Source organism: Pinus tabuliformis, chromosome X (assembly GCF_031772625.1).
Source record: "Pinus tabuliformis cultivar Carrire ecotype Pingquan chromosome X, CPIR1, whole genome shotgun sequence".
Lineage (NCBI taxonomy): Eukaryota > Viridiplantae > Streptophyta > Pinopsida > Pinales > Pinaceae > Pinus > Pinus tabuliformis.
Genome location: NC_142308.1, coordinates 476547374 through 476619462, shown reverse-complemented (window position 1 = coordinate 476619462; position 72089 = coordinate 476547374). Strand labels below are relative to the sequence as shown.

Below are 72089 nucleotides of genomic sequence, written 5' to 3'. Positions count from 1 at the left end.
TATATATATATATATATATATATATATATATATATATATAGCAATTTATTTAGCTTAATATTAATATTTATTTGATATCAAGATCATGCAAATACATTTAAATTATAAGGCTATACATCTGAAGATTCAGTTTTTACTCTATTTTTTATTAGTTTATTATTCATGTAAATGATCGGAAAATGAATAATCAAACAACAAGATGAACAACCTGGCACATCTATAAACCACAGTGCAATATTTCTCGGGATGTGCAATGCTTCGTGCAAGAATGGAAAATCATAAAATCATTAAGTCAACAATTAACTTCCTCCAAGGTGCTTAATATTCATCAATATTTTCCCAAACACAACATCATGTAAGTACATTAAGAAATGGCATTTTTTTTTTCTCAATTTAATGTGGTTACTCGAAAATAGCTGAAATTAGAATGCTTTAAATGGAATATGAACATGTAGACTTGTAAAACTTGGAATAGTTTTAGAAAAAGATGGAAGTTTGGAATTCTAAACAATCTCACTTCTCTATGTCATATGGTTATTGAAATGTGATTGAGATTGGAATATTTTTATTATCTATTCTTACATTTTTGTTATATGGTTTTTTAGTTTTTATTATATTTAAATGATAAATTTTAAAAAATATTATTACAATTTTATTATTAAAAATAAATATAATTTAATCATTCAAAATAAATTAGAAAACATATTTAGACATTTTTTAAACCATAGTTTATTTCAAATTACAAAAATAAATTCCTAATAACAAGTATAAATGTTAACACGTTTTCTTTTCATAATTTCTCCGGTTGGTTTTAGAATGTCAAGGACATCATCCAACTTCTAGCCTTTCCAAAGGCTTGCAACATCCCAATCCATAAAATGGGCAAGGGTCACTATACCTGCCTAGTTGAAGTGCTCCATCAAGGGTCGAATGTTCTCATACTGGCACAACAGAAGGCGCCTAAAAGTGAGTCTTCCTAAAGGTTGATTTTATTCACACTACATGGAATCAAAAAAAGATGGTCGTTTATTAATGAGGACATCAAATAAACTAGTTTCTAGATCAGAGATCCTTGGATTACTGTCCCATTCGTAGAATGATTATCATTTGCTTGTAGATACTTTGCATGTAGGACTTGTGGCCACCACAAGTCAGGCTCAGTTTTAAGCTTCCAATATAGATTTCCCACCATTGCAATATTAACCAAAGAGGTATCTAGATAACCTAATCCATCATGCATCTTCAGAGCTCGGATAGAGAGCCAATTTACTATAAAAAAATTTGGTGTCTGATTTGCCCCCTTCCTACATAATTTATTTGAGGTAGACTCCCATTTGGTGCAGAACATATTTGGGAACCATAAGGGAAAATAATTGATATATGGGGATGACTCAAAGGACCTCTTTAAATATGACCATTCTCCTTGCAACATTGAGCCAACAAGCTCCCTATCTCTCCAATTTATTTTTAATCTTGTCTAGAATGTGCTCCCATTATTTGGGGCACATTTTTTGAGGTATATTGGGATGTCTACATATTTGAACTCTTGCCAACCTCCAATGACTTTACATCCTAAAACATTTCCAATTTTCCTATGCTTATGTGTAGATGTATTCAATGTGAACATATGACTTTTGAAAACATTTGTTAAACCCCTAGAAGTAGAGAGGAATCTATCCAATACCATTTTAAATATTTTTGCAATCAACAGAGAGGTTTCCCCTAGTAGAATAGTATCATCCGTAAATTGAACATTATGGGATTCATATTCAGAGCCTAAAGACTGTGGACCCTATCCATCCTTCAGAGGAGTTTTTTTAGGAGCCAATGCATATTTGGGTTGTTGTTTATTTCATCATTTTTTCCTTTTGGATTGCTTCCACTGATCATTTTTTTCTTCTTGTTGTTCCCGATATACTTGCATTTTTGGGAATTCTTTGGAAAAGTACTCATATTCATGCCATACTTTGTATTTAAAAGGCAGTTCGTCATAGTACACTTCCTACACATGAGTCTAGTTATCCATACAAAAATTGATTGCCATTGAACTTCATTCATCTTGATCTACCTCCACACGTCTTCTTGCACAGGGAAAGTGTCCATCTCTGGGTTCTACACAGTCAACATAATTTCCTAATGAATTTCCAATTAGTTTGAACATAGCCTTATTCCAGCAGTGGGGAGGAAAGTAGGGGAGTTTAACCAGAATGATATTGTGATAGGGATATCACATTCCAGATTAAATTTAGGGTTCCAATGATCAAGGTAGAAAACTTAGGCTCCCATAAAATACGGTCCACTTCTGAATATCAGATCCCAATTGAATTTGTTCTCAAAATAAAAAGTAAACAAGCCCTTATTGTAGAAGGAGGAAACAACTTCCCCTGAGATGAGGGGCTTCTAGTTCTTCACAATCTAGGTCCAAATAGTGTGGGGTGAGGGCCATAGTTCGTGGAATTGACTAATCAAGCCACGATATGCAAGTTGGAGTGCTCAGATTTGGGCTTTAGGGGTATTGATCTCCACTTTTGGGATGTCATCTGGCTTTTTCATCAAGCGGGAGGGACTAAAATTTTGAAATTTTGGGCCATTGGAAAGTAGGGAATTAAATGTTGTGATCTCCTTCCCAAAAGGGGTTTTATGGGCCAGCTCACTCAAGGATCCTGCAAAACCCAGAACTTGACGAGTAACTAGAGCAACTAGAACTTAAAAAGAGAATGTTGAGAGTAGAGATTACCTATGCGAAAATCTCGACAATGGGATATGATAGAATGCTCAAGCACACAAGCTAAAGCCATTAGCTATGATCATACCCTCCATAACTTTTGTAAAAAAAAAAAATCCATAATTTTTTAGTAATTTAAAACTAAATATAAAATAAATAAAACCCCCCAAAAAAGGAAAAATAAAAGGAAACATTATATATATCTATATATCTATATATATATATATATATATATATATATATATATATATATAATTACTTTAATGAGAATGCTAACACATCATTTTCAATTAAACCCATTTATTATATAAGAATATAATTACCTTTGATAATCCTTGAAACAATGTGCATATTTCCAAGGAGCTCATTGTGTTTAAGTTTTCATGTGTGATAAAATATCCAGAATGCTATACATTGTCCAAGTAAGTTTGGATTGGGAATTCTTATCAAAATCTTGCATAGTGACTTTTTTATTCTTATTTTTATTTGAGATTTTCTAGAGCACGATTTTATTATTTTTCAAGAGTTATGCATTTTCTATGAATTATTGATATTTTATTATTATTATTTCAAAATGCAATTCACATTTAAGTATTCTCAAGTTTAATGTACATTATGATTCTTGTGCATAAATTGGTTCGAAGGATGTCTCTCCATTACTACTCTTAGTTGTATTTCAATATATTCATTATATCTATATATCTATATATATATATATATATATATATATATATATATATATATATATATAGATATATATATATTCTTTAGACATGAATAAGTGTATGTATCAATACTTGATTTCCCTATTTTCCTGGTACAGTTATTAAATTAACACAAGAGACTTCGCACTTTTTGGCATAGTTATTATGAGCCAACACCTTGTATACTTCTCTCACCCAATTATGTGTAGTTAATTACTTGCTAAAATCCTTATGGATAATTTATTTAATGGAGTAGTGTACCTCTCATCCCCTGCTCTTGTTTACCACAATCTTCAAGCAATTTATTTTATTCAAGATATACTTATGTTCCTTAGTCTTTTACTTCTTCCAACAATTGCATTGTAGTAGGTGAAAATTTATCTCCTTTCTACACTTAGATCTACTCTCCTTTATCAGGAGATCTAGTAGATATTTTATCATTAATGTATTCATTGGTCTGAATAGTAACTTTGTTAATTGTGGGTTGGACCATAGGCCTTTAAGTTCTATAGATCATTTGACAAAACTAATTTAACTGTTTCTACAAAATACCTTTAGATATTTTTTGCAAAATACCTGCAACTATGGTTTGACTCTTAAGCCTCACATTTGAACCTACAAATATGATACCACATGTAACATACCTCAATTTCACCTAATTTTATTTTTGTTTTCCTTAACATTATTATTATTGTACATACATATTTATCACAAATTTCTTCACTTCCCAATATACACTGTTATTTCTTTAACATTCCCATTGTTGTACATACATCATAATCAAATGATTTGTCACTTTCTGTAAGAATTATTATTGGGTTCAAGGTGGATTCCACCTGATCATTATTTGGAGTATTTAGACTCACCACTGACAGATTTGTTTCACAGGACATTAACATGATTACGCCTATGTGTTATTGATCATTTTAACTCCTTGTGTTCTAGTTGAAGGGTCTTATCCATGAGTATTGGTATCCATTGATTCTTCACATATACTAATCTTGACCCAATTTTCATATGTTATATAATTTAACAAGTACCATGGTGCTTAGGCTAGATATCCACTTATACAATATTATCTCCTTTGAAACTACTCTACACCTTGGTATCATTCGTAATGATTATGGGTGTGGGATGGTTTTATTATTTTCTTGGTTATTAATACACATGGCTCATAAACAAAGTTCATGTTAGGGCTTACCATGTGAATTTCACATGGAGCGCCAATCGCATGCATTTCTACGACCATGATCTAATTTTGAGATCCAATGATTGACAAAAATAGGGTTTGTTAATGACTAACCCTCCCTTTTGAATTTGTTGTCTTAATGTTTCATGTGGTTTCCTCTGGTGACCAGAGTGTTGCACCACTTGGTATGACTGTGATGGCTTAATGTCAATTTTTACATGAAATTTCTATAAATGCACCTCAAAGGTTACTTCAGGTCTTACGTTGTTCTACCTTTTGTATTTATTTAGGTAATGTAAGATTGGGTTGTAGTTTAGGTTGTTATTTCCATTTATCTATTTCTTATGTGTATAATTTATTACTCTCCTTCACATTTTTATAGTGGCGCTGACTGATTGTCTATGTTGCTCCTTCAATTTACTAAGATAACTATAGAGGAAATATTGAATAAATTATACAATTTTTAGGTATCGATTCTCTTATTTATCTGGGCTTTGATTTTCGTAAATTCGAGTATTGTAATTTGAAAATGTTTCTTCTAGTTTAGATTGCATTCCTTCGAGATACCAGAGTACCCTAGTTTGCTTAGCCATGTTGAATTGGTAGGCCAACTTGGTATAAAGTAAAGGCTAAAAGTATTCTTTGATCTAAATTCACTTAGCATTGTCGATACTTTCTATGGAAGGAGGTATGAAATATGGTGCCTTATTGAACCCTAAGTATGCATGAAAGGATTTGACCCTTCTAAGGAATGTTATGGGCTTCATTATTTCAAGTCTAATAGTTCATAGTGGGATTCTTGTGGTCTCATGGAAGAATATGGATACAAGGCCCTTCTCTCACATTATAATTTCTAAAGGGGCAGTTGCTAAGCAGAAAATCATTCTCTCCATTTTTCTAAGAAAATTTCCTTACTGATTGGGGTTTTTCTCAATTTGTTATTGCATTGGTTATTAAGAGTAATAATCATGTTCTTTGTTTTGCGACATTTATGGCTAAGGCTCAACATGTCGTTTTACTAATTTTTAAAGTTTCATTTCAATATAGGCTTATGTTCTCATTTAAAACACCCAATTATTCCCATGATGACAATTTTTTTTATATTCTTTTGTAGTTCTAGGAGTGGCATGGCTTCACTTCTACTGATGTAAAGAGTTTTTCCTTTACCATAGTTTATTTTTATGTTTCGGGTGTGCTACAAAGACATATCTTGACTTGATTTAGATTTCTTGGTAAAACTCCAATTAACATCTAGTTCCTTTGTGCTCACAATCGATGAGGAGGACATGTCACAACTCTACTTCTCAAGGATACAATTTTACTTCATTTGTGCACCTATTTGTATGTCTTCGTTTTTGGTTAACCTCTTGAATGATCATCCAAGATTCCATTGCTAATTTAGCAATTCATTTGGTTACAGTAATGGATTTCGTATGAACTAGTAGCTTCCCACCAAACAACTTGCAAATTTAGAGGATAACTTCTTGACTTCATGATTCTTATAGTTTGGTATACAATTTCTACATTCCTCCCAAATTCTACGTGGTGTACTGCTACAATTTTGCCTTAAGAGCCATAAGCCAAATTAGGGTTTACCTGGTTATTGAATTTTCAACCCTACATGTTTTTTAATTTATTTGTGCGGCCATGGAGGCCTTAACAAACCATCATTTCACCTTACAATATTGTGGGTCTTATTTACTTGTTCTATAATAATCTTCTCTTAACTTTGATTTAAAACCATACGTATAACATGCAAGGATGTATATATTCCTTTAGATTATTTAAAAAGAATCTTCTCTTTTACTTTGTTCAACATGTTGACTATTATATCCTTTCTTGCACAAACTGTATAGATTTTTTTGTGAATTCTCTGCCACAATATTCTTCTAAAGTTTCTTATGGAACTGTACCCAAATTTTTGATTTTTCTAAATGTTATTGTATATATATATATATATATATATATAAGTGCCTTCCATTTCAATTCTCCATATTAGACTTCTTATATAACTCCCTATGGTACTTTAGAACTTGATATATATATTGAACTTAATTGAAAGGATCATGCATACCATGCTATTTTTTTTTATGATTACTCGACTTGCTGTCGATTTCTTTATTGGTGAAGAATTGGTTCTTCCATGATTATACCCCTTCGTCTTTCAAAAATATGTGCTCTTTTACAATCTTATTTATGCCAAGTAATATTCATATATATGTGCTTCTGCTATTATTTCTATATATTCCTAGATGTCACTTTATGTTTAGTTATGAATAACTAAATCCTACCCAAGGTCGAGGTTTTGTACTCTCAATTACATGATTTAGGGAACTATAAGACTAGTTACATACGTGCATACATACAAGGATGCAATGTAATATACCCTCATTGCAATTAGAATTACAAGCATAAGAGTTGCCTATTTAGTCTACAAGGATCGCCTAGATATTATATGTTTCATATCAAAAATTCATTGCCTTAAGGAGATGATAAGGATATTTCGGTAGTCTTACTAGGATACAATTTCATCAATAACTATTCCCTTCAACTATATAATTTACAAGGAACTGCAATATAGCTAAAAGTAAAATATTTACATGTATCTCAAATCCAATTTCTTAATTTCTTTTTAGTTGCATGTTGTATTGTTATCTCCTGTTTATATTATTTATTAACAACCTTTACGTAACCACCATTAATTAATTATCTTAGTGCCAAAGAGAGAGTATACAGAACTGTGTAAATAGTTCTAGAAATTCTCCACATCTATATGGATACATAGATATATATGTACTAAGAGGATGTATATACAACAATAATTTATCTCGACAACCAAACACACTATATTTATTAACAATTTATCCTATTTCCTATCCCATCAACTCGTTAATGTAACATAATACAATTCCTCTAATCTAGATCATATAATCTGCAAAATAACCATATGTTTCAAAAATTTATTAATTTAGGAAAATATGCTATCTATGCATGAAAATTTTCTTGTATGTAGTCGATCCATAAATTCAATTTAATATTTTCACCATAACATCATTAAACCATTTCAAAAGTCAATAGGTAAAACATAAAATAATTTCAAAATAATAGGCAAAACATAACAAAATTTCATCTAACCGCAATAATATGCCTGGGGAATATTCAGGAACAGAGCACGTTCCACCTAGCCTTGAACTTTCTCCAACATTTCCCCTGAGCTAAGATCTTCTTGCTCCTAGGAATCAACAAATATTTTGTTCCCAAGTGGTTCTTCCTCAATGGATTTATTTGGTTTTGATTTCCTAACATAAGTTTTAGGAACCCTTGTTTCAACACCTCCTCAATACAAATCAATAATTTTCTGCAGTGTTCCCGGGAAACTAAACCTAAACTTCTTAATTTTACTTTCTTGTAGGGCATAATTTAATATTTTAGCCAACAGATGAGGGACATTTATGGCCATGCTGTGAAACCAATGAGTAACTATCGTCATGCAATCACCAGAAATATCAAGCTTGTGATGATTCATAATTGTCCTGAGGACAACTTGAATGAAATATTTGCATGGTCCTTGGGGAAAATCTTCCATTTTTAATCCATTCATTCAAACATATACTTTTTTCTGACATATTTTATTAGCCATTTCAACCGTTCCTAGAATATGGGCTTTCCTGGAGTTAAATATTGCTCCACTTTGCGTAGAATTTCCATTGCTCTTACAACTAGATCAGGGTCTAGGTTTATACTCTTCCCAAATATTTTTAATTCTATTGCTTTATCATCATAATTTTTTATGGCATCATCATTTTGGAAAACGAATTGTCCAAATATAAATTTATCAACCTCTCCTCTTCTTGGGATATCTAGCATATCTAGCGGACAATTTTTTGTATCACTCCATGTATCGACACACTAGTGAATAAAATTGTTTATAAGGTGCTTTGGCATTCCTCCTTTACTCCTATATTTTCTCATATACAAAATAAAAAATTCAAATTTAATATTTAGATGTAAGATACACTTTATTAAAAATATCACTTTTAAAAATAAGGTTGCAATATTTTGATGTCATCTAAGATGGTGTTGTAGCATCTGCAACACCCTCCAAAATTTTGGCTTGCACTCCAACTTCAGAGCCTTCCTTGGTCTTCCCCTTGATTGTTGCAAACACTTGAGCTCATTTCATGAGCTTTCCTAAAGTCCTCTAACCCCCTTTTGCTTGTTGGATCAACTGCCGTCTTTTGGCATGTGTGACCGATATGTCATGTTTGCGAACCATTTCTGGTGGTTTCGAAGGTTGGTCTTTGTGTATATGATTTTTCCTAGCTATGTAAACACCCATCACGCTCATACACAAAGTCTTGAGCATTGTTGCACAAGTGTCATCACGGTCATCCTAAAGTCTATCTCAATTGTTGCACTTGCCACTTCTTGTTATGAGACAGTCACACATAGGGAATTGCTTTCTTGTTGCTCCTATCGTATATTTTGTCACATTGTCGAAGTATGCTAAGTGTGTTATCTCAAGTTCAATTTCATCACAAATCTATCTTCCCCTTGCGCTTAGCCACTTTTCCAAAAATCTTCTCGACTGGGCAACCCAGCTGCACCAGACCCTGACTAAACTGCGCATTGCGCAATGTCAACACTAAATATTGTGACCTTGCTACCTTGAATTGTGAAGTGTGTAGCCACTGTCCTTCCGGGTAGTTGCACTACGCAATTCCAGAGCCCAGCAGCCTCCCTTGACCCCCAAAATTGTGCAACAGTTCCTCCCAGTCTGACTTGAACTGTGCACTTCGCACTTTCAATCCTATAGATCTTATGCTTTTTTGTTGGAGCTCTATAATGCGCAGATACTTTAGCCTCCCTTGGCCTCTAGAACTGCTGAGAGGTGTCCCTTAGTGTCCTCCCTCAGCCGAAGATCACTGATCTTAAGAACTGCGCAAATTTGTCCTCCAGGGCTCTCTTCTACCCAATACTCCTTGCCCCAAAAAACTGTGTATATCCACCTCTCAGGGTCCCATCCTGCATCAGCTACTATCTCTCTTAACTGCGTAATCCTGACTCCTAGTGGCCACTGCCCAAATTTTATCCCCAGCAAGGACTATGCTCAGAAGTTCCTCAGCTAAGCTCGAGCTACGCTCTGTGCAATCTCAGTGATCAACCTCGCTCCTTGTCACCTAGAACTGCGTAATGTGCAGTTATTGGGCCTTCTCTCTCATCTTGTCATCAATCTCGAGCCTAGTTCATGGATAACAATGCATCATCTAATATTAGGGAGTTTTTGGATTGATGTCATCCCGTCATGAGTGAATCACAAGAATAGGTACATTGTCTGAACGAGGCGAGATGATGAAAAAGGAAAAGAAATAGGAAGCATGCCCAAACACTCACTTGTAGCTGAATGAACTAATGAAACTACCAAGGGTAAGCAAAAGGAGCATAAGTTTGCAACCATCTTCGAAGACTGAAGATCATTGAAGACCCCACATCATCAAGCTATATGGAGGAAAAGAGAATGCACATCCAAGAACACATCTATCACTCAGCAGCAATAACGACATGACATTATCACGTCATTAAGCCAGTCCATCGCAGCAGTGCCATGAGTTGTCATATGCCACATCACCATTGTTGGCCATGTTTATTGTAAATCAAATGTATTGTAAAGTGGAAGTCTAATGGACACACATGACTATGAAGAGTCATGTAAGTTAAAAAGTCAAAAGAAGCTGAATAACCATGAGAGTAGTCAAAGAGTCACAAGGGGTAAGCATCACCCCTTGGTTATATATACCCCCTCATTGTATGAGAAAAATAATTTTCATCTTGGCTCCTCCCGCAAAGAATTAGAGAGATCAGTTAGTTATGTGAGGAGAAAGGAGTGGCTCCAATGTCCCATTACTACGGCTAGTTATGTATAATGTAAATATGTGTCTTGGAACTTTTGCTTAATTATAGAAGCCTTTTCAGGCCAACACGTTTTCATGGATGACTTATGGATGTTTGCAAGACTATTCTGTGAACGTTTGTATTTCATGTTTTCTTTCACATGTACTAAGATAGTTGAACTATTTTGGTTATTTTAGTGCTTATCTTGTTGGGAATGTGCTGTAATGGCTGTCACTATTGTCTGATCCTTGTGGACTATTCCAACAGGACATTAGACAAACATTTCCTTTCTTATTGATTATAACGACCATCACATCCATTGTGGACTAGTCCGCTGGATGATAGATGGATCTTCTCTTGTTCATTGATTTTAACGACTATCGCGTCCGCCGTGGACTATTCCACTGGATGTTGGATAGGAATTTTCAGTTCATGTGTGTCTCTTCTTGGGTGGTACTATTACCTCTCACTTAGAAGCTCACTTTTCTCCCTGCTTTTTGCAGTAAGAGAACCTAGACAAAGTTGCATTGCACACTCACCATGAACACTCACCTTACTTTTCTAAGATACCATTGCATCACTCTCTCATGCTAACAAGTAGAGCCGAGGAAAATGTGTAAGTATTTGGCAATCCGGTCTTCATATCGGATGGGACTTCATACAGAGGAGATCCCCTGAATGTTGGTGGGTCTAGCATCATCAACAGATGGCCACAACTTTTTTCTCATGGGTAGAATTGACAAATTTCCATCATGCAACTGATTATTCATAAATGATAGTAAATGTATTTTTTGCATTGAAATGGCACCCAAACCTTTTTATAGTAGATGTCCTAACTGGGTCACTTGACCTAATCTTAAAACCTTAAAAAATATGTACAATATAGCAAAACCCTAAAATAGACCCTACAAACCCTAGGTGTTATCATTTTATCTATCCCTTGGAAACATTTAAACGTAATTAATACTTAAATTATAAGGTCATCCAGCCTTAATTATAGGGTTTTAACCAAGAAACTACAAGTTTCAACTATTAAAATTGAAGTTTGATTTTTCTTAGCCCATTACCTTGTTCCCAAACATTTATGGCATGCATTTACTTGAGGAACAAAAACCTTTCATTTTACCCTTTGAAATCCATGCGATTTGGAGTATTTTTTAACAACACAAACATATATGTGAAAAGTTAAAAATATTTAATTCTATTAATTTTACCTATGAGCAAAAAAAAACTCTCCAAGCTTAATCATTCAATTTGGCCTTGAAATGAAGGTTGGGCGTGCATTTTTGTGAAACATGCCAAAATTTCCTTGCTTCACTAAAATGCTCATTCAGCCTTCATTTATTGGCTAATCTGATTGATTCAAATTGTAGATTTTTTATTTAATTATTTTACACACTTTTGCATTGTTATGTCTTTTCTTAGACTTCATTTCCAAACAAGAAATAAGAACTAGTCCCACTTGTCTCCATTCTCATTACCTAGCTATCTTCAAATCCTAACTAGGCCACTTCACCTAATCTTAAACTTCAACCGCTAAAAAATATGTATAATATTGAAAAACCTTAAAATAGACCCTCCCTAGGTGCTATCTCTTTACCTATCCGTTGGCAACATTTAAACCTAATTACTACTTAAATTATAAGGTCATCCAACCTTATAGGGTTTTAACCCAAAAATTACAAGTTTCAACTATTAAAATTCAAGTTTGATTTTTCTTAGTCCATCACCTTGTTCCCAAACATTCTTGGTGTGCATTTATTTGAGGCACAAAAACCTTGCCTTTTACCCTTTGAAATCCATGCAATCTGGAGCATTTTTGAACAACACAAACATATATATGAAAAATAAAAAATGTTTTATTGTATTAATGTTATGTATGAGGAAAAAAATACTGTCCAAGTTGAACCATTCAATTTGGCTTTGAAATGAAGGTTGGGCATGCATTTTTGTGAAACAAGCCAACATTGCCTTGCCTCACGTCTAAAATGCATGCCCATTCTTCATTTATTGGCCAATCTAATTGATTCAAATTGCAGATTATTTATTTAATGATTTTACACACTTTTGCATTGTTATATCTTTACTTAGACTTCATTACCAAACAAGAAATAAAAACTAGTCCTATTTGTATCCATTCTCCTTAACTATTTATCTTCAGACCCTAACTAGGCCACTTGACCTAACCTTAAACTTAAAAACCTAAAAAATATGTAAAATATAGAAAAACCCTAAAATAGACCCTACAAACCATAGGTTCTATCTCTTTATCTATCCCTTGGAAACATTTAAACCTAATTACTCCTAAAACAAGATCACACAACCTTACTTATAGCATTTCAACCAAGAAAATACAAGTTTAAACTACTAAAATACAAGTTCGATTTTTATTAGTCCATCACCTTGTTCCCAAACATTCTTTGTGTGCATTTATTTGAGGCATAGAAGCCCTGCCATTTACCCTTTGAAATGCATGCAATTTGGAGTATTCTTTAACAACATAAATATATATGTGAAAAATAAAAAATATTATTGTATTAATGTTAGCTATGAGTAAACAAATACTCTCCACGTTGAATCATTCAATTTGGCCTTGAAATGAAGGGTGGGCGTGCAATTTTGTGAAGCATGCCAAAATTGTCTTGCGCCACTAAATTGCATGTCCATGCTTCATTTATTCAAATTGTATATTATTTATTTAATTATTTTAAGCACTTTTTAATTGTTACAACATTCTAAGTTTTGCTTCGACTTACCTTATGTGAAAGTTGTATATAAGTGCGAACATAGTTATGTAGGATATTTGTCACACATGATGCAAGGTTATATCCTAAGGTTAGGAATTATCCATTTATGCCCCATTTCAAATTTCATTATCAAGACTGTAATTGGTTTAACATGGGAGTGCATAATTGTTTCGATTGCCATCATTGGCATATATGATCAATTGCTATTTTGACGGACTTGGATTTCAGTGTATAACATTTCCCTTATGAAAATGACTATGCTATGTTGCATAAAATGGTTTTATATTTAGGTTGGAATGTTCCTTATCTCACAATCAATTAACTACGTGTCCTTGTGTGCATCTACTTGAGGCACACAAATCTTGACTTTAATCGTACGAAATCGATCCAGTTTGACATATTCTTGCACAACAAAAAATTCTATGTGAAAAATTCATGTTAATTTTTAGTAAAAGAGTACTCTCAAAGTTGGACCATTCAATTTGGCCTTGAAATTAAGGTTTGATGTGCATTTTTATGGAACATGGAAAAATTGCTTTCCTTCACTAGAATGCATGCCCATACTAAATTTATTGTTCATTATGATTGATTCAAATTGTATATTGTTTATTTAATTAGTTTACACACTTTTGAAGTGTTATATGTTTATGCTGACCCTTAAATAATTTTGCTTTAGATTTCATACAAGATTCCATGTTTTGCTTCAACTTGCATTGTGTGAAAGTTATGTATAGGTTTTTCTTCAACTTGCTCTTGGGGGGGCAATTGTCTTTTTAATTCGGAGCAATAGTTCCAACTCTTCAAATTAATTGTCAATCCGGGTAGGTTTTGCTATTGCAAGGCTTTTACACAAAATATATGCAAGGGAAAATGATGCCTAGTGCTAATGAATTTCAAACTCAATCTTTGCAATCACACTCTCAACAACTCAACCCTCTGGCTCTTACACTCTCAAACCTTGTTCACACTCTCAAGAAATAAACAAACAATGTGGAATAATACCACTCTGTTAGACTGTCACTCTTATTCAGAAAAGAAGAGCTCTCCTAGAAACCATTCTCTTAGCAAATGTTGAAACACATTCAAATTAAGTGAACGCACCATCAAACTATGATGAGAATTAAATAAATTTCACACTAACAAACGGACCGGTCCAGGATCTATGTTATTACAAGATATATTGGTTAACATTCTGCAATAATTAAAGCATGAACAAGGCTAATAATAAAAATAACACTACACAACACACAAGCTAGTCAGCAGAAAGGTATGGCGACACCAATGATTGAGATTTCATTAATGAAAAATACAGGATTACAATGTTGGTGCTCTCCTGTTCTATCACAATTTATCTGTTTCTATATGTCTATCTCGAGCGGGCAGAGAGTACACCTCTTTATAATTTCACATTGCAATGATAACATCACGATAATCCCTCAATTCTCATGTGATCTAATTTGAGAATACACATTAACAATTTGATAAAAATTTCCAAGGTTAGCATAAAGTTGTAACATCTTTTCCAAATTACAATAATAACAATATAAAATTGGCTAATTGTTTTAGTTGCGTTGTCCAAAAACATCTCCTTTAACAGTCGAACTATATTTTGACTGGATGTTTTCCAAACTGTTGTTCATAACTAATTGAAGGAGTTCAACACGTCCAAAATAGGTCTTCATGTGTAACAACAATTCTCAATGAGTCCTTGTCCTATCCTTGGTGAGGAAAATCTAGAAGGTGCAGTCCTCCAACAACATCTCAAAATACCACAAACCCTGTAACAACACAATTGTCATTTTTACGAGAAAAATAGCCCAAAACATAGTTCTCATTCAAAATTACAAGTAGAATGGGATAAGAAGGATGACGTATAAGAAGAGACATACCGAGGTTGATAATGGTTGTTACAATGGAAGAGAATGGTCTCGAGAATAAAAAAAGCTAGGAAAATATATAATTGGAAATATTTAAACTTTTGTTGATGATTTTTTTCTTTAAATTTTAAATTATATAAAACATGTATTTTAATTTGAAAAAATTGATATATTTAAATTACAACTTAAGTTATATTTTTGGCAATATAATTTTTCATGGTTTTATTGTACTTATATTTAAAAAAATAGTTTAAAATTTCATTTGAGAAATTTATATATTGGAATTTGAAGTTATATATATATATATATATATATATATATATATTGAAATTATATTAATGTTATATTATTCTTTCTAATATAAAATTAGATTGATATTAATTATTTTTATATAAAATTATTTTGAACCAATATAAAAAATAAATGAAATTATTATAATTTTTTTTATTTTTATTTTTTATTATATGGTTACAAAGACACATATATAAAAATCAAAATGATAATTATTTATTTATATGCAAATATGCCTACCAAAGACATCAAGGTAGTATGCAGCTATATGTTCAAAAAAAAATTGTGAGCTCTCTTATTCAACAAAACTACAAATTTTTCTAGAGGGACTGCAACCTGGATAACAAAAATGAGGTTTTGTAGGTATGTCACTTACAAAAGTGACCAATCAAAAAACCAAAAGAGATAATTTACATGTCCTACTATAACTAGTTGATAATGTAATCCTTCATAATTGTTCAATGTCAATCCATTTAGCTCTAAGGAATAGGAGAGGGCCTCATTAGGCCATTGATTTTTAAATCTCCTAATCTTAATTTACACCCTTCATTAGCACATAACCCCACATTTTTAATGAGATCACAGAGAACATGGAAATATGCTATTGAAGAGAACCCTTTCACTGCTTTCCTAATTCTTTTCACAATAGTATATAATGTTTTCTCCCTGGGATATGAGCCCTTCAACATATGCTAAATAAGGAGAGGGAGAAGCTACCTAATTTTCTTTGGCTATCTAAATCCCCTAGGCGAGAGCATAAACTTCATTGTGGTTGTTTGTCATGCATCCTAAGCGCCCTTCAACATATGCTAAATAAGGAGAGGGAGAAGCTACCTAATTTCCTTTGGCTATCTAAATCCCCTAGGCGAGGGCATAAAGTTCATTGTGGTTGTTTGTCATGCATCCTAAGCTCCATGAATACTCTGTAACTTTAACTTACTAGGAACCATACAATATCTACCCCCTTCTTGTTCCATGACCTACTTTATTTTATATTTAAATATTAGTAATACAGTAATATAGTAACATATGTTTTTTAATTTTAAAACTATATTAAAAAGTGGGATTATAGGAGTATAAAACTATATTAATATAATTTTTATTTTGATTTAGAGTTTAATCATTATATATAATTTGAATAATTAATTTTATATCTATGTATTTGAGGTTAGGCTTTTCAATATATCATTTGCTATGGTAAACCATAGTTTATGTCTTTATATAAATATGAATTATAGTTTATTAAAAGAATGATATTTGATATCAAAATATGTAATCAAAAACATATTTAAATATTATGTGGAAAGTACACAGAAATTTCAAATATGAGACCAAATTGATACTAGAATTTTAGCTTTAATATGGGGGCATTTAGTGTGGCAACATAAAAAGTTTGAATTCAATGTTTACAAAGTACAAAGTATTTGGTGCAGCCAATTGAAATTGAATTTAGACGTAACAAATTTGACATTAATGGGACAAATTTGAATTGACTTTCTTTTTTTCGATGCAACAAAAGGTGGAGCGGTTAGACCAACTAAGTTCTTGATGCAGCAAAATCAAAATCAAGAGTGAGAAAAGTGGTAAAGAAATAGGCAATTTATGGGAAGAAGCAAGCACATAATAAAATTGTTTTTATTAAATTTTTAATTAAGGGAAAAAAAAGCGAGGCATAGCTCTCTATTAAATCTCCACCATCCACATAATAGTACTTAATAATTAAATTAGAATTCTGGAAACTCCATACACAACTATCAAGATAAAAATGCATGTGCATCCACTGGAGTTACAACCCGCTATTTTCCCTTTATTTCCATAGAATGGAATCCTTCCCACTATAAATCCACATCAAGTCCTTCTCATTTTCATGTGTATCTCTTTGCCTTGTTTTCTTGCTGCTTCTTTGGTTTCTCTATTTGCCATCCATTTTGTTTGCAACTTTCGTTTTCGTTTCCACTTTGAGATGGAAAATGGGGGAGTTCTGAAGGTGCCGAATGGTGGCTCTATGTCCTCTTTAGAAATAGTGGTTTGTTGGACTCTCAGGATATTTTTGCTGCGTTGGGTCAGTGGCCTCTGTATGTTGCACTGCTCATCGCTGCTGTTTTGGCGTCCTGGTTGATGCCGGGAGGCTGTGCATGGGCGGGAAGACCCAGGAGGTCTGGCCACGTTCCTATTCCCGGTCCCAAAGTCTAATGGACATGAGCATCGGTCTCGCTCACCGCAAGCTCGAATATCTGGCTCGTCTTCATGGTGCCACGAAGCTTATGGCCTTTAGCTTAGGCTCCACGCCCGCCGTTATTACATCGGATCCTGAAGTGGCCCGAGAGCTGCTCAACTCCCCTCATTTCGCCAACAGACCCCTGAAGCAATCTGCGCAGCAGTTATTGTTCGGCCGGGCTATTGGCTTCGCACCCAATGGGGATTACTGGAGGCTGCTGAGGAGAATTTCTTCTACGCATCTCTTTTCTCCGCGCAGAATCGCTGCCCACGAGCCTGGTCGCCAGGCTGATGCTCTGGGAATGCTTGTCGATATCCAAAAGGAATGAGGAGGATATGATCGCTGTTCTCTGGGTCCATACTATCCGTATTTTCACACTCTCATCTATGTATCTCTGTATTTTAGTTAATTTTTCACACTCTGATCTGATCTATCTCTCTGTATTTTAGTTTAGTTTTTCACACTCTGATCTATCTATCTCTGTATTTTAGTGTTTTGACACTCTGATCTGATCTGATATGTTCTATCTCTGTATTTTAGTTTAGTTTTTTCACACCGGAAGGAATTTATGAATGACGTGAGTTTGCTCGCCTTTGCTTCTAATTTCTTTATGTATGCATGCATGCAGGAGATGATTTTTCGCGGCACAGACACGACGGCTCTGCTGACAGAGTGGACCATGGCAGAACTGGTGCTGAATCCGGATGCCCAGAAGAAAGCTCAGGCAGAGTTGGACGCAGTAGTGGGGCGAGAGCGCAGCGTGAAGGATTCAGATATCCCTAACCTGCCCTACGTGCAGGCTGTGGTAAAGGAGGCGCTGCGAATGCATCCGCCTGGACCGCTCCTATCATGGGCACGTCTCTCCACTGAAGATGTGAACATGGGCGATGGAATGTGTGTCCCGGCGGGCACGACTGCCATGGTGAATATGTGGTCGATTACTCACGACCCCAGCATTTGGGAATCACCTCAAGAGTTCCGTCCGGAGAGGTTTGTGGTGTCGGAAGGCGGGGAAGACGTGGATGTAAGGGGTAATGATCTGAGGCTTGCGCCTTTTGGTGCTGGTCGTCCTGTGTGCCCGGGGAAGGCTCTGGGCGTTGCCACTGTTAACCTCTGGGTGGCTTCCTCATGCTGAACATCCAGTTGATTTGTCCGAGGTTCTTAAGCTGTCCTGCGAAATGGCTCATCCTCTTCGTTCTGTTCCCATCATACGGGTGCCAGCTTTCACTAGCTAATTAAATCCTCCCCCGTTACCTGCTAATTGCGGTACCTCCTGTTCTGTTTCTGTTTGTCAGTATTACTAGGCAATATATATGATGCCGTCTCCCATTATGTATTTCGATTGCAGCAGGGCAGTATTACTAGGCACTATATATGCGTCGATGCCGTCTCCCATTATGCATTTCGATTGCATGAGCACGCACTATCATGCAATGCCGTTCAATCTTTAGCTCTCCGGTTATATGTATCTCGATTATAAGTGGTACTTTTTCTGACCCATCGTCGTCATATGAGACTGTGTGTCTCTGTTTGGTTATTGCGATCGATAGAACGAACGATGGATGGTCGTTTTGGGTTTGAATAATGGTGAGCTGCACGTTAAATTTTTGACAATAAAGATGAGTGACCACGGATATTTTTGCATGGTTGGTTTCTAATGGATGGATTTTTTCAAGTCAGTCAACAATTTTATTTGTGAAAGCATAACTTACATTACATGGTGCAATTTTATTGCTGTATCACTTAAATTACATGCTGTATTGCTGTATCAGCAGAGGCAGATGTCGTCACACCATTGTCAATGGTTTTGAAAACGATTTCTACACAATTAGGTGAGACTTACCAGCAGTTCAAGTTTGATATTTAACCTCATCATTTGAATTATAAAGTTACTTACACGAACGAAGATCTTTGTTCCTTTATTTCTTTATGTACCTGCACGTTCAGAAATCTCTGCCCAACATTTCGTACGGCGATAAGCCACTTACGAGCTCGGTCGGAGGCGACCTCGATCTGTCCGAACAATGCGCACCCATTTTTCTTTTTAAGCTATCCACATTGCAATTTACAAATATTAGTCAAGTTAAAAATGTAGCTACCCCGTTTCAAAGAAAGTTTATGCTTTCTTAAACCATGGAAAATGCAAACACTTTGAATCAGATTGACCTGTATGTAGAACAGTCTATGGATGCGATCATTTTTGTGGCATTGTTTTTATCGGGTTTTGATTTTTATCATACAGCATATTTTGACGGGTGGATTGATTCTTATTTTTGGTTAGTGAAGTGTACAATTAAATTACATAGTATATTACAATTTTGTCCACGTGCTTGCTTTTTGATTTTTTGTTTTTGGTTATTAACATATTTTGTGCGGCTGATTTTTTATTTTTGGTTATTTATTTAACAACATATTTTGTGCGGTTGATTTTTTATTTTTGGTTATTCAAGTATACAATATTGTACATTACATTCTTGACCAAGGTGTTTTTCAAAAAAACATTGCAGTCACAATATTAATACTTATACTTATCTAACACTGGAGTGTGATACTTTACTTAACCTCTTTGACGTTGCGTTCAAGCAACCACATTTAAATTATAACGCTGTACAAGTGGACTTTCAATTTTTTATTGCCTACCTTTTATTAGTTTATTTTTTATTATTATGATGGGAAAATGAATTAACTAACATCTAGATGGAACAACCTGGCATCAATCTTTCTCGGAACCTAGAAAGCACCGTACAAGGATGGAAGATCATGAAGTCAATGATTTGACGTGCCAATATTTTTCCAAATACAACATCATGTACGTACATTAAGAAATGACATTTTGATTTTCTCATTTTAATGTGGTTATGCCAAAATTGTTAAAATTGGAATGGTTTTAATGGAATGCTAATATGAAAACTTGTTAAAGTTGGAATAGTTTTGAAATCTTTTGGTAGGTTACAAATTTTGTTTAAGCTTACAACATATTTTGATTTTCTCATTTTAATGATGATGATGATTGTTAACATCCACTGAGAGTGGTTATGTGAAAATTACTAAAATTGGGATGGTTTTAATGGAATGCCAATATGGAAACTTGTTAAAGTTGGAATAGTTTTAAAATCTTTTGGTAGGTTACAAATTTTGTTTAAGCATACAACATATTTTGAGTGGTTGATTGATTGCCTACTTTTCATTAGTTTATTTATTATTATTATGAATAATAATTCATAATAATTCATAATATTATTATTTATTATTATTATTGATTGATTCCTTTCCAGGCTCATTAGCTCAGCCTTGGGGCCTTGCAATGCCGCGAGAACGGCAAAGGATGTTAATTCGGCGAGGAGGCTCTAGGGGTCGCGCCATCTCGCAGCAGTCAACCTCTCCGACGCGCTCTTTCACGGAGGTGCAGGATTCTGGGCGTAGCAGTCCCCCGGCCACAAGATCTGGTCGTGGCAGAGGTCGAGGTCACGGGAGTCGGGATAATTGTGAGCATGAGGCTCACCCCACGGTCCGCTATCGAATCCCTTGCACTCTTGCTCATGCTACCTTTATTGTTTCAGTCACAATTGAGAAATGTGAAGATTCCAGAGGCCAGGTTGACGATCCTCCGGAAATGCCGGCCGTCCAAAGAATGGCAACTCCAATGGACAGTCAGCGTCCGATCTTATGCAGCTCTTCGATGGCGAACCAAACTGTTTCTGCAGGTCCAAGCGAGCTAGTGCAAAGAGAACCAACAGGCTCGGTGGCTCAGCATTCAGATTCGGAGGACTCATTACAATATGGTTGCCGAGTTGTTGAGGAACCTTATACCACTGATGATGATTGATCCCTACCGGCTCTCTGCTAAAGGCAGCTTTGGCAGCAGAAATACTACTCTGTTTTGTTTCTTGACTCAAGCTCGTAACAGGTTTCCGTATTGTATCTTGTTCTGCACTATGTCGGATGCAATGTTGTCTCTGTTTAGCCTCGTTTTGGGTACTTTACTGTCTCTGTTCAACTATGTATATGTGTCGGGTCTTATAAGAGGCCATATCAAAAATGGAGGTCCTCTGAGAACTAAAAATGGGAAAACTTGTGCAAATTGCCTACTTCTTGGCAAGACTTTCAAGGCCTTGCCGTAATTTTTTCTCTTTTTGTATAATAATAGAAGTAGTCAGATTTAGAAAAAAAAAACGTATATAATTTAATCTTAGACAAAAGTATTTAAAATAAATTCAAAAACAAATCAAATCACGCGTAAACTATAGCTTATGTCAAGTTGCAAAATTAAATTCCTAATAATAAGAATAAATGTTAAAACTGCCTGTGATGGTGTGCTACTGTGTGTAGGTCAAGAATAACTTATAGTCTTGATAAAATAAAGCTGTTTCCATAGTTGATTATAACAAAATTTTAATATTTACATTACAATTATTATAAATGGTAGGTTACAAATTCAAGTTTTCAAGTTAAAATTAGAAATATCATTCATCCAATTTACTTCCCCAACAACATAAATTAAATGGTTCATAAAAGTATATAAGCATCAATTAATGGTAGGTACCAAGACCCTTACCTCATAATATATGTCACACTTCATAAAGATTAACTAAATTATAGCCTTATTTTGATTTTGATTTTGATTTGTAGTTTTAGTTCCAGCATACAACGTATTTTTTCTAGTTGGTTTTTATTTGAAGCATACAACATTTTTTGTCTCCTTTATTTTTAATTTTGGTTGTTGAAGTATACTACTAAATTACATTGTATATTACAATAATGACTGAGGGGCATCATGCTATATTCTTTTCAGTGGTTTTCAAAAGAATTTCTCATAGCCACATATTAATATTTATATAGCAATTTATTTAGCTTAATATTAATATTTATTTGATATCAAGATCATGCAAATACATTTAAATTATAAGGCTATACATGTGAAGATTCAGTTTTTACTCTATTTTTTATTAGTTTATTATTCATGTAAATGATCGGAAAATGAATAATCAAACAACAAGATGAACAACCTGGCACATCTGTAAACCACAGTGCAATATTTCTCGGGATGTGCAAAGCTCCATGCAAGAATGGAAAATCATAAAATCATTAAGTCAACGATTAACTTCCTCCAAGGTGCTTAATATTCGTCAATATTTTCCCAAACACAACATCATGTAAGTACATTAAGAATTGGCATTTTTTTTCTTAATTTAATGTGGTTACTCGAAAATAGCTGAAATTGGAATGCTTTAAATGGAATATGAACATGGAGACTTGTAAAACTTGGAATAGTTTTAGAAAAAGATGGAAGTTTGGAATTCTAAACAATCTCACTTCTCTATGTAATATGGTTATTGAAAAGTGATTGAGATTGGAATATTTTTATTATCTATTCTTACATTTTTGTTATATGGTTTTTTAGTTTTTATTATATTTAAATGATAAATTTTAAAAAATATTATTACAATTTTATTATTAAAAAAATATAATTTAATCATTCAAAATAAATTAGAAAACATATTTAGACACTTTTTAAACCATAGTTATGTCAAATTACAAAAATAAATTCCTAATAACAAGTATGAATGTTAAAAATGGCTATCTATGATGTGCTATTGTGTAGGTGAAGAATAACTTATAATCATTGATAAATAAAGGCATTAGTATAAATGATTATCGCTAAATCTTAACATTTATATTATAATCATTATAAATAGTAAATTACGAAGTCGCTAAATCTTAACATTTATATTATAATCATTATAAATAGTAAATTACAAAGTCAAGTTTTCAAGTTAAATTAGAAATATCATTCACCCCATTTACTACCCGAACAATATAAATTAAGTAGCTATAAAAGTCTATAGGCATCAATTTATGATATGCATCAAGTAACTTACCTCATAACTATATCACATTTGTAATGGTTAAGAAAATAATAAAAATCAACTAAATTACAGCCTTATTTTAAATTATTATTATTAATTATGAAGGAATTAATATGTGAGTAGATTTATAGAAAAACATGCAACGAGATTCTTAATCATGGAGATTCACCCCAAATCTATCATGGATATTTTTAACCCTATAGATAATCATTGCTACAATACCATTGGCCAAAATCATGTATTTTCAATATCATATGCCCACGGCATCATAATTCATTTCACACTCTAAATCAGATATATATATATATATATATATATATATATATATATATATATATATATATATAACTGAAAAGTACAAAGAAAATTACTACTTTTGAAATAAATCTCAAGCCTCTCTCTATATCTAGTGCTAAGAATATTCCTTGAATACCACTAAGGTTAAATCCCTACTATTAACCTATTAATTACTGGGGATTAATCTAAACTTATAAAAGACTTATTCCAAAATAGACCCGCCTATTGGGATGACTAGATGAAGAATTGCTTAACAAAAGTGACAAGACCATCACCATCAACATCATATTAAAACAAATATTATACAAGGAAAAGTAGCAAGGTTGCAAAATTTGTGGTAGGAGGATTATATTCAAGATAAAAGGAGAGAAATTTTAGCATCAGTGCTCTGGCAGAGATAAATATGTTTTTGAAGATAGAACTATTTCTAAAAAGATAGACTCTCTAACAAAGATATTTAGGGAGAGCATTCCATATAACTTCGAGGGAGGATTTGGTTTGAAGGGAGCCCATAAAGGATTTATGCCATAATGAGATTTTTTTTTTTTGGATATTTGGAGGCCACTGGGTTCTAGGGAAAGAGGAATAAGGGCAGTGTCCCACACCGCCATTATGTATGGAAAAGAAAGAAAAAGACAAGGAATTGATTCCTCCAATTTCTCACAAAGTGGACATCTTGAATGACCAACTATGCCACACTTTCGAATATTTTCTGAAGCTAAATTTATTTTATGCCTTAGGAGCCAACAAAAGGTGTCTACCTATGGAATTGCATCTACCCTCTAGATATTGTTGCATATAATGGATTTCAGAGGAACCTCAGAATTGAAAAGAAGATTATTATAGCCTTCTCTAATAGAGTAGAAGGAAGATTTCCAACCCAGCTTATCAATTGCAGATTGGATGAGCGGAGCACATCTAACACGTTTTCTTTTCATAATTTCTTCGGTTGGTTTTAGAATGTCAAGGACATCATCCAACTTCTAGCCTTTCCAAAGGCTTGCAACATCCCAATCCATAAAATGGGCAAGGGTCACTATACCTGCCTAGCTCAAGTGCTCCATCAAGGGTCAAATGTTCTCATCCTGGCACAACGGAAGGCGCCTAAAAGTGAGTCTTCCTAAAGGTTGATTTTATTCACACTGCATGGAATCAAAAAAAGATGGTCGTTTCTTAATGAGGACATCAAAGCAACCAGTTTCTAGATAAGAGATCCTTGGATTACTGTCCCATTCGTAGAATGATTATCATTTGCTTGTAGATACTTTGCATGTAGGACTTGTGGCCACCACAAGTCAGGCTCAATAATATTAACCAAAGAGGTATCTAGATAACCTAATCCATCATGCATCTTCAGAGCTCGGATAGAGAGCCAATTTACTAAATCAAAATTTTTGGTGTCTGATTTGCCCCCTTCCTACATAATTTATTTGAGGTAGACTCCCATTTGGTGTAGAACATATTTGGGAACCAGAAGGGAAAATAATTGATATATGGGGATGACTCAAAGGACCTCTTTAAATATGACCATTCTCCTTGCAACATTGAGACAACAAGCTCCCTATCTCTCCAATTTATTTTTAATCTTGTCTAGAATGCGCTCCCATTATTTGGGGGACATTTTTTGAGGTATATTGGAATGTCTACATATTTTAACTCTTGCCAACCTCCAATGGCTTTATATCCTAAAACGTTTCCAATTTTCCTATGCTTATGTGTAGATGTATTCCATGTGAAGATATGACTTTCAAAAACATTTGTTAAACCCCTATAAGTAGAGAGGAATCTATCCAATACCATTTTAAATATTTTTGCAATCAACAGAGAGGTTGCCCCTAGTAGAATAGTATCATCCGTAAATTGAATATTATGGGATTCAAATTCGGAGCTTGAAGACTGTGGGCCCTATCCATCCTTGAGAGGAATTTTTTCAGGAGCCAATGCATATTTGGGTTGTTGTTTATTTCATCATCTTTTCCTTTTGGATTACTTCCATTGATCATTTTGTTCTTCTTGTTGTTCCCGATATACTTGCATTTTTGGGAATTCTTTGGAAAAGTACTCATATTCATGCCATACTTTGTATTTAAAAGGCAATTGGTCATAGTCCACTTCCTACACATGAGTTTAGTTATCCATACAAAAATTGATTGCCACTGAAATTCCTTCATCTTGATCTACCTCCACACATCTTCTTGCATAGGGAAAGAGTCCATCTCTGGGTTCTACACAGTCAACATAATTTCCTAATGAATTTCCAATCAGTTTGAACATAGCGTCATTCCAGCAGTGGGGAGGAAAGTAAGGGAGTTTAACCAGAATGATGTTGTGATAGGGATATCACATTCCAAATTAAAATTAGGGTTCCAATGATCAAGGTAGAAAACTTAGGCTCCCATAAAATACGGTCCACTTCTGAATATCAGATCCCGATCGAGTTTGTTCTGAAAATAAAAAGTAAACAAGCCCTTATTATAGAAGGACGAAACAACTTCACCTGAGATGAGGGGCTTCCAGTTCTTCTCAATCCAAGTCCAAATACTGTGGGGTGAGGGCCATAGTCCCCGGAACTGACTAATCAGGCCATGATATGCAAGTTGGAGTGCTCAGATTTGGGCTTGAGGGGCATTGATCTCCACTTTTGGGATGTCATCTGGCTTTTTCATCAAGTGGGAGGGACTAAAATTTTGAAATTTTGGGCCATTGGAAACTAGGGAATTAAATGTTGCGATCTCCTTCCCAAAGGGGGTTTTATGGGCCAGCTCACTCAAGGATCCTGCAAAACCTAGAACTTGACAAGTAACTAGAGCAACTAGAACTTAAAAAGAGAATGTTGAGAGCAGAGATTACCTATACGAAAATCCCGACAATGGGATATGACAGAATGCTCAGGCACACAAGCCGAAGCCATTAGCTATGATCATACCCTCTATCACTTTTGTAACCAAAAAAATCCATCATTTTTTAGTAATTTAAAACTAAATATAAAATAAATAAATCCCCCAAAAAAGGAAAAATAAAAGGAAACATTTTTTTAAATATATATATATATATAATTACTTTAATGAGAATGCTAACACATTGTTTTCAATTAAACCCATTTATTATATAAGAATATAATTACCTTTGATAATCCTTGAAACAATGTGCATATTTTCAAGGAGCTCATTGTGTTTAAGTTTGCATGTGTGATAAAATATCCATAATGCTATACATTGTCCAGGTAAGTTTGGATTGGGAATTCTTATCAAAATCTTGCATAGTGACATTTTTATTTTTATTTTTATTTGAGATTTTCTAGAGCATGATTTTATTATTTTTCAAGAGTTATGCATTTTCTATGAATTATTGATATTTTATTATTATTATTTTGAAATGCAATTCACATTTAAGTAATCTCAAGTTTAATGGACATTATGATTCTTGTGCATAAATTGGTTCGAAGGGTGTCTCTCCAATACTACGCTTAGTTGTATTTCAATATACTCATTATATATATATATATATATATATATATATATATATATATATATATATATATATATATATATTCTTTAGACACGAATAAGTGTATGTATCAATACTTGATTTCCTTATTTTCCTGGTACAATTATTAAATTAACACAAGAGACTTTGCTCTTTTTGGCGTAGTTATTATGACCCAACACCTTGTATACTTCTCTCACCCAATTATGCATAGTTAATTACTTGCTAAAATCTTTATGGATAATTTATTTAATGGAGTAGTGTACCTCTCATCCCCTACTCTTGTTTACCACAATCTTCAACCAATTTATTTTATTCAAGATATACTTATGTTCCTTAGTCTTTTACTTCTTCCAACAATTGCATTGTAGTAGGTGACAATTTATCTCCTATCCAAACTTAGATCTACTCTCCTTTATCAGGAGATCTAGTAGATATTTTATCATTAATGTATTCTATGCTTTACATAGTAACTTTGTTAATTGTGGGTTGGACCATAGGCCTTTAAGTTCTATAGATCATTTGACAAAACTAATTTAATTGTTTCTACAAAATAGCTTTAGATATTTTTTGCAAAATACCTGCAACCATGGTTTGACTCTTAGGCTTCGAACCTACAAATATGATACCACATGTAACATACCTCAATTTCACCTAATTTTATTTTTCTTTTCCTTAACATTATTATTATTGTACATACATATTTATCACAAATTTCTTCACTTCCCAATATACATTGTTATTTCTTTAACATTCCGACTATTGTACATACATCATAATCAAACGATTTGTCACTTTTTGTAAGAATTATTATTGGGTTCAAGGTGGATTCCACCTGATCATTATTTGGAGCATTTAGACTCACCACTGACAGGTTTGTTTCACAGGACATTAACATGATTATGCCTATGTGTTATTGATCATTTTAACTCCTTGTGTCTTTTACTTCAATTGACTAAGAATTTTTTTCCTTTTAGGAATATAGCCATTTTCTATTGAAGGGTCTTATCCATGAGTATTGGTATCCATTGATTCTTCACATATACTAATCTTGACCCAATTTTCATATGAATTTAACAAGTACCATGGTGCTTAGGCTAGATATCCACTTATACAATATTATCTCTTTCAGAACTACTCTACACCTTGGTATCATTCGTAATGATTATGGATGTGGGATGGTTTTATTATTTTCTTGGTTATTAATACACATGGCTCATAAACAAAGTTCATGTTAGGGCTTACCATGTGAATTTCACACGGAGTGCCAATCGCATGCATTTCTACGACCATGATCTAATTTTGAGATCCAATGATGGACAAAAATAGGGTTTGTTAATGACTAACCCTCCCTTTTGAATTTGTTGTCTTAATGTTTCATGTGGTTTCCTCTGGTGACCAGAGTGTTGCACCACCTAGTATGACTGTGATGGCTTAATGTTAATTTTTACTTCAAATTTCTATAAATGCACCTCAAAGGTTACTCCAGGTCTTACATTGTTCTACCTTTTGTATTTCTTTAGGTAATGTAAGACTTGGTTTTGGTTTAGGTTGTTATTTCCATTTATCTATTTCCTATGTGTATAATTTATTACTCTCCTTCACAATTTTATAGTGGCACCGACCAATTATTTATATTGCTCCTTCAATTTACTAAGATAACTATAGAGGAAATATTGAATAAATTATACAATTCTTAGGTACCGATTCTCTTATTTATTTGGGCTTTGATTTTCATAAATTCGAGTATTGTAATTTGAAAATGTTTCTTCTAGTTTAGATTGCATTCCTTCGAGATACCAGAGTACCCTAGTTTGTTTAGCCATGTTGAATTGGTAGGTCAACTTGGTCTAAAGTAAAGGGTAAAAGTATTCTTTGATCTAATTTCACTTAACATTATCGATACTTTCTAAGGAAGGAGGTATGAAATATGGTGCTTTATCAAACCCTAAGTATGCATGAAAGGGTTCGACCCTTCTAAGGAAGGTTATGGGCTTCATTCTTTCCAGTCTAATAGGTCATAGTGGGATTCTTGTAGTCTCGTGGAAGAATATGGATACAAGGCCCTTCTCTCGCATTATAATTTCTAAATGGGCAGTTGCTAAGCCGAAAATCATTCTCTCCATTTTTCTAAGAAAATTTCCTTACTAATTGGGGTTTTTCTCGATTTGTTATTGCACTGGTTATTAAGAGTAATAATCATGTTCTTTGTTTTGCGACATTTACGGCTAAGGCTCAAAATGTCGTTTTACTAATTTTTAAAGTTTCATTTCGATATAGGCTTATGTTCTCATTTAAAACTCCCAATTATTCCCATGATTGACAAATTTTGTTATATACTTTTGTAGTTCCAGGAGTAGCATGGTCTCACTTCTATTGAGGTAAAGAGTTTTTCCTTTACCATAGTTTATTTTTACGTTTCGGGTGTGCTACAAAGACATCTTGACTCGATTTAGATTTCTTGCTCAAACTCCAATTAACATCTAGTTCCTTTGTGCTCACAGTCGATGAGGAGGACATGTCACAACTCTACTTCTCAAGGATACAATTTTACTTCATTTGTGCACCTATTTGTATCTCTTCGTTTTTGGTTAGCCTCTTGAATGATCATCCAAGATTCCATTGCTAATTTAGCAATTCATTTGGTTACAGTAATGGATTTCGTATGAACTAGTAGCTTCCCACCAAACAACTTGCAAATTTAGAGGATAACTTCTTGACTTCATGATTCTTATAGTTTGGTATAAAATTTCTACATTACTCCCAAATTCTACCTGGTGTACTGCTACAATTTTGCCTTAAGAGCCATAAGCCAAATTAGGGTTTACCTGGTTATTGAATTTTCAACCCTACATGTTTTTTAATTTATTTGTGCGGCCATGGAGGCCTTAACGAACCATCATTTCACCTTACAATAATGTGGGTCCTATTTACTTATTCTATAATAATCTTCTCTTAACTTTGTTTTAAAACAATGGTATAACATGCATGGATGTATATATTCCTTTAGATTATTTAAAAAGGATCTTCCCTTTTACTTTGTTCAACATGTTGACTATTATATCTTTTCTTGCACAAATTGTATAGATTTTTTTGTGAATTCTCTGCCACAATATTCTTCTAAAGTTTCTTATGGAACTGTGCCCAAATTTTTGGTTTCTCTAAATATTATTGTTGAAGTGTATGTGTGTGTGTGTGTGTGTGTGTGTGTGTGTATCTATATATATATATATATATATATTATATATCTCTATGGTACTTTAGAACTTGATATATATATTGAACTTAATTGAAAGGATCATGCATACCATGCTATTTTTTTTTATGATTACTCGACTTGCTGTCGATTTCTTTATTGGTGAAGAATTGGTTCTTCCATGATTATACCCCTTCGTCTTTCAAAAATATGTGCTCTTTTACAATCTTATTTATGCCAAGTAATATTCATATATATGTGCTTCTGCTATTATTTCTATATATTCCATGATTTCACTTTATGTTTAGTTATGAATAACTAAATCCTACCCAAGGTCGAGGTTTTGTACTCTCAATTACATGATTTAGGGAACTATATGACTAGTTACATACCTGCATACATACAAGGATGAAATGTAATATACCCTCATTACAATTAGACTTTCGAGCATAAGAGCTGCCTATTTAGTTTACAAGGATCACCTAGATATTACATGTTTCATATCGACAATTCATTGCCTTAAGGAGATGATAAGGATATTTCGGTAGTCTTACTAGGATACAATTTCGTCAATAATTATTCCCTTCAACTATATAATTTACAAGGAACTGCAATATAGCGAAAAGTAAAATCTTTACATGTATCTCGAGTCCAATTTCTTAATTTCTTTTCAGTTGCATGTTGTATTGTTATCTCCTATTTATATTATCTATTAACAACCTTTACGTAACCACCATTAATTAATTATCTTAATGCCAAAGAGAGATTATACAGAACTATGTAAATAGTTCTAGAAATTCTCCACATCTATATGGATACATACATATATATGTACTAAGAGGATGTATATACAACAATAATTTATCTCGACAACCAAACACACTATATTTAATAACAATTTATCCTCTTTCCTATCCCATCAACTTGTTAATGTAACATAATACAATTCCTCTAATCTAGATCATATAATCTGCAAAATAACCATATGTTTCAAAAATTTATTAATTTAGGAAGATATGCTATCTATGCATGAAAATTTTCTTGTATGTAGTCGATCCATAAATTCAATTTAATATTTTCACCATAACATCATTAAACCATTTCAAATGTCAGTAGGTAAAACATAAAATAATTTCAAAATAATAGGCAAAACATAACAAAATTTCATCTAACCGCAATAATATGCTTGGGGAATATTCAGGAACGGAGCACGTTCCACCCAGCTTTGAAATGTCTCCAACAGTTCCCCCTGAGCTAAGATCTTCTTTCTCCTAGGAATCAACAAATATTTTGTTCCCAGGTGGTTCCTCCTCAATGGATTTATTTGGTTTTGATTTCCTAACGTATGTTTTAGGAACCCTTGTTTCAACATCTCCTTAATACAAATCAATAATTTTATGCAGTTCTCCCAGGAAACTAAACCTAACCTTCTTAATTTTACTTTCTTGTAGGGAATAATTTAATATTTTAGCCAACAGATGAGGGACATTTATGGCCATGCTGTGAACCCAATGAGTAACTATCATCATGCAATCACTGGATATATCAGGCTTGTGATGATTCATAATTGTCCTTAGGACAACTTGAATGAAATATTTGCATGGTCCTTGGGGAAAATATTGCATTTTTAATCCATTCATTTGAACATATACTTTTTTCTCACATATGTTATTAGCCATTTCAATCTTTCCTAGAATATGGGCTTTCTTGGAGTTAAATATTGCTCCCCCTTTGCATAGAATTTCCCTTGCTCTTGCAACTAGATCAAGGTCTAGGTTTATACTCTCCCCAAATATTTTTAATTCCATTGCTTTATCATCATAATTTTCTATGGCATCATCTATCTCATCATTTTGGAATACGAATTGTCCAAATATAAATTTACAAACCTCTCCTCTTGTCGGGATATCTAGCATATCTTGTGGACAATTGTTTGTATCACTCCATGTATCATCACACTCTTTGAATTTCTTTACTATGAAGATCTCCTCGGAACCCTGCGTGTCAATTATTTGCATGGAAGAGGACGTCATCGTTTCAATTAAGGCCATCATTGTCTATTGTCAAGGCATACTAGTTGAATTCACATTGAATGAGATAATGCACACTACATAGACTATGAGGAATGCATGCTAAATAAATCGTGAGGAATACACGCTGAATAAACCACGAGGATTGCACACACAAATGACTTTTTTTTAACTTGTTTCTTTATTTTTCTATAAATCAATTTTATAAAGAAATGAAAATTTTATTTAGTGAATAAAATTGTTTATAAGGTGCTTTGACATTCCTCCTTTACTACTATATTTTCTCATATACAAAATAAAAAATTCAAATTTAATATTTAGATGTAAGATACACTTTATTAAAAATATCACTTTTAAAAATAGGGTTGCAATATTTTGATGTCATGTAAGATGCCGTTGTAGCGTCTGCAACACCCTCCAAAATTTTGGCTTGCACTCCAATTTCAGAGCCTTCCTTTGTCTTCCCCTTGATTGTTGCAAACACTTAAGCTCATTTCATGAGCTTTCCTAAAGTCTTCTGACCCCCTTTTTCTTGTTGGATCAACTGCCGTCTTTTGGCATGTGTGACCGATATGTCATGTTTGCGAACCATTTCTGGTGGTTTCGAAGGTTTGTCTTTGTGTATATGATTTTTCCTAGCTATGTAAACACCCATCGCACTCATACACAAAGTCTTGAGCACTGTCGCACAAGTGTCGTCACGGTCATCCTAAAGTCTATCTCAATTGTCGCACTTGTCACTTCTTGTTATGAGATAGTCACACAGAGGTAATTTCTTTCTTGTTGCTCCTATCGTATATGTTGTCACATTGTCGAAGTATGCTAAGTGTGTTATCTCAAGTTCAATTTCATCACAAATCTATCTTCCCCTCGTGCTTAGCCACTTTTTCAAAAATCTTCTCGACTGGGCAACCCAGCTGCACCAGACCCTGACTAAATTATGCACTGCGCAATCTTAACACTAAATTTTGTGACCTTGCTACCTTGAACTGTGAAGTGTGTAGCCACTGTCCTTTCGGGTAGTTGCACTACATAATTCCAGAGCCCAGCAGCCTCCCTTGACCCCCAAAATTGCACAATAGTTCCTCCCAATCTGACTTGAACTGTGCACTTCGCACTTCCAGTCCTATAGATCTTATCCTTTTTTGTTGGAGCTCCATAATGCTTAGATACACCAGCATCCCTTGGCCTCCAGAATTGCTGAGAGGTGTCCCTTAGTGTCCTCCCTCAGCCGATGCTCACTGACCTTAAGAACTGCGCAAATTTGTCCTCCAGGGCTCTCTTCTACCCAATACTCCTTGCCTCAAAAAACTACGCATATCCACCTCTCAGGGTCCCAACCTGCATCAGCCACTATCTCCCTTAACTACACAATCCTCACTCCTAGTGCCCACTGTCCAAATTTTCTCCCCGGTAAGGACTGTGCTTAGAAGTTCCTCAGCCAAGCCTGAGCTATGCTCTGCGCAATCTCAGTGATCAACCCCATTCCCTGTCATGTAGAACTGTGTAATGTGTAGTTACTGGGCCTTCTCTCTCATCCTGTCATCAATCCTAGACCCAGTTCATGGATAAAAATGCATCATCTAATATTAAGGATTTTCCGGATTGATGTTGTCCCGTCATGAGTGAATCACAAGAACAGGTACACTGTCCAAACATGGCAAGATGATGAATAAGGAAATTAAATAGGAAGCATGCCCAAAGATTCACTTGTAGCCAAATGGACGAATGAAACTACCAAGGGCAAGCGAAAGGAGCATAAGTTTGCAACCATTTTGCAAGAGCGAAGATCACTGAAGACCCTACATCATCAAGCTATACGGAGGAAAAGAGAATGCACATCCAAGAACACACCTATCACTCAGCAGCAATAACGACATGACATTATCACATCATAAAGCCAGTCCATCTCGATAGTGCCATGAGTTGTCATATGCCACATCACCATTGTTGGCCATGTTTTTTGTAAATCAAATGTATTGTAAAGTGGAAGTCCAATGGACACACATGACTATGAAGAGTCATGTAAGTTAAAAAGTCAAAAGAAGCTGAATAACCATGAGAGTAGTCAAAGAGTCACAAGGGGTAAGCATCACCCCTTGGTTATATATAGCCCCTCATTGTATGAGAAAAATAATTTTCATCTTGGCTCCTCCCGCAAAGCATCAGAGAGGTCAGTTAGTTATGTGAGGAGAAAGGAGTGGCTCCAATGTGCCACTACTACGGCTAGTGACGTATAATGTAAATATGTGTCTTGGAACTTTTGCTTAATTATATAAGCCTTTTTAGGCCAACACGTTTTCATGGATGACTTTTGGATGTTTGCAAGACTATTTTGCGAACGTTTGTATTTCATGTTTTCTTTCACATGTACTAAAATAGTTGAACTATTTTGGTTATTTTAGTGCTTCTCTTGTTGGGAATGCGCTGTAATGGCTGTCACTGCTGTCTGATCCCTGTGGACTATTCCAACGGGATATTAGACAAACATTTCCTTTGTTATCGGTTATAACGACCATCACATCCGTTGTGGACTATTCCGCTGGATGATAGATGGATCTTCTCTTGTTCATTGGTTTTAATGACTATCGCGTCCGTCGTGGACTATTCCATTGGATGTTGGATAGGAATTTTCAGTTCATGTGTGTCTCTTCTTGGGTGGTACTATTACCTCTCACTTAGAGGCTCACTTTTCTCCCCGTTTTTTGCAGTAAGAGAACCTAGAAAAAGTTGCATTGCACACTCACCATGAACACTCAGCTTACTTTTCTAAGATACCATTGCATCACTCTCTCATGTTGACAGGTAGATCTGAGGAAGATCTATAAGTATTTGGCAATCAGGTCTTCATACCGGATGGGACTCCATACAGAGGAGATCCCCAGAATGTTGGCGGGTCCAGCATCATCAACAGATGGCCACAACTTCTTTCTCATGGGTAGAATTGACAAATTTCCATCATGCAACTGGTTATTCATAAATGATAGTAAATGTACTTTTTTGCATTGAAATGGCACCCAAACCTTTTTATAGTAAATGTCCTAACTCGGTCACTTGACCTAATCTTAAAACCTTAAAAAATATGTACAATATAGCAAAACCCTAAAATAGACCCTACAAAGCCTAGGTGTTATCATTTTATCTATCCCTTGGAAACACTTAAACATAATTAATACTTAAATTATAAGGTCATCCAGCCTTACTTATAGGGTTTTAACCAAGAAACTACAAGTTTCAACTATTAAAATTGAAGTTTGATTTTTCTTAGCCCATTACCTTGTTCCCAAACGTTTATGGCGTGCATTTACTTGAGGAACAAAAACAATTCATTTTACCCTTTGAAATCCATGCGATTTGGAGTATTTTTTAACAACACAAACATATATGTGAAAAATCAAAAATATTTAATTCTATTAATTTCACCTATGAGCAAAAACAAACTCTCCAAGCTTAATCATTCAATTTGGCCTTGAAATGAAGGTTGAGCGTGCATTTTTGTGAAACATGCCAAAATTCCCTTGCTTCATTAAATTGCACATTCAGCCTTCATTTGTTGGCTAATATGATTGATTCAAATTGTAGATTTTTTATTTAATTATTTTACACACTTTTGCGTTGTTATGTCTTTTCTTAGACTTCATTTCCAAACAAGAAATAAGAACTAGTCCCACTTGTCTCCATTCTCATTACCTAGCTATCTTCAAGTCCTAACTAGGCCACTTCACCTAATCTTAAACTTCAACCCCTAAAAAATATGTATAATATTGAAAAACCTTAAAATAGACCCTACAAACCCTAGGTGTTATCTCTTTATCTATCTGTTGGCAACATTTAAACCTAATTACTACTTAAATTATAAGGTCATCCAACCTTATAGGGTTTTAATGAAAAAATTATAAGTTTCAACTATTAAAATTCAAGTTTGATTTTTCTTAGTCCATCACCTTGTTCCCAAACATTCTTGGTGTGCATTTATTTGAGGCACAAAAACCTTTCCTTTTACCCTTTGAAATCCCTGCAATTTCGAGTATTTTTGAACAACACAAACATATATATGAAAAATTAAAAATGTTTTATTGTATTAATGTTATGTATGAGGAAAAAAATACTGTCCAAGTTGAACCATTCAATTTGGCTTTGAAATGAAGGTTGGGCATGCATTTTTGTGAAACAAGCCAACATTGCCTTGCCTCACGTCTAAAATGCATGCCCATTCTTCATTTATTGGCCAATCTAATTGATTCAAATTGCAGATTATTTATTTAATGATTTTACACACTTTTGCATTGTTATATCTTTACTTAGACTTCATTACCAAACAAGAAATAAAAACTAGTCCTATTTGTATCCATTCTCCTTAACTATTTATCTTCAGACCCTAACTAGGCCACTTGACCTAATCTTAAACTTAAAAACCTAAAAAATATGTAAAATATAGAAAAACCCTAAAATAGACCCTACAAACCATAGGTTCTATCTCTTTATCTATCCCTTGGCAACATTTAAACCTAATTACTCCTGAAACAAGATCACACAAACTTACTATAGCATTTCAACCAGGAAAATACAAGTTTAAACTACTAAAATACAAGGTCAATTTTCCTTAGTCCATCACCTTGTTCCCAAACATTCTTTGTGTGCATTTATTTGAGGCATAGAAGCCCTACCTTTTACCCTTTGAAATGCATGCAATTTGGAGTATTCTTGAACAACATAAATATATATGTGAAAAATAAAAAATATTATTGTATTAATGTTAGCTATGAGTAAACAAATACTCTCCAAGTTGAATCATTCAATTTGGCCTTGAAATGAAGGTTGGCTGTGCAATTTTGTGAAGCATGCCAAAATTGTCTTGCGCCACTAAATTGCATGTCCATGCTTCATTTATTCAAATTGTATATTATTTATTTAATTATTTTAAGCACTTTTTAATTGTTACAACGTTCTAAGTTTTGCTTTGACTTGCCTTATGTGAAAGTTGTATATAAGTGCGAACATAGTTATGTAGGATATTTGTCACACATGATGCAAGGTTATATCCTAAGGTTAGGAATTGTCCATTTATGCCCCCTTTCAAATTTCATTATCAAGAGTGTAATTGGTTTAACATGGGAGTGCATAATTGTTTCAATTTTCATCATTGGCATATATGATCAATTACTATTTCGACGGACTTGGATTTCAGTGTATAAAATTTCCTTTATGAAAATGACTATGTTATGTTGCATAAAATGGTTTTATATTTAGGTTGGAATGTTCCTTATCTCACAATCAATTAACTACATGTCCTTGTGTGCATCTACTTGAGGCACACAAATCTTGACTTTAACCCTACGAAATCGATCCAATTTGACATATTCTTGCACAACAAAAAATTCTATGTGAAAAATTCATGTTAATTTTGAGTAAAAGAGTACTCTCAAAGTTGGACCATTCAATTTGGCCTTGAAATTAAGGTTTGATGTGCATTTTTATGGAACATGGAAAAATTGATTTCCTTCACTAAAATGCATGCCCATACTAAATTTATTGGTCATTATGATTGATTCAGATTGTATACTGTTTATTTAATTAGTTTACACACTTTTGAAGTGTTATATGTTTATGCTGACCCTTAAATAATTTTGCTTTAGATTTCATACAACATTCCATGTTTTGCTTCAACTTGCATTGTGTGAAAGTTGTGTATAGGTTTTTCTTCAACTTGCTCTTGGGGGACAATTGTCCTTTTAATTCGGAGCAATAGTTCCAACTCTTCAAATTAATTGTCAATCCAGGTAGGTTTTTCTATTGCAAGGCTTTTACACAAAATATATGCAAGGGAAAATGATGGCTAGTGCTAATGAATTTCAAACTCAATCTTTGTAATCACACTCTCAGCAACTCAACCCTCTGGCTCTTACACTCTCAAACCTTGTTCACACTCTCAAGAAATAAACAAACAATGTGGAATAATACCACTTTGTCAGATTGCCACTCTTATTCAGAAAATAAGAGCTCTCCTAGAAACCATTCTCTTAGCAAATGTTGAAACACATTCAAATTAAACGAACACACCATCAAACTATGATGGGAGTTAAATAAATTTCACACTAACAAACGGACCAGTCCAGGACCTATGTTATTACAAAATATATTGGTTAACATTCTGCAATAATTAAAGCGTCAACAAGGCTAATAATAACAATAACACTACACAACACACAAGCTAGTCAGCACAAAGGTATGGCGACACCAATGATTGAGATTTCATTAATGAAAAATATAGGATTACAATGTTGGTGCTCTCTCGCTCTATCACAGTTTATCTATTTCTATATGTCTATCTCGTGCGGGCAGAGAGTACACACCTTTATATAATTTCACATTGGAATGATAACATCACGATAATCCCTCAATTCTCTTGTGATCTAATTTGAGAATACACATTAACAATTTGATAAAAATTTCCAAGGTTAGGAAAAAGTTGTAACATCTTTTCTAGATTACAATAATAACAATATAAAATTGGCTAATTGTTTTAGTTGCATTGTCCAAAAACATCTCCTTTAATAATCGAACTATATTTTGACTGGATGCTTTCCAAACTGTTGTTCATAACTAATTGAAGGAGTTCAAAATGTCCAAAATAGGTCTTCATGTGTAACAACAATTCTCAATGAGTCCTTGTCCTATCCTTGGTGAGGAAAATCTGGAAGGTGCAGTCCTCCAACAACATCTCAACATACCCAAACCCTGTAACAACACAACTGTCATTTTTACGAGAAAAATAGCCCAAAACAATAGTTCTCATGCAAAATTACAAGTAGAATGGGATAAGGATGATGTATAAAAAGAGACATACCGAGGTTGATAATGGTTGTTACAATCGAAGAGAATGGTTTCGAGAATAAAAAAGCTAGGAAAATATATATTTGGAAATATTTAAATATTTGTTGATGATTTTTTTTCTTTAAATTTTAAAATATATAAAAAAATATAATTTAATTAAAAAAATTGATATATTTAAATTACAACTTAGGTTATATTTTTGACAATATAATTTTTTATGATTTTATTGTACTTATATTTTAAAGAGAGTAATTTAAAATTTCATTTGAGAAATTTATATATTGGAATTTGAAGTTATATATTATTATATATATATTAATATTAATTATTAAAGTTATATAATTCTTTATAATATAAAATTAAATTGATATTAATTATTTTTATATAAAATTATTTTGAACCAATATAAAAAACAAATGAAATTATTATCAATTTTTTTATTTTTATTTTTTATTATATGGTTACAAAGGCACACATATATAAAAATCAAAATGATAATTTTGTATTTATATGCAAATATGCCTACCAAATACTTCAGAGGTAGTATGCAGCTATATGTTCAAAAAAAAATTGTGAGCTCTTTATTCAACAAAACTACAAATTTTTCTAGAGGGACTCCAAACTAGATAACAAAAATGAGGTTTTGTAGGTATATCACTTACCAAAAGTGACTAATCAAAAAACCAAAAGAGATAATGTACATGTCCTACTATAAATAATTGATAATGTAATCCTTCATAATTGTTCAATGCCAATCCATTTAGCTCTAAGGAATAGGAGAGGGCCTCATTAGGCCATTGATTTTTAAAGCTCCTAATCTTAATTTACACCCTTCATTAGCTCATAACCCCACATTTTTAATGAGATCACAGAGAACATGGAAATATGCTATTGAAGAGAACCCTTTCACTGCTTTTCTAATTCTTTTCACAATAGTTCAATGTTCTCTCCCTGTGGATATGAGCCTTCAACATATGCTAAATAAGGAGAGGGAGAAAGCTACCTAATTTTCTTTGGCTATCTGAATCCCCTAGTGAGGGCATAAACTTCATTGCACACATGGTTGTTTGTCATGCATCCTAAGCTCCATGAATACTCTGTAACTTTAACTTACTAGGAACCATACAACATCTATCCCCCTTCTTGTTCCATGACCTACTTTATTTTATATTTAAATATTAGTAATACAGTAATATAGGAATATATATATGTTTTTTAATTTTAAAACTATATAAAAAGTGGGATTATATGAGTATAAAACTATATTAATATACTTTTTATTTTTTTAGAGTTTAATCATTATATATAATTTGAATAATTAATTTATATCTATGTATTTGAGGTAAGGCTTTTGAATATATCATTTGCTATGGTAAAGCATAGTTTATGTCTTTATAGAATATGAATTATAATTTATTAAAGAATTATATTTGATATCAAAATATGTAATCAAAAACATATTTAAATATTATGTGAAAAGTACACAAAATTTCAAATATGAGACCAAATTGGTACTAGAATTTTAGCTTTAATATGGGGGCATTTAGTGTGGCAACATAAAAGGTTTGAATTCAATGTTTACAAAGTACAAAGTATTTGGTGCAGCCAATTCAAATTGAATTTAGATGTAACAACTTTGACTTCAATTTCAATGGGACAAATTTGAATTCACTTTTTTTTTTCAATGCAACAAAAGGTGGAGCGGTTAGACCAACTAAGTTCTTGATGCAGCAAAATCAAAATCAAGAGTGAGAAAAGTGATAATAGGCAATTTATGGGAAGAAGCGAGCACATAATAAAATTGTTTTTATTAAATTTACTAATTAAGAGAAAAAAAAGCGGAGCATAACTCTCTATTAAATCTCCACCATTCACGTAATAGTACTTCAAAATTAAATTAGAATCCTGAAAACTCCATACAAAACTATTAAGATAAAAATGCATGTGCATCCAATGGGAGTTACAACCCGCTATTTTGATAAAAATGCATGTGCATCCGGTGGGAGTTACAACCCGCTATTTTCACTCTATTTCCATAGAATGGAATCGTTCCCACTCTAAATCCACATCAAGTCCTTCGTATTTTCATGTGTATCTCTTTGCTTTGTTTTGTTGCTGCTTCTTTGGTTTCTCTATTTGCCATCCATTTTGTTTGCAACTTTCGTTTTTTTTATGTTTTGCCATCCGCTTTGAGATGGAAAACGGTGGGAGTTCTGAATGTGCTGAATGGTGGCTCTACGTCCTCCTCTTTAGAAATAGTGGTTTGTTGGACTCTCAGGATATTCTTGCTGTGTTGGGTCAGTGGCCTCTGTATGTTGCACTGCTCATTGCTGCTGTTTTGGCATCCTGGTTGATGCCAGGAGGCTGTGCGTGGGCGGGCAGACACAGGAGGTCTGGCCACGTTCCTATTCCCGGTCCCAAAGGATGGCCCATTATCGGAAGTCTAATGGACATGAGCATCGGTCTCGCTCACCGCAAGCTCGAATATCTGGCTCGTCTTCACGGTGCCACGAAGCTTATGGCCTTTAGCTTACGACGCACGCCGTTATTACATCGGATCCTGAAGTGGCCGAGAGCTGCTCAACCCCTCATTTCGCCAACAGACCCCTGAAGCAATCTGCGCAGCAGTTATTGTTCGGCGGGCCATTGGCTTCGCACCCAATGGGGATTACTGGAGGCTGCTGAGGAGAATTTCTTCTACGCATCTCTTTTCTCCGCGCAGAAGCGTGCCCACGAGCCTAGTCGCCAGGCTGATGCTCTGGGAATGCTTGTCGATGTCCAAAAGGAATGTGAGCGTAACGGTGTTGTAAGGGTTCGAGCACACTTGCAAGGGGCTGCGCTGAACAATATCATGGGCAGCGTCTTTGGAAGGAGGTTCGATATGTGATGTACTTCTTACCTGTGAAAAAGTGAGGAGCTGCGGGAGATGGTGGATGAGGGTTTCCAGCTGTTGGGAGCGTTCAACTGGGCGGATCATTACCATGGCTGCGACCGCTGGACTCTTCGAATCCATGCTCGTTGCGCCCGCCTGGTGCCGCGTGTGAGAGCTTTCGTTAGAAATATCATCGAAGAGCACCGACGTATCTCTGTATTTTAGTTAAATTTTCACACTCTGATCTGATCTATCTCTCTGTATTTTAATTTATCCATCTCTGTATTTTAGTTTTTTCACACTCTCATCTGATCTCATCTGATCTGATCTGTTCTATCTCTGTATTTTAGTTTAGTTTTTTCACACCGGAAGGAATTTATGAATGAGGTGATTTTGCTTACCTTTGCTTCTAATTTCTTTATGTATGCATGCATGCAGGAGATGATTTTTCGCGGCACAGACACGACGGCTCTGCTGACAGAGTGGACCATGGCAGAACTGGTGCTGAATCCGGATGCCCAGAAGAAAGCTCAGGCAGAGTTGGACGCAGTAGTGGGGCGAGAGCGCAGCGTGAAGGATTCAGATATCCCTAACCTGCCCTACGTGCAGGCTGTGGTAAAGGAGGCGGATGCATTGTGCTACGAATGCATCCGCCTGGACCGCTCGTATCATGGGCACGTCTCTCCACTGAAGATGTGAACATGGGCGATGGAATGTGTGTCCCGGCGGGCACGACTGCCATGGTGAATATGTGGTCGATTACTCACGACCCCAGCATTTGGGAATCACCTCAAGAGTTCCGTCCGGAGAGGTTTGTAGTGTCGGAAGGTGGGGAAGACGTGGATGTAAGGGGTAATGATCTGAGGCTTGCGCCTTTTGGTGCTGGTCGTCGTGTGTGCCCGGGGAAGGCTCTGGGCCTTGCCACTGTTAACCTCTGGGTGGCTAAGCTCCTCCATCATTTTCAATGGCTTCCTCATGCTGAACATCCAGTTGAGAAATGGCTCATCCTTTTCGTTCTGTTCCCATCATACGGGTGCCAGCTTTCACTGGCTAATTAAATCCTCCCCCGTCTACCTGCTAATTGCAGTACCTCCTGTTCTGTTTCTGTTTGTCAGTATTACTAGGCACTATATTATGTATTTCGATTGCATGAGCACGCACTATCATGCAATGCCGTTCAATCTTTAGCTCTCCGGTTATATGTATTTCGATTATAAGTGGTACTTTTTCTGACCCATCGTCGTCATATGAGACTCTGTGTCTCTGTTTGGTTATTGTGATCGATAGAACGAACGATGGATGGATTTTTTGAGTTTGAATAATGGTGACCTGCACATTAAATTTTTGACAATAAAGATGAGTGACCTGGATATTTTTGCATTGTTTGTTTCTATTGGATGGATGTTTTCAACTCTTTCTTTCTTTTTTACAGTCAGTCAACGATTTTATTTGTTAAAGCATAAATTACATTACATGGTGCAATTCGATTTGTTAAACCATATATATATATATCACCTAAATTACATTGTGTATTGCTGTATCATCAGAGGCAGATTTCGTCACACCATTGTCAATGGTTTTGAAAACGATTTCTACACAATTAGGTGAGACTTACCAGCAGTTCAAGTTTGATTCTTATTTTTGGTTATTGAAGTGCACAATTAAATTACATCCTATATTACAATTTTGTCCAATTTTGTCCACGCCCTTGCTTTAACAACATATTTTGTGTGGCTGATTTTTTGTATCGCTGATTTTTTATTTTTAGTTATTTATTTAACAACATATTTTGTGCGGCTTGTTTTTTATTTTTGGTTATTCAAGTATACAACATTGTACATTACATTCTTGATCAAGGTGCTTTTCAAAAAAAATTACAGTCATAATATTAATACTTATACTTATGTAACACTCGAGTGTGATACTTTACCTAACTTCTTTGAGGTTGCGTTCAAGCAACCAAATTTAAATTATAACGCTGTACAAGTGGATTGTCAATTTTTTATTGCCTACCTTTTATTAGTTTATTTTTTATTATTATGATGGGAAAATGAATTAACTAACATCCAGATGGAACAGCCTGGCATCAATCTTTCTTGGAACAAGGATGGAAGATCATGAAGTCAATGATTTGCCGTGCCAATATTTTTCCAATACAACATCATGTATGTACATTAATAAATGACATTTTGATTTTCTCAGTTTAATGTGGTTATGTGAAAATTGTTAAAATTGGAATGGTTTTAATGGAATGCTAATATGAAAATTTGTTAAAGTTGGAATAGTTTTAAAATATGTTGGTAGGTTACAAATTTTGTTTAAGCTTACAACATATTTTGATTTTCTCATTTTAATGATGATCATGATTGTTAATGTCCACTGAGAGTGGTTATGTGAAAATTACTAAAACTGGGATGGTTTTAATGGAATGCTAATATGGAAACTTGTTAAAGTTGGAATAGTTTTAAAATCTTTTTGTAGGTTACAAATTTTGTTTAAGCATACAACATATTTTGAGTGGTTGATTGATTGCCTACCTTTTATTAGTTTATTTATTATTATTATGATAGGAAAATGAATTAACTAATAGCCATATGGAACAGCTAGCATCAATTTTTAGGAACCTGGAAAGCTCTATCAAAAGGATGGAAGATCATGAAGTCAATGGTTGGCTCTTTAAAATTTGCCAATATTTTTCCAAATACAACATCATGTACGTAATTCTCATTTTAATGTGGTTATGTGAAAATTGCTAAAATTGGAATGATTTTAATGGAATGCTAATATGAAAACTTGTTAAAGTTGGAATAGTTTTAAAATCTTTTGCAACTTTGGAATTCTAAACAATTTTAATTTTCTATATAATATAATTATTAAAAAATAATTGAAATTGTAATATATATTATGGATGTTTACAATTTTTATTATAGAAATTTCTTTTCGTTCTATTATATTTAAGTTATAAATTTTAAAATATAATGTTACAGTTTTATTATTATAAAAACCTATATAATTTAATCTTAGACAAAAGTATTTAAAATAAATTCAAAAACAAATCAAATCACACGTAAACTATAGCTTATGTCAAATTGCAAAATTGAATTCATAATAATAAGAATAAATGTTTAAAATGACTGTGATGGTGTGCTACTGTGTGTAGGTCAAGAATAACTTATAGTCTTTAAAAAATAAAGTTGTTGCCACAAATGATTATAACTAAATTTTAATATTTACATTACAATTATTATAAATGGTAGGTTACAAATTCAAGTTTTCAAGTTAAAATTAGAAATATCATTCATCCAATTTACTTCCCCAACAACATAAATTAAATGGCTCATAAAAGTATATAAGCATCAATTAATGGTAGGCACCAAGACCCTTACCTCATAATATATGTCACACTTCATAAAGATTAACTAAATTATAACCTTATTTTGATTTTGTTTTTGATTTGTAGTTTTAGTTCAAGCATACAACATATTTTTTCTAGTTAGTTTTTATTTGAAGCATACAACATTTTTTTGTCTCTTTTATTTTTATTTTTGGTTGTTGAAGTATACTACTAAATTACATTGTATATTACAATAATGACTGAGGGGCATCATGCTATATTCTTTTCAGTTGTTTGAATGGTTTTCAAAAGAATTTCTCATAGCCACATATTAATATTTATATAGCAATTTATTTAGCTTAATATTAATATCTATTTGATATCAAGATCATGCAAATACATTTAAATTATAAGGCTATACATGTGAAGATTCAGTTTTTACTCTATTTTTTATTATTGTGTTAATGATCGGAAAATGAATAATCAAACAACGAGATGAACAACCTGGCACATCTGTAAACCACAGTGCAATATTTCTCGGGATGTGCAAAGATCCGTGCAAGAATGGAAAATCATAAAATCATTAAGTCAACAATTAACTTCCTCCAAGGTGCTTAAGATTCGTCAATATTTTCCCAAACACAACACCATGTAAGTACATTAATAATTGGCATTTTCTTTTTCTCAATTTAATGTGGTTACTCGAAAATAGCTGAAATTGGAATGCTTTAAATGGAATATGAACATGGAGACTTGTAAAACTTGGAATAGTTTTAGAAAAAGATGGAAGTTTGGAATTCTAAACAATCTCACTTCTCTATGTAATATGGTTATTGAAAAGTGATTGAGATTGGAATATTTTTATTATCTATTCTTACATTTTTGTTATACGGTTTTTTAGTTTTTATTATATTTAAATGATAAATTTTAAAAAATATTATTACAATTTATTATTAAAAAAAATATAATTTAATCATTCAAAATAAATTAGAAAACATATTTAGACACTTTTTAAACCATAGTTTATGTCAAATTACAAAGATAAATTCCTAATAACAGTATAAATGTTAAAAATGGCTATCTATGACGTGCTATTGCGTAGGTGAAGAATAACTTATAATCATTGATAAATAAAGGCATTACTATAAATGATTATCGCTAAATCTTAACATTTATATTATAATCATTATAAATAGTAAATTACAAAGTCGCTAAATCTTAACATTTATATTATAATCATTATAAATAGTAAATTACAAAGTCAAGTTTTCAAGTTAAATTAGAAATATCATTCACCCCATTTACTACCCGAACAATATAAATTAAGTAGCTATAAAAGTCTATAGGCATCAATTTATGATACACATCAAGACACTTATCTCATAACTATATCACATTTGCAATGATTAAGAAAATAATAAAAATCAACTAAATTACAACCTTATTTTAAATTATTATTATTAATTATGAAGGAATTAATATGTGAGTAGATTTATAGAAAAACATGCAACGAGATTCTTAATCATGGAGATTCACCCCAAATTTATCATGGATATTTTTAACCTATAAATAAGCATTGCTACAATACCATTGGCCAAAATCATGTCTTTTCAATACCATATGCCCACGGCATCATAATTCATTTCACACTCTAAATCATATATATATATATATATATATATATATATATATATATATATATATATATATATATATATATATATATATAATTGAAAGTACAAAGAACATTACTACTTTTGAAATAAATCTCAAGCCTCTCTCTATGTCTAGTGCTGAAAATATTCCTTGAATACCACTAAGGTTAAATCCCTACTATTAACCTATTAATTAATGGGGATTAAACTAAAATTATAAAAGACTTATTCCAAAATAGACCCACCTATTGGGATGACTAGATGAACAATTGCTTAACAAAAGTGACAAGACCATCACCACCAACATCATATTAAAACAAATATTATACAAGGAAAAGTAGCAAGGTCTCAAAATCTATGGTAGGAGGATTATATTCAAGATAAAAGGAGAGAAATTCTAGCTTCAGTGCTGTGGCAGAGATAAATATGTTTTTGAAGATAGAACTGTTTCTAAAAAGATAGACTCTCTAACAAAGATATTTAGGGAGAGCATTCCATATAACTTCGAGGGAGGATTTGGTTTGAAGGGAGCCCATAAAGGATTTATGCCATAATGAGATTTTTTGTTTGTTTGTTGGATATTTGGAGTCCACTGGGTTCTAGGGAAAGAGGACTAGGGCAGTGTCCCACACCCATTATGTATGGAAAAGAAAGAAAAAGACAAGGAATTGATTCTCCAATTTCTCACAAAGTGGACATCCTGAATGACAACTATGCCACACTTTGAATAATTTTCTGAAGCTAAATTTCTTTTATGCCTTAGGAGCCAACAAAAGGTGTCTACCTATGGAATTGCATCTACCCTCTAGATATTGTTGCATATAATGGATTTCAGAGGAACCTCAGAATTGAAAAGAAGATTATTATAGCCTTCTCTAATAGAGTAGAAGGAAGATTTCCAACCCAGCTTATCAATTGCAAATTGGATGAGCGGAGCACATCTAACACGTTTTCTTTTCATAATTTCTCCAGTTGGTTTTAGAATTTCAAGGACATCATCCAACTTCTAGCCTTTCCAAAGGCTTGCAACATCCCCATCCATAAAATGGGCAAGGGTCACTATACCTGCCTAGCTCAAGTGCTCCATCACGGGTCGAATGTTCTCATCCTGGCATAACGGAAGGTGCCTAAAAGTGAGTCTTGCTAAAGGTTGATTTTAATCACACTGCATGGAATCAAAAAAAGATGGTCGTTTATTAATGAGGACATCAAACCAACCAGTTTCTAGATCAGAGATCCTTGGCTTACTGTCCCATTTGTAGAATGATTATCATTTGCTTGTAGATACTTTTCCTGTAGGACTTGTGGCCTCTACAAGTCAGGCTCAGTTTTAAGCTTCCAATATAGCTTTCCCCCCATCGCAATATTAACCAAAGAGGTATCCAAAAAACCTAATCCATCATGCATCTTCAGAGCTCAGATAGAGAGCCAATTTTCTAAATCAAAATTTTTGGTGTCTGATTTGCCCCTTCCTACCTAATTTATTTGAGGTAGACTCCATTTGGTGCAGAACATATCTGGGAACCAGAAGGGAAAATAATTGATTATGGGGATGACTCAAAGGACCTCTTTAAATATGACCATTCTCCTTGCAACATTGAGCCAACAAGCTCCTATCTCTCCAATTATTTTTAATCTTGTCTAGAATGTGCTCCCATTATTTGGGGGACATTTTTTAAGGTATATTGGGATGTCTACATATTTGAACTCTTGCCAACCTCCAATGACTTTATATCCTAAAACGTTTCCAATTTTCCAATGCTTATGTGTAGATGTATTCCATGTGAAGATATGACTTTTGAAAACATTTGTTAAAGCCCTAGAAGTAGAGAGGAATCTATCCAATGCCATTTTAAATATTTTTGCAATCAACTGAGAGGTTGCCCCTAGTAGAATAGTATCATCCATAAATTGAACATTATGGGATTCAGATTTGGAGCCTGAAGACTGTGGACCCTATCCATCCTTGAGAGGAGTTTTTCAGGAGCCAATGCATACTTGGGTTGTTGTTTATTTCATCATTTTTTCCTTTTGGATTGCTTCCATTAATCATTTTGTTCTTCTTGTTGTTCCCGATATACTTGCATTTTTGGGAATTCTTTGGAAATGTACTCATATTCATGCCATACTTTGTATTTAAAAGGCAGTTGGTCATAGTCCACTTCCTACACATGAGTCTAGTTATCCATACAAAAATTGATTGCCACTGAACTTCCTTCATCTTGATCTACCTCCACACATCTTCTTGCACAGGGAAAGAGTCCATCTTTGGGTTCTACACAGTCAACATAATTTCCTAATGAATTTCCAATTAGTTTGAACATAGCGTCATTCCAGCAGTGGGGGGAAAGTAGGGGAGTTTAACCAGAATGATATTGTGATAGGGATATCACATTCTAGATTAAAATTAGGGTTCCAATGATCAAGGGGAAAACTTAGGCTCCATTAAAATACGGTCCACTTCTAAATATCAGATCCCAATCGAATTTGTTCTCAAAATAAAAAGTAAAAAATCCCTTATTGTAGAAGGAGGCAACAACTTCACCTGAGATGAGGGGCTTCCAGTTCTTCTCAATCTAGGTCCAAATAGTGTGGGGTGAAGGCCATAGTCCCCGAAACTGACTAATCAGGCCACGATATGCAAGTTGGAGTGCTCAGATTTGGGCTTGAGGGGCATTGATCTCCACTTTTGGGATGTCATCTAGCTTTTTCATCAAGCGAGAGGGACTAAAATTTTGAAATTTTGGGCCATTGGAAACTAGGGAATTAAATGTTGTGATCTCCTTCCGAAAGGGGGTTTTATGGGCCAGCTCACTCAAGGATCCTACAAAACCCAGAACTTGACAAGTAACTAGAGAAACTAGAACTTAAAAACAGAATGTTGAGCGCAGAGATTACCTATGCGAAAATCCCGACGATGGGATATGATAGAATGCTCAGGCACACAAGCCGAAGCCATTAGCTATGATCATACCCTCCATCACTTTTGTAACAAAAAAATCCATCATCTTTTAGTAATTTAAAACTAAATATAAAATAAATAAAACCCCCAAAAAAAGAAAACTAAAAGGAAAATTATATATATATATATATATATATATATATATATAATTACTTTAATGAGAATGCTAACACATCGTTTTCAATTAAACCCATTTATTATATAAGAATATAATTACCTTTGATAATCCTTGAAACAATGTGCATATTTCCAAGGAGCTCATTGTGTTTAAGTTTGCATGTGTGATAAAATATCCATAATGCTATACATTGTCCAAGTAAGTTTGGATTGGGAATTCTTATCAGAGTCTTGCCTAGTGACATTTTTATTCTTATTTTTATTTGAGATTTTCTAGAGCATGATTTTATTATTTTTCAAGAGTTATGCATTTTCTATGAATTATTGATATTTTATTATTATTATTTTTAAATGAAATTACATTTAAGTAATCTCAAGTTTAATGTACATTATGATTCTTGTGCATAAATTGGTTCGAAGGGTGTCTCTCCATTATTACTCTTAGTTGTGTTTCAATATATTCATTATATATATATATATATATATATATATATTCATTATATATATATATATATATATATATATTTTCTTTAGACATGGATAAGTGTATGTATCAATACTTGATTTCCCTATTTTCCTGGTACAGTTATTAAATTAAACACAAGAGACTTTGCTCTTTTTGGCATAGTTATTATGACCCAACACCTTGTATACTTCTCTCACCCAATTATGCGTAGTTAATTACTTGCTAAAATCCTTATGGATAATTTATTAATGGAGTAGTGTACCTCTCATCCCTGCTCTTGTTTACCACAATCTTCAAGCAATTATTTTATTCAAGATATACTTATGTCCTTAGTCTTTTACTTCTTCCAAGAATTGCATTGTAGTAGGTGACAATTTATCTCCTATCTACACTTAGATCTACTCTCCTTTATCAAGAGATCTAGTAGATATTTTATCATTCATGTTTTCTTTGCTTTGCATAGTAACTTTGTTAATTGTGGGTTGGACCATAGGCCTTTAAGTTCTATAGATCATTTGACAAAACTAATTTAACTGTTTCTAGAAAATACCTTTAGATATTTTTTGCAAAATACCTGCAACTATGGTTTGACTCTTAGGCCTCACATTTGAACCTACAAATATGATACCACATGTAACATACCTCAATTTCACCTAATTTTATTTTTCCTTTCCTTAACATTATTATTATTGTACATACATATTTATCAAAAATTTCTTCACTTCCCAATATACACTGTTATTTCTTTAACATTCCCATTTTTGTACATACATCATAATCAAATGATTTGTCACTTTCTGTAAGAATTATTATTGGGTTCAAGGTGGATTCCACTTGATCATTATTTGGAGTATTTAGACTCACCACTGACAGGTTTGTTTCACAGGACATTAACATGATTACGCCTATTTGTTATTGATCATTTTAACTCCTTGTGTCTTTTACTTCAATTGACTAAGAATTTGTTTCCTTTTAGGAATATAGCCAATTTCTAGTTGAAGGGTCTTATCCACGAGTATTGGTATCCATTGATTCTTCACATATACTAATCTTGACCCAATTTTTGTATGTTATATAATTTAACAAGTACCATGGTGCTTAGGCTAGATATCCACTTATACAATATTATCTCCTTTGAAACTAATCTACAACTTGGTATCATTCGTAATGATTATGGGTTTGGGATGGTTTTATTATTTTCTTGGTTATTAATACACATGGCTGATAAACAAAGTTCATGTTAGGGCTTACCATGTGAATTTCACATGGAGCGCCAATCGCATGCATTTCTATGACCATGATCTAATTTTGAGATCCAATGATGGAAAAAAATAGGGTTTGTTAATGACTAACCCTCCCTTTTGAATTTGTTGTCTTAATGTTTCATGTGGTTTCCTCTGGTGACAAGAGAGTTGCACCACCTGGTATGACTGTGATGGCTTAATGTCAATTTTTACTTGAAATTTATATAAATGCACCTCAAAGGTTACTCCATGTCTTACATTGTTCTGCCTTTTGTCTTTCTTTAGGTAATGTAAGACTTGGTTTTGGTTTAGGTTGTTATTTCCATTTCTCTATTTCCTATGTGTATAATTTATTACTCTCCTTCACATTTTTATAGTGGCACTGATCGATTGTTTATATTGCTCCTTCAATTTACTAAGATAACTATAGAGGAAATATTGAATAAATTATACAATTTTTAGGTACCAATTCTCTTATTTAACTAGGCATTGATTTTCGTAAATTCGAGTATTGTAATTTGAAAATGTTTCTTCTAGTTTAGATTGCATTCCTTCGAGATACCAGAGTACCCTAGTTTGCTTAGCCATGTTGAATTGGTAGGCCAACTTGGTATAAAGTAAAGGGTAAAAGTATTCTTTGATCTAAATTCACGTAGCATTGTCGATACTTTCTATGGAAGGAGGTATGAAATATGGTGCTTTATCAAACCCTAAGTATGCATGAAAGGGTTCGACCCTTCTAAGGAAGGTTATGGGCTTCGTTCTTTCCAGTCTAATAGTTCGTAGTGGGATTCTTGTAGTCTCGTGGAAGAATATGGATACAAGGCCCTTCTCTCGCATTATAATTTCTAAATGGGCAGTTGCTAAGCCGAAAATCATTCTCTCCATTTTTCTAAGAAAATTTCCTTACTAATTGGGGTTTTTCTCGATTTGTTATTGCACTGGTTATTAAGAGTAATAATCATGTTCTTTGTTTTGCGACATTTACGGCTAAGGCTCAAAATGTCGTTTTACTAATTTTTAAAGTTTCATTTCGATATAGGCTTATGTTCTCATTTAAAACACCCAATTATTCCCATGATGACAAATTTTGTTATATAATTTTGTAGTTCCAGGAGTAGCATTGTCTCACTTCTACTGAGGTAAAGAGTTTTTGCTTTACCATAGTTTATTTTTATGTTTCGGGTGTGCTAGAAAGACATATCTTGACTTGATTTAGATTTCTTGCTCAAACTCCAATTAACATATAGTTCCTTTGTGCTCACAATCGATGAGGAGGACATGTCACAACTCTACTTCTCAAGGATACAACTTTACTTCATTTGTGCACCTATTTATATCTCTTCGTTTTTGGTTAATCTCTTGAATGATCATCCAAGATACCATTGCTAATTTAGCAATTCATTTGGTTACCGTAATGGATTTCGTATGAACTAGTAGCTTCCCATCAAACAACTTGCAAATTTATAGGATAACTTCTTGACTTCATGATTCTTATAGTTTGGTATACAATTTCTACATTCCTCCCAAATTCTACGTGGTGTACTGCTACAATTTTGCCTTAAGAGCCATAAGCCAAATTATGGTTTACCTGGTTATTGAATTTTCAACCCTACATGTTTTTTAATTTATTTGTGCGGCCATGGAGGCCTTAACGAACCATCATTTCACCTTACAGTATTGTGGGTCTTATTTACTTGTTCTATAATAATCTTCTCTTAACTTTGTTTTAAAACCATGGTATAACATGCATGGATGTATATATTCTTTTAGATTATTTAAAAAGGATCTTCCCTTTTACTTTGTTCAACATGTTTACTGTTATATCTTTTCTTGCACAAATTGTATAGACTTCTTATATAACTCTCTATGGTACTATAGAACTTAATATATCTATTGAACTTAATTGAAAGGATCATGCATACCATGCTTTTTTTTTTTATGATTACTTGACTAATTTTCGATTTCTTTATTGGTGAAGAATTGGTTCTTCCATCATTATACCCCTTCGTCTTTCAAAACTCTGTGCTCTTTTACAATCTTATTTATACCAAGTAATATTCATATATATATGTGCTTCTGCTATTATTTCTATATATTCCATGATTTCACTTTATGTTAGCTATGAATAACTAAATCCTAACCAAGGTCGAGGTTTTGTACTCTCAATTACATGATTTAGGGAACTATATGACTAGTTACATACGTGCATACATACAAGGATGCAATGTAATATACCCTCATTGCAATTAGACTTACAAGCATAAGAGTTGCCTATTTAGTTTATAAGGATCACCTAGATATTACATGTTTCATATCGAAAATTCATTGCCTTAAGGAGATGATATGATATTTCGGTAGTCTTACTAGGATACAATTTCGTCAATAATTATTCCCTTCAACTATATAATTTACAAGGAACTGCAATATAGCTAAAAGTAAAATCTTTACATGTATCTCAAATCCAATTTCTTAATTTCTTTTCAGTTGCATTTTGTATTGTTATCTCTTGTTTATATTGTCTATTAACAACCATTACGTAACCACCATTAATTAATTATCTTAGTGCCAAAGAGAGATTATACAGAACTATGTAAATAGTTCTAGAAATTCTCCACATCTATATGGATACATACATATATATGTACTAAGAGGATGTACATACAACAATAATTTATCTCGAGAACCAAACACACTATATTTATTAACAATTTATCCTCTTTCCTATCCCATCAACTCGTTAATGTAACATAATAAAATTCCTCTAATCTAAATCATATAATCTGCAAAATAACCATATGTTTCAAAAATTTATTAATTTAGGAAAATATGCTATCTATGCATGAAAATTTTCTTATATGTAGTCAATCCATAAATAAAATTTAATATTTTCACCATAACATCATTAAACCATTTCAAAAGTCAATAGGTAATACATAAAATAATCTCAAAATAATAGGCAAAACATAACTAAATTTCATCTAACCGCAATAATATGCTTGGGGAATATTCAAGAATAGAGCATGTTCCACCCAGCCTTGAACTGTCTCCAACAGTTCCCCCTGAGCTAAGATCTTCTTGCTCCTCGGAATCAACAAATCTTTTGTTCCCAAGTGGTTCTTCCTCAATGGATTTATTTGGTTTTGATTTCCTAACGTAAGTTTTAGGAACCCTTGTTTCAACACCTCCTCAATACAAATCAATAATTTTCTGCAGTGTTCCCGGGAAACTGAACCTAACCTTCGTAATTTTACTTTCTTGTAGGGCATAATTTAATATTTTAGCCAATAGATGAGGGACAATTATGGCCATGATGTGAACCCAATGAGTAACTATCGTCATGAAATCACTGCAAATATCAAGCTTGTGATAATTCATAATTGTCCTGAGGACAACTTGAATCAAATATTTGCGTGGTCCTTGTTGAAAATCTTGCATTTTTAATCCATTCAATCGAACATATACTTTTTTCTCACATATTTTATTAGCCATTTCAATATTTCTTAGAATATGGGCTTTCTCGAAGTTAAATATTGCTCCCCCTTTGCGTAGAATTTCGTTGCTCTTGCAACTAGATTAGGGTCTAGGTTCATACTCTTCCCAAATATTTTTAATTCCATTGCTTTATCATCATAATTTTGCTTTAGCATCATCTATCTCATCATTTTGGAAAACGAATTGTCCAAATATAAATTTATAAACCTCTCCTCTTCTCGGGATATCTAGCATATCTAGTGGACAATTGTTTGTATCACTCCATGTATCGACACACTCTTTGAATTTCTTTACTGTGAAGATCTCCTGGGAACCCCGCGTGTCAATTATTTGCATGGAAGAGGATGTCATCGTTTCAATTAAGGCCATCGTTGTCTTGTGTCAAGGCATACTAGCTGAATGCACGTTGAATGAAATAATGCACACTACATAGACTATGAGGAATGCGTGCTAAATAAATCGTGACGAATACACGCTGAATAAACCGCGAGGAATGCACACGCAAATGAGTTTTTTAAACTTGTTTCTTTATTTTTCTATAACTCAATTTTATAAAGAAATGAAAATATTATTTAGTGAATAAAATTGTTTATAAGGTGCTTCGACATTCCTCCTTTACTCCTATATTTTCTCATATGCAAAATTAAAAATTCAAATTTGATATTTAGATGTAAGATACACTTTATTAAAAATATCACTTTTAAAAATAGGGTTGCAATATTTTGATGTCATGTAAGATGGTGTTGTAGCGTCTGTAACACCCTCCAAATTTTTGGCTTGCACTCCAATTTTAGAGCCTTCCTTGGTCTTCCCCTTGATTGTTGCAACCACTTAAGCTCATTTCATGAGCTTTCCTAAAGTCCTCTGACCCCCTTTTGCTTGTTGGATCAACTACCGTCTTTTGGCATGTGTGACCGATATGTCATGTTTACGAACCATTTCTAGTGGTTTCGAAGGTTGGTCTTTGTGTATACAATTTTTCCTAGCTATGTAAACACCCATTGCACTCATACACAAAGTCTTGAGCACTGTCGCACAAGTGTCGTCACGGTCATCCTAAAGTCTATCTCAATTGTCGCACTTGTCACTTCTTGTTATGAGACAGTCACACAGAGGTAATTGCTTTCTTGTTGCTCCTATCGTATATGTTGTCACATTGTAGAAGTATGCTAAGTTTGTTATCTCAAGTTCAATTTCATCACAAATCTATCTTCCCCTCGTGCTTAGCCACTTTTCCAAAAATCTTCTCGACTGGGCAACCCAGCTGCACCAGACCCTGACTAAACTGCGCATTGCACAATCTCAACACTAAATGTTGTGACCTTGCTACCTTGAACTGTGAAGTGTGCAGCCACTGTCCTTTTGGGTAGTTGCACTACGCAATTCCAAAGCCCAACAGCCTCCCTTGACCCCCAAAATTGCGCAACAGTTCCTCCCAGTCTGACTTGAGCTGTGCACTTCGCACTTCCAGTCCTATAGATCTTATCCTTTTTTGTTGGAGCTCCATAATGAGTAGATATACCAGCCTCCCCTTGCCTCCAGAATTGTTGAGAGGTGTCCCTTAGTGTCCTCCCTCAGCCGACGCTCACTGACCTTAAGAATTGTGCAAATTTTTCCTCCAGGGCTCTCTTCTACCCAATACTCCTTGCCTCAAAAAACTGCGCATATCCACCTCTCAGGGTCCCATCCTGCATCAACCACTATCTCCCTTAACTGCGCAATCCTGACTCCTAGTGGCCACTGTCCAAATTTTCTCCCCAGTAAGGACTGTGCTCAGAAGTTCCTTAGCCAAGCCAGAGCTACGCTCTGCGCAATCTCAGTAATCAACCCCACTCCCTGTCACCTAGAACTGTGTAATGTGCAGTTATTGGGCCTTCTCTCTCATCTTGTCATCAATCTCGGGCCCAATTCATGGATAACAATGCATCATCTAATATTAGGGAGTTTTCGGATTAATGTCGTCTCGTCATGAGTGAATCACAAGAACAGGTACACTGTCCAAACTTGGCGAGATGATGAATAAGGAAAAGAAATAGGAAGCATGCCCAAAGATTCACGAATGAAACTACCATGGGCAAGCAAAAGGAGCATAAGTTTGCAACCATTTTCCAAGACCGAAGATCATTGAAGACCCCACATCATCAAGCTATACGGAGGAAAAGAAAATGCACATCCAAGAACACATCTATCACTCAGCAACAATAATGACATGACATTATCACATCATCAAGCAGTCCATCTCAGCAGTGCCATGAGTTGTCATATGCCACATCACCATTGTTGGCCACGTTTATTGTAAATCAAATGTATTGTAAAGTGGAAGTCCAATGGACACACATGACTATGAAGAGTCATGTAAGTTAAAAAGTCAAAAGAAGCTGAATAACCATGAGAGTAGTCAAAGAGTCACAAGGGGTAAGCATCACCCCTTGGTTATATATAGCCCCTCATTGTATGAGAAAAATAATTTTCATCTTGGCTCCTCCCGCAAAGCATCAGAGAGGTCAGTTAGTTATGTGAGGAGAAAGGAGTGGCTCCAATGTGCCACTACTACGGCTAGTGACGTATAATGTAAATATGTGTCTTGGAACTTTTGCTTAATTATAGAAGCCTTTTTAGGCCAACATGTTTTGATGGATGACTTATGGATGTTTGCAAGACTATTCTATGAAAGTTTGTATTTCATGTTTTCTTTCACATGTACTAAGATAGTTGAACTATTTTGGTTATTTTAGTGCTTATCTTGTTGGGAATGTGCTGTAACAGCTGTCACTGCTGCCTGATCCTTGTGGACTATTCCAATGGGGTATTAGACAAACATTTCCTTTCTTATCGGTTATAACGACCATCACATCTATTGCGGACTATTCCGCTGGATGATAGATGGATCTTCTCTTGTTCATTGGTTTTAACGACTATCGCGTCCACCGTGGACTATTCCATTGGATGTTGGATAGAAATTTTCAGTTCATGTGTGTCTCTTCTTGGGTGGTACTATTACCTCTCACTTAGAGGCTCACTTTTCTCCCCAGTTTTTGCAGTAAGAGAACCTAGAAAAAGTTGCATTGCACACTCACCATGAACACTCAGCTTACTTTTCTAAGATACCATTGCATCACTCTCTCGTGCTGACAGGTAGAGCCGAGGAAGATCTGTAAGTATTTGGCAATCGGGTCTTCATACCGGATGGGACTCCATACAGAGGAGATCCCCTGAATGTTGGCGGGTCCAGCATCGTCAACAGATGGCCACAACTTCTTTCTCATGGGTAGAATTGACAAATTTCCATCATGCAACCGGTTATTCATAAATGATAGTAAATGTATTTTTTGCATTGAAATGGCACCCAAACCTTTTTATAGTAAATGTCCTAACTGGGTCACTTGACCTAATCTTAAAACCTTAAAAAATATGTACAATATAGCAAAACCCTAAAATAGACCCTACAAACCCTAGGTGTTATCATTTTATCTATCCCTTGGAAACATTTAAACGTAATTAATACTTAAATTATAAGGTCATCCAGCCTTACTTATAGGGTTTTAACCAAGAAACTACAAGTTCCAACTATTAAAATTGAAGTTTGATTTTTCTTATCCCATTACCTTGTTCCCAAACATTTATGGCATGCATTTACTTGAGGAACAAAAACCTTTTGTTTTACCCTTTGAAATCCATGCGATTTGGAGTGTTTTTTAACAACGCAAACATATATGTGAAAAATAAAAAATATTTAATTCTATTAATTTTACCTATGAGCAAAAAAAAACTCTCCAAGCTTAATCATTCAATTTGGCCTTGAAATGAAGGTTGGGCGTGCATTTTTGTGAAACATGCCAAAATTTCCTTGCTTCACTAAAATGCACATTCAGGCTTCATTTATTGGCTAATCTGATTTATTCAAATTGTAGATTTTTTATTTAATTATTTTACACACTTTTGCATTGTTATGTCTTTTCTTAGACTTCATTTCCAAACAAGAAATAAGAACTAGTCCCACTTGTCTCCATTCTCATTACCTAGCTATCTTCAAATCCTAACTAGGCCACTTCACCTAATCTTAAACTTCAACCCCTAAAAAATATGTAACCTAATCTTAAACTTCAACCCCTAAAAAATATGTATAATATTAAAAAACCTTAAAATAGACCCAACAAACCCTAGGTGCTATCTCTTTATCTATCCGTTGGCAACATTTAATCCTAATTACTACTTAAATTATAACGTCATCCAACCTTATAGGGTTTTAACCAAAAAATTACAAGTTTCAACTATTAAAATTCAAGTTTGATTTTTCTTAGTCCATCACCTTGTTCCCAAACATTCTTGGTGTGCATTTATTTGAGGCACAAAAACCTTGCCTTTTACCCTTTGAAATCCATGCAATTTGGAGTATTTTTTAACAACAAAAACATATATATGAAAAATTAAAAATGTTTTATTGTATTAATGTTATGTATGAGGAAAAAAATACTCTCCAAGTTGAATCATTCAATTTGGCTTTGAAATTAAGGTTGGGCATGCATTTTTGTGAAACAAGCCAACATTGCCTTGCCTCACGTCTAAAATGCATGCCCATTCTTCATTTATTGGCCAATCTAATTGATTCAAATTGCAGATTATTTATTTAATGATTTTACACACTTTTGCATTGTTATATCTTTACTTAGACTTCATTACCAAACAAGAAATAAAAGCTAGTCCTATTTGTATCCATTCTCCTTAACTATTTATCGTCGGACCCTAACTAGGCCACTTGAGCTAACCTTAAACTTAACAACCTAAAAAATATGTAAAATATAGAAAATTCCTAAAATAGACCCTACAAACCATAGGTTCTATCTCTTTATCTATCCTATGGCAACATTTAAACTAATTACTCCTAAAACAAGATCACACAACCTTACTTATAGCATTTCAACCAAGAAATTAAAAGTTTAAACTACTAAAATACAAGGTCGATTTTTCTTAGTCCATCACCTTGTTCCCAAACATTCTTTGTGTGCATTTATTTGAGGCATAGAAGCCCTACCTTTTACCCTTTGAAATGCATGCAATTTGGAGTATTCTTGAACAACATAAATATATATGTGAAAAATAAAAAATATTGTTGTATTAATGTTAGCTATGAGTAAACAAATACTCTCCAAGTTGAATCATTCAATTTGGCCTTGAAATGAAGGTTGGGTGTGCAATTTTAGTGAAGCATGCCAAAATTGTCTTGCGCCACTAAGTTTCATGTCCATGCTTCATTTATTCAAATTGTATATTATTTATTTAATTATTTTAAGCACTTTTTAATTGTTACAACATTCTAAATTTTGCTTCAACTTGCCTTATGTGAAAGGTGTATATAAGTGCAAACATAGTTATGTAGGATATTTGTCACACATGATGCAAGGTGATATCCTAAGGTTAGGAATTGTCCATTTATGCCCCATTTGAAATTTCATTATGAAAAGTGTAGTTGGTTTAACATGGGAGTGCATAATTGTTTTGATTGTCATCATTGGCATATATGATCAATTGCTATTTCGACGGACTTGGATTTCAGTGTATAACATTTCCTTTATGAAAATGACTGTGCTATGTTGCATAAAATGGTTTTATATTTAGGTTGGAATGTTCCTTATCTCACAATCAATTAACTACATGTCCTTGTGTGCATCTACTTGAGGCACACAAATCTTGAATTTAACCCTACGAAATTGATCCAATTTGACATATTCTTGCACAACAAAAAATTATGTGTGAAAAATCCATGTTAATTTTGAGTAAAAGAGTATTCTCAATGTTGGACCATTCAATTTGGCCTTGAAATTAAGGTTTGATGTGCATTTTTATGGAACATGGAAAAATTGCTTTCCTTCACTAAAATGCACGCCCATACTAAATTTATTGGTCATTATGATTGATTCAAATTGTATACTGTTTATTTAATTAGTTTACACACTTTTGAAGTGTTATATGTTTATGCTGACCCTTAAATAATTTTGCTTTAGATTTCATACAACATTCCATGTTTTGCTTCAACTTGCATTGTGTGAAAGTTGTGTATAGGTTTTTCTTCAACTTGCTCTTGGGGGACAATTGCCCTTTTAATTCGGAGCAATAGTTCCAACTCTTCAAATTAATTGTCAATCCGGGTAGGTTTTGCTATTGCAAGGCTTTTACACAAAATATATTCAAGGGAAAATGATGGCTAGTGCTAATGAATTTCAACCTCAATCTTTGTAATCACACTCTCAACAACTCAACCCTCTGGCTCTTACACTCTCAAACCTTGTTCACACTCTCAAGAAATAAACAAACAATGTGGAATAATACCACTCTGTTAGACTGTCACTCTTATTCAGAAAAGAAGAGCTCTCCTAGAAACCATTCTCTTAGCAAATGTTGAAACACATTCAAATTAAGTGAACGCACCATCAAACTATGATGAGAATTAAATAAATTTCACACTAACAAACGGACCGGTCCAGGATCTATGTTATTACAAGATATATTGGTTAACATTCTGCAATAATTAAAGCATGAACAAGGCTAATAATAAAAATAACACTACACAACACACAAGCTAGTCAGCAGAAAGGTATGGCGACACCAATGATTGAGATTTCATTAATGAAAAATACAGGATTACAATGTTGGTGCTCTCCCGCTCTATCAAAGTTTATCTGTTTCTATATGGCTATCTCGTGCGGGCAGAGAGTACACCTCTTTATAATTTCACATTGCAATGATAACATCACGATAATCCCTCAATTCTCATGTGATCTAATTTGAGAATACACATTAACAATTTGATAAAAATTTCCAAGGTTAGGACAAAGTTGTAACATCTTTTCCAAATTACAATAATAACAATATAAAATCGGCTAATTGTTTTAGTTGCGTTGTCCAAAAACATCTCCTTTAATAGTCGAACTATATTTTTACTGGATGCTTTCCAAACTGTTGTTCATAACTAATTGAAGGAGTTCAACATGTCCAAAATAGGTCTTCATGTGTAACAACAATTCTCAATGAGTCCTTGTCCTATCCTTGGCGAGGAAAATCTGGAAGGTGCAGTCCTCCAACAACATCTCAACATACCACAAACCCTATAACAACACAATTGTCATTTTTAAGAGAAAAATAGCCCAAAACAATAGTTCTCATGCAAAATTACAAGTAGAATGGGATAAGAAGGATGACATATAAAAAGAGACATACCGACGTCGGTAATGGTCGTTACAATGGAAGAGAATAGTCTTGAGAACACAAAGAGCTAGGAAAATATATAATTGGAAATATTTAAACTTTTGTTGATGATTTTTTTCTTTAAATTTTGAATTATATAAAAAATATATTTTAATTAAAAAAAATTGATATATTTAAATTACAACTTAACTTATATTTTTAGCAATAGAATTTTTTATGGTTTTATTGTACTTATATTTAAAAAGAGTAATTTAAAATTTCATTTGAGAAATTTATATATTGGAATTTGAAGTTATATATATATATATATATATAGAAATTATATTAAAGTTATATAATTCTTTCTAATATAAAATTAAATTGATATTAATTATTTCTATATAAAATTATTTTGAACCAATATAAAAAATAAATGAAATTATTATCAACTTTTTTATTTTTATTTTTATTATATGGTTACAAAGACACACATATATAAAAATCAAAATGATAATATTGTATTTATATGCAAATATGCCTACCAAATACATCAGAGGTAGTATGCAACTATATGAGCTCTCTTATTCAACAAAGCTACAAATTTTTCTAGAGGGACTCCAAACTGGATAACAAAAATGAGGTTTTGTAGGTATATCACTTACAAAAGTGTCCAATCAAAAAACCAAAAGAGATAATTTACATGTCCTACTATAAATAATTGATAATGTAATCCTTCATAATTGTTCAATGCCAATCCATTTAGCTCTAAGGAATAGGAGAGGGCCTCATTAGGCCATTGATTTTTGAATCTCCTAATATTAATTTACACCCTTCATTAGCACATAACCCCACATTTTTAATGAGATCACAGAGAACATGGAAATATGCTATTGAAGAGAACCCTTTCACTGCTTTCCTAATTCTTTTCACAATAGTATATAATGTTTTCTCCTTGGGATATGAGCCCTTCAACATATGCTAAATGAGGAGAGGGAGAAGCTACCTAATTTTCTTTGGCTATCTGAATCCCCTAGGTGGGGGCATAAACTTCATTGTGGTTGTTTGTCATTCATCCTAAGCTCCATGAATATTCTGTAACTTTAACTTACTAGGAACCATACAACATCTATCCCCCTTCTTGTTCCATGACCTACTTTATTTTATATTTAAATATTAGTAATACAGTTATATAGTAATAAATATATATATATATATATATATATATATGTTTTTTAATTTTAAAACTATATTAAAAAGTGGGATTATAGGAGTATAAAACTATATTAATATAATTTTTATTTTGATTTAGAGTTTAATCATTATATATAATTTGAATAATTAATTTTATATCTGGTAAGGCTTTTGAATATATCATTTGCTATGGTAAACCATAGTTTATGTCTTTATATAAATATGAATTATAGTTTATTAAAAGAATGATATTTGATATCAAAATATGTAATCAAAAACATATTTAAATATTATGTGGAAAGTACACAGAAATTTCAAATATGAGACCAAATTGATACTAGAATTTTAGCTTTAATATGGGGGCATTTAGTGTGGTAACGTAAAAGGTTTGAATTCAATGTTTACAAAGTACAAAGTACAAAGTATTTGGTGTAGCCAATTCAAATTGAATTTAGATGTAACAACTTTGACTTCAATTTCAATGGGACAAATTTGAATTGACTTTTTTTTCAATGCAACAAAAGGTGGAGCGGTTAGACCAACTAAGTTCTTGATGCAGCAAAATCAAAGTCAAGAGTGAGAAAAGTGGTAATAGGCAATTTATGGGAAGAAGCGAGCACATAATAAAATTGTTTTTATTAAATTTACTAATTAAGAGAAAAAAAGCAGAGCATAACTCTCTATTAAATCTCCACCATTCACTTAATAGTACTTCATAATTAAATTAGAATTTTGAAAACTCCATACACAACTATCAAGATAAAAATGCATGTGCATCCATTGGGAGTTACAACCCGCTATTTTCCCTCTATTTCCATAGAATGGAATCGTTCCCGCTATAAATCCACATCAAGTCCTTCCCATTTTCATGTGTATCTCTTTGCTTTGTTTTGTTGCTGCTTCTTTGGTTTCTCTATTTGCCATCCATTTTGTTTGCAACTTTCGTTTTTTTTATGTTTTTCCATCCGCTTTGAGATGGAAAATGGGGGGAGTTCTGAAAGTGCCGAATGGTGGCTCTATGTCCTCCTCTTTGGAAATAGTGGTTTGTTGGACTCTCAGGATATTTTTGCTGCGTTGGGTCAGTGGCCTCTGTATGTTGCACTGCTCATCGCTGCTGTTTTGGCGTCCTGGTTGATGCCGGGAGGCTGTGCGTGGGCGGGAAGACACAGGAGGTCTGGCTACGTTTCTATTCCCGGTCCCAAAGGATGGCCCATTATCGGAAGTCTAATGGTGTTGGTGTACATGCACTTAGACTAATTGTGTTGGTGTACATGCACCTAGATTAGCTCCAGTTAACTTATTGCTTGCATGTGGCACATGTACACATTAACATAAGATAAAGCATACTTAGCTTTAGTTAGCTTTAGTGATTGCATGTACAACTAAGCATAACTTAGTTTCCTTTTCTGTATTTATTCTAAAACTAATATTGTAGAATCAATTTCATTATTTTCTCAATTCTTGCTCGCTTCCTTCCTTCTCTTACAAGCTTGTTTATTTTTTTGCAGATCTAGATCTGTGTATCTCAAAAATCTTACATGGTATCAGAGCACAGGGATTTGTAATCAAAGCACAAGCAATTTTATTTGCAGGCTCAGAAGATTGAAGCAATAACAAAGAATGGAGTCTAAATTGGAGTTTCCACAATCGGTAATTCTCACTCCATATAATTATTTCGAATGGAAGCCAAAGATTCAACTTCATCTCAGAAGTAGAGGCTTATTTCGAATAACCATGGGAATGGAAGTTGAACCAACATCGGCAGTGGAGAAAACAAGATATTTCAATCGCATGGACGAGGCCTTCGGCATCCTATGTTTATCTATTTCTCCGGAACTGCTATTTCATGTTGAATCATGTTCAACTCCAAATGAAGTATGGAAAATTTTGGAAGAATTGTTTGGAAAACAGGATGAAATGCAAGGTCACATTCTCGAAAATGAGTTAAACTCATTAGATTCGAGAAAATTTGAGAACATTCAAGATTTTTTCACAAGGTATAAAGCCTTGTTGGTTCAGCTGAAAGGATGCGGGATTGACAAATCCAAGCAAGAAAAGCAGTTGATTCTTTCCATTTTATCAAAACTTGGTCGAGAGTATGCAGTATTCGTCTCTACATTCCACACAGTCAGATCTGCAACTGGTGCAGATTGGAAGATGCCCTCACTGGATTCTTTTATTCAGTCTTTGATGCATGAGCAAGATAAGCTCATCAAAATGGGCACACTTAAAAATTCCAAAGCGCATGCACTTACTGTGCATGCAAAAGGAAAGGCAAATCCCAAACCCCCTGATGGATCATTTGGGTTAAAGGAAAGGAAAGGAACGAAAGGGCAATCAATGTGCAATTATTGCCACCATGGTTTTCATCCTGAATCTGCATGCATGAAGAAGACTATAGATCTTATGGCGCAGACACTCCAGCAACACAATCTTGGAGACCACATTCCTGAGAATGCTAAGAAGAAGTCTGGAGAAAAAGCATCAGATCCAAGAGGTAACGGGCATGCTTTGATTGCTCTTCATTCTGCACCACAAGAATGGATCATCAATTCAGGAGCTTCACATCATATGGCTTCTTCAAAGGAATCCTTTTCTTCTCTACATGCATGCTCAGGTCCTCCCATTCTCATGGGGGATAATTCTGCAGTTGCAGCAGCTGGACAAGGAAGAGTGCAATTCGAAGATGGAAGTTTTGAAAATGTCTTACATATTCCAAGGCTTTCTGTGAATCTTCTCTCAGTGTATCAGATGACACACACAGGCAGTGGAAGGAAAGTGGAATTTACCCCAGATTCCATGAGCATTTATGACATGCAAACCAATTTGAAGATTGCATCTGGCAAGGTAAATGATCAATCTCGTCTGTATACATTTTCTGATTTTGTTCCTCAATCAGATTCTATTTTGCTACTTACGCATGCAAATGAAGAAAGCAATTTTGGCACCGATACTTTCAAAAATTATTCAGATGGAGACAACGTGGTAAAGGACGAGTTCAAGAGATATGGCCGAGATGGCAATGAGCGATCTCAAGTCTTTGCAAATTATGCCCCACAGACTAATGTTGAAGACGAGGGCTTTGCAACCTACGCTGCCGGAGGCAGTGCAGACAATAGTGATTTCTCTAACTATGGATCCAATACCAATATTCCTGATCATCATTTTAAAAACTATGGCACTAACAGTAACGCAGGCGTTCAGAATTTCAATAGCTACGCAGACAACTCCAACGTCGTCAAGAACGACTTTGCCAGCTACGGGAAGGACGCTAATGGAATGTCGAGTGGCTTCTCTAGCTACGCCCAAAACTCCAATGTTATCACCAACAACTTCAAAGGCTACAGTGAAGGCGGCAATGGCCCCAGTGATCGATTTACATCATATGCAGATAACGGTAACGTTCCCAGAAACGAGTTTGAAAGCTACGGGAGCAATGGAAATGGAGCGATTCAAACCTTCACCAGTTATGCAGACGGCGCCAATGTACCCCAAGATGTTTTCAAGTCTTACGGGAAGGATGCAAATACTCCTCTGCTTACTTTCACCAACTACGGGAATTCGTCCAACTCTCAGCAGGACGAATTCAAGCAGTACGGGAAGGGTTCCAACAGTCCTGACATGACGTTCACCAGCTATGGCCGAAATACCCAATTCAAAGAGTATGATAAGAACGGCACGCGGGGCATGACCTTCTCATCCTACACTAATTCCACTACTGCTTCCAATTCCAGCACGATAGGGATGGGCGTGGAGGCAGGGAAGTTCTTCCGGGAGAATCTGCTGGTCCAAGGTTCGAGTCTCCCTTTGCCTAACCTGAGAGATTACATGCCCAGCAGATCATTCCTGCCTCGATCTATGGCCGACAAGCTTCCCAGCTTCAGCAGCCAAAGTTTAGGAGAGCTGGTGCGAATGTTCCGCATTCCGGAGAACTCGAGCATGGAGGGAATGATGGCGAAGACGCTGAAAGACTGCGAACGCCCGGCGGTGAAGGGAGAAATAAAGAAATGTGTGACATCGATCGAAGGGATGGCAGAGTTTGCAGTGGGGATATTCGGGGTGAAGGACACGACTGCCTAGCAGTTGTCTTTTCTCTACTTTTGCATTATATTTTGAGGGGGGTTTTCTTCCCACTGGGTTTTCCCTCTTTCCTCCTTTTTCTTATGCATTGTATATTGGTACCTCAAATGGCCGTGTTGTCGGGACTCATTCATTTTTCATCACACTCACCTAAGTTATGCTTAAGGGGGAGTGTTGGTGTACATGCACTTAGACTAGCTGTGTTGGTGTACATGCACCTAGATTAGCTCTAGTTAACTTATTGCTTGCATGTGGCACATGTACACATTAACATAAGATAAAGCATACTTAGCTTTAGTTAGCTTTAGTGATTGCATGTACAACTAAGCTTAACTTAGTTTCCTTTTCTGTATTTATTCTAAAACTAATATTGTAGAATCAATTTCATTCTTTTCTCAATTCTTGCTCGCTTCCTTCCTTCTCTTGCAAGCTTGTTTATTGTTTTGCAGATCTAGATCTGTGTATCTCAAAAATCTTACAAATGGACATGAGCATTGCTCTCGCTCACCACAAGCTCGAATATCTGGCTCGTCTTCATGGTGCCATGAAGCTTATGGCCTTTAGCTTAGTCTCCACACCTGCCGTTATTACATCGGATCCTGAAGTGGCCCGAGAGCTGCTCAACTCCCCTCATTTCGCCAACAGACCCCTGAAGCAATCTGCACAGCAGTTATTTTTCAGCCGGGCCATTGGCTTCGCACCTAATGGGGATTACTGGAGGCTGCTGAGGAGAATTTCTTCTACGCATCTCTTTTCTCCGCGCAGAAGCACTGCCCACGAGCCTGGTCGCCAGGCTGATGCTCTGGGAATGCTTGTCGATATCCAAAAGGAATGTGAGCGTAACGGTGTTGTAAGGGTTCGAGCACACTTGCAAGGGGCTGCGCTGAACAATATCATGGGCAGCGTCTTTGGAAGGAGGTTCGATATGTCATGTACTTCTACTTGTGAAGAAGTGAAGGAGCTGCGGGAGATGGTGGCTGACTGTTTCCAGCTGTTGGGAGCGTTCAACTGGGCGGATCATCTACCATGGCTGCGACCGCTGGACCCTCTTCGAATCCATGCTCGTTGCGCCCGCCTGGTGCCGCGTGTGAGAGCTTTCGTTAGAAATATCATCGAAGAGCACCGACGTGCAGAGCGGAACAGCGAAACGGGTGATCAATCCGATTTTGTTGACGTTCTGCTGTCGTTGCATGGAGAAGATAAGCTAGATGAGGAGGATATGATCGCTGTTCTCTGGGTCCGTACTATCCGTATTTTCACACTCTCATCTTCTATGTATCTCTGTATTTTAGTTAAATTTTTTCACCACACTCTGATCTGATCTATCTCTCCGTATTTTAGTTTTTTCACACTCTGATCTGATCTGTTCTATCTCTGTATTTTAATTTAGTTTGTTCACACCTGAAGGAATTTATAAACGAGGTGAGTTTGCTCGCCTTTGCTTCTAATTTCTTTATGTATGCATGCATGCAGGAGATGATTTTTCGCGGCACAGACACGACGGCTCTGCTGACAGAGTGGACCATGGCAGAACTGGTGCTGAATCCGGATGCCCAGAAGAAAGCTCAGGCAGAGTTGGACGCAGTAGTGGGGCGAGACCGCAGCGTGAAGGATTCAGATATCCCTAACCTGCCCTACGTGCAGGCTGTGGTAAAGGAGGCGCTGCGAATGCATCCGCCTGGACCGCTCCTATCATGGGCACGTCTCTCCACTGAAGATGTGAACATGGGCGATGGAATGTGTGTTCCGGCGGGCACGACTGCCATGGTGAATATGTGGTCGATTACTCACGACCCCAGCATTTGGGAATCACCTCAAGAGTTCCGTCCGGAGAGGTTTGTGGTGTCGGAAGGTGGGGAAGACGTGGATGTAAGGGGTAATGATCTGAGGCTTGCGCCTTTTGGTGCTGGTCGTCGTGTGTGCCCGGGGAAGGCTCTGGGCCTTGCCACTGTTAACCTCTGGGTGGCTAAGCTCCTCCATCATTTTCAATGGCTTCCTCATGCTGAACATCCAGTTGATTTGTCCGAGGTTCTTAAGCTGTCCTGCGAAATGGCTCATCCTCTTCGTTCTGTTCCCATCATACGGGTGCCAGCTTTCACTAGCTAATTAAATCCTCCCCCGTTACCTGCTAATTGCGGTACCTCCTGTTCTGTTTCTGTTTGTCAGTATTACTAGGCAATATATATGATGCCGTCTCCCATTATGTATTTCGATTGCATGAGCACGCACTATCATGCAATGCCGTTCAATCTTTAGCTCTCCGGTTATATGTATTTCGATTATAAGTGGTACTTTTTCTGACCCATCGTCGTCATATGAGACTCTGTGTCTCTGTTTGGTTATTGCGATCGATAGAACAAACGGTGGATGTTCGTTTTGAGTTTGAATAATGGTGACTTGCACATTAAATTTTTGACAATAAAGAGTGACCACGGATATTTTTGCATTGTTTGTTTCTATTGGATGGATCTTTTCAACTCTTTCTTTCTTTTTTTACAGTCAGTCAACAATTTTATTTGTTAAAGCATAAATTACATTACATGGTGCAATTTTATTTGTTAAACCATATATATATATATATATATATATATATATATATATCACGTAAATTACATGGTGTATTGCTGTATCAGCAGAGGCAAATGTCATCACACTATTCTCAATGGTTTTGAAAATGAGTTCTACACAATTAGGTGAGACTTACCAGCAGTTCAAGTTTGATATTTAACCTCATCATTTGAATTATAAAGTTACTTACATGAACGATCTTTTATTAGTCCCTGCCTCTGGCATAGCAGGGACTATAACATTCTATACGTCATTGACTTGCTATTAATTTTCGCGTTGACCGTCAATTTCTATGGGTTAATTATTGTTTAACCAAAGTTTATACTGGGCTTATGCTGGGCACTTTGTGTGCAATAAAACTTTAACCAAGGTTTTCAGTTTACCCTCTTATTGCCCGCCTCACTTTGCCCGATGTGCGCGCAACTTCATTTATCCTAAGTTCTTTCTAGTGTCTGTTCTCCGTGCCCTGCATGCAGTGTCCTGCATGCTGCAAGTGCCAGATGTTTGAAGTCTATGCAGAGGCGTCCACGTTTGTCTAGAAATGCTTTCTCTGGAGGAGACGAGCAGGGGAGAGAGTGAGTTTCAGTTTCAAGCTAGTTTGAGGAGTAGATCAGAGAGTGTCCACCATCCACCAGCAGCATCCGAGCTAGTATCCGAGCCAACAACAACATCTGTCAAGGGGGGAGCTTAAGCTTTAGTTTCAGCCAAGGAAGAGAGGAGGAGTTTCTTGATTGATTGGGATTCTTACTACTTGTAAGTATGTTTAATGGTTTCATTTTACAATGACCTAATTTTACGGAAAATCTAAGCAGCATTTCCACGATTACAGAAGTTGTTTTTGTTCATGCCATTTCTTTGGTTTGGCTTCAGCCACTTTTTCTACAGCTAGTAGATGCTCTTTCCATTCAATTAGAAGGGCCCCCAATACAGGCTCTACAAACTTTGCATATTTTGATGGTAGGGGCTGCACCTGCCCTGGACCTCTATGTCTAGAGCAAAAACCTTCTGATTTCAACAACCACCACCTGTGTGAATCATGGAGTAATCGTGATTGACATGGTTGCCAGGTCTGAAACAAGGAACACAAATTGAAGCTGCCTTTCGAGCTTCTTTTGAAGGGTGCTTTTGGAGAAAAACTCTCTTTTGATTGCCCGGATTAGGAATGTTCTATCGGACCCCATCAAAAGGAAGTCGCTTGTCGCTCCGGGGGGCAAGGAGAAACTAACCTGTACTCTAATCTACGGGTTAGTATAATAAGCTGGTTTATATGCGTAATTGTTGTAATTACGAACCTATCCCATTTTTTGCCCCCTCCCTTCGGACTTGCTCACATGTCCAACACCTATATGCGATGTCATTGTTTCGCCAAACTTGCCACAGAAACCTTCAGTACCAGCTGCCTGCTTCCTGAGTTCATCAATTGCCGTTACCCCCGTGTGCAAGTGGCAGTAGTCCCTGCCGATATGCAACAGTGAGCTATAATTTTTAGATATAAAAACCATTGAAACTCAACTTTGAGAGATGCAAGTTGATTTAGGTTTCATTTAATTTTTAAATTGCAAATCTCAAT

At 34.6% G+C, this 72089-nt stretch overlaps 1 protein-coding gene and 4 pseudogenes across 2 annotated transcripts; all 5 read left to right on the top strand.

Moving 5' to 3' along the window:
* Positions 1-17617: 17617 nt before the first annotated feature.
* LOC149140752 (cytochrome P450 78A4 pseudogene) lies at positions 17618-18778 on the top strand (annotated as a pseudogene). The gene is made up of 3 exons (XR_016265076.1): positions 17618-17816; positions 17902-17996; positions 18272-18778. The product of XR_016265076.1 is annotated as a cytochrome P450 78A4 pseudogene (transcript).
* Positions 18779-41547: 22769 nt separating this feature from the next.
* On the top strand, positions 41548-42240 carry LOC149140751 (cytochrome P450 78A4 pseudogene; annotated as a pseudogene).
* A 39-nt stretch (positions 42241-42279) lies between these two features.
* On the top strand, positions 42280-42924 carry LOC149140750 (cytochrome P450 78A4 pseudogene; annotated as a pseudogene).
* A 21922-nt stretch (positions 42925-64846) lies between these two features.
* Positions 64847-70143, top strand: LOC149140748 (cytochrome P450 78A4 pseudogene; annotated as a pseudogene).
* On the top strand, positions 65811-67951 carry LOC149140749 (uncharacterized). Its single transcript, XM_089448436.1, has 2 exons — positions 65811-65814; positions 66771-67951. The coding sequence occupies exons 1-2, from the start codon at positions 65811-65813 to the stop codon at positions 67949-67951; spliced, it is 1185 nt and encodes a 394-aa protein (XP_089304562.1).
* Positions 70144-72089: the final 1946 nt, after the last annotated feature.